General features: G+C 46.2%; 2 protein-coding genes across 2 annotated transcripts; one reads left to right on the top strand and one right to left on the bottom strand.

Moving 5' to 3' along the window:
- Positions 1-6334: 6334 nt before the first annotated feature.
- On the bottom strand, positions 6335-27873 carry LOC126929638 (PRAME family member 20-like). Its single transcript, XM_050746181.1, is given in 5 exon segments — positions 6335-6480; positions 6483-6988; positions 9684-10307; positions 10667-10966; positions 27696-27873. Coding segments are annotated over 5 exon segments (1467 nt in total). The 5' UTR covers positions 27698-27873; the 3' UTR covers positions 6335-6445.
- Positions 27874-44542: 16669 nt separating this feature from the next.
- On the top strand, positions 44543-45581 carry LOC126929721 (immunoglobulin iota chain). The gene is made up of 2 exons (XM_050746337.1): positions 44543-44928; positions 45015-45581. Exons 1-2 carry the CDS (start codon positions 44694-44696, stop codon positions 45404-45406), a joined length of 627 nt encoding a protein of 208 aa, XP_050602294.1. The 5' UTR covers positions 44543-44693; the 3' UTR covers positions 45407-45581.
- Positions 45582-60948: the final 15367 nt, after the last annotated feature.

The raw sequence follows: 60948 nt of genomic DNA, 5'->3' as shown, positions 1-60948 counted from the left end.
GGAACAGGACCTTGACTGGCTGTGTGCTGAGGCCATCCTTCTCCCCTGTCTGGGAGAGGGACTTCTGTCACTGTGCTGTCCCCAGAGGTGGGTGGAGCTTAAAAAGTCACAGAAGCCTAACCCACCAGAGCTTTGGGTCCGTCTTTCTCATGGACCCTTAGGTTGACAAATGACCCAGATTCGAGGAACCCTTCGACTTGAAGGTGTCTCCCTAGTGGGACTCCCCTCAACCACAGCTCCACTCTGACCAGGGAAGTGGTGGCCTAGGATCGACTCAGTGGGAGGGGCTTTTCTTCTTTCCCCATGGCTGGGGAGAAACTGTGACTCCCCTAAAGGGCAGCGGCAGACTTGCATGCAGAGGCCTCCTCTAAGGAGTGTGGAGAGGCCATAAGAGAAACTCAGGCACCCTGACCCCGCCATAGAACTTCAGGAAGGAGAGCCCTGGGGCGTTTCCACCATGGTCTCGACTTTTCTCTTCTTCCTCACCCTCCTCACTTACTGGGCAGGTGCCTGGTTATGGTGGATGGGATAACTGAGGGCTCCTGGGCCTCTCTTCTCTCTTGTTCGGCATAGGCTGGTCCATGATTTTGGTAATACTGTTAATAGTTAACATCCTGAAGTGCTTACTTACTCTGTTCTAGGCACTGTTCTGTTACTGACACATTTAATCCTCATTACAACACTAGCAATTAGATATTATTATTATCCTTATTTTACACATAAAGAAGCAGGACATATAGGCCAGGCGCGGTGGCTCACGCCTCTAATCCCAGCACTTTGGGAGGCTGAGGTGGGCAGATCACCTGAGGCTGGGAGTTCGAGACTGGCCTGACCAACATGGAGAAACCCCATCTTTACTAAAACTACAAAAATTAGCTGGGCATGGTGGCGCACATCTGTAGTAGTCCCAGCTACTCGGGAGGCTGAGGCAGGAGAATCGCTTGAACCCAGCAGGCGGAGGTTGCAGTGAGCCAAGATCGTGCCATTGCACTCCAGCCTGGGCAACAAGAGCAAAACTCCATCTCAAAAAAAAAAAAAAAGAAGAAGCAGGACACAAAGATGGAAGTGGCAGAGCAACCTAGTTCCAGAAGTTACTTTAAAAAACTTTTCTTGACAGGGTCTCACTCTGTTGCCCAAAGTGCTGGGATTTATAGGCATGAGCTACTGCGCACAGCCTTAAAGATTACTTTTTTTTTTTTTTTTGAGAGGAGTCTTGCTCTGTTGCCAGGCTGGAGTGCAGGGACGGGATCTTGGCTCACTGCAACCTCCACCCCCCACCTCCCTGATCCTCCTGCCTCAGCCTCCTGAGTAGTTGGGACTACAGGTGCATACCACCATGCCCAGCTATTTCTTTTTGTGTGTGTGTATTTTTAGTAGAGACGGGTTTCACCGTGTTGGCCAGGATTGTCTCAATTTCTTGACCTTGTCATCCACCTGCCTTGGCCTCCCAAAGTGCTGGCATTATAGGCATGAGCCACCACGCCTGGCCAAGATTACTTTTTGAAGTTTGAATAAAAGGGCAATGAAATCTGAGGAACAGGACATTGACTGGCTGTGTGCTGAGGCCATCCTTCTCCCCTGTCTGGGAGAGGGACTTCTGTTACTGTGCTGTCCCCAGAGGTGGGTGGAGCTTAAAAAGTCACAGAAGCCTAAGTGATTTGCAGGGTATGTGGAGAAAGAGCTCTTGGCAACCTCTCCTGTGACCTGAACTCAACATGTCTTTTTTTTTTCCTTTGAGATGGAGTCTCGCTCTGTCACCCAGGCTGGAATGCAATGGCACGATCTCGGCTCACTGCAACCTCTGCCTGCCGGGTTCAAGCAATTCTCCTGCCTCAGCCTCCTGAGTAGCTGGGACTACAGGTGTGTGCCACCACGCCTGGTTTTTTTTTTTTATTTTTAGTAGACATGGGGTTTCACCATCTTGGCCAGTCTGGTCTCGAACTCCTGACCTCGTGATCCGCCCACCTCAGCTTTCCAAAGTGCTGGGATTACGGGTGTGAGCCACCACGCCTGACATCAACATGTCTTTTTTTTTTTTTTTTTGAGACGGAGTCTCCTTCTGTTGCCCAGGCTGGAGTGCAGAGGCCGGATCTCAGCTCACTGCAAGCTCCGCCTCCCGGGTTTACGCCATTCTCCTGCCTCAGCCTCCTGAGTAGCTGGGACTACAAGCGGCCACCACCTCGCCCGGCTAGATTTTTGTATTTTTTTTGTAGAGACGGGGTTTCACCGTGTTAGCCAGGATGGTCTCGATCTCCTGACCTTGTGATCCGCCCGTCTCGGCCTCCCAAAGTGCTGGGATCAACATGTCTTTATACACCTTTCTTCACAAAAGAAACAACTGAAGAACAACCAGAAGGTGCCAGCATATTCTGTGAACATCAGCAAAAATCCTACGTAAATAAATGGTGGCAAAAGCGAATTATTTACACAGGAGAAGCTACCTCCCTGCCTCTCCTAAAATATCGAAAGATATCATAGTGATAAACACAAAGCCAATATCCATAATAAATTTTATTTTGCCCAGTGAAATAAAAGGCAAGTCAGATTACTGTTGGAATGATGAGTGGTGTTAATTTCAATTCTTTATAATATTTTCTTATTTTAAGAAGAAGTACTTGTAGTGGTAATTTTGGGATATGACTAAATGAATGTGCCTTTCATGTGGAAGAATAAACAAACAAGAATATTGGGCCAGGCACGATGGCTCATGCCTGTAATCCCAGCACTTTTGGAGGCCAAGGTGAGGGGATCACTTGAGGTCAGGAGTTTGAGACCAGCCTAACATAGTGAGACCCTGTCTACAAAAAATAAAAATAAAAAAAATTAGCTGGGCATGGCGGCACGTGCTACTCAGGAGGCTGAAGTGAGAAGGTGGCTTGTTCCCAGGAGGTTGAGGCTGCAGTGAGCTATGATTGCACCACTGCACTCCAGCCCGGATGACAGAGTGAGACCTTGCCTTAAAAAAAAAAAAAAAAGTCAAGGAAGATGAGGAGAGAATGGGGAGATTAAAATGTTACCAGCTAGTACAAAGCCTCAAGAGCCCAAGACAGGCCCATGAGATAAATGGAAATGAGAGAAAGAACATCTCAGAGCTCGCCACAATAACCATGCTGGAAAACATCTATCCACTCATATCTTCCTTTATTCTCATACTCATCCAATATTTTTTTGGGTACCTACTGATTGCCAGGCATTGTGGATACAAGGGTGAATGAAACAGAAAAAAAGTCTGCTCTCTTGGGCCTTATTTTCTAGTTATCTGTGATAATTATCTCGGAAAATGTATATAAAACACACAGCACAGTGTATGACAGTCAACAAAGTAGTGGCCACCACTACTTTGATAATCATGTTGGTTTCATGTTTGCAATGACCAAGAGTCAGGGGTTAACTGAAAGACCCATACACATATCCATTACTCAAATAACTTTCTATGTGCTCCAAGCTGACTTTGCCAAATAGTATGAGCAACACCCCTAATGCTGCAGGGTGCACAGTGTCTCTGTAGTGATAGTGTGAGTAGTTTCTGGGGGTGCAGGTGCCACCTGCTTCCTTGGTTGTTTCTAGGGAGCTGGCACATGCTACCTTTGTGTGTGGAAGTGGCTGTGGTGCATGCCGAGGCAGGAGGATGAGTTGGAAGCAGGGAATATCTGGGAAAGCAGTTCATCTGGCCCTGGCTCAGAGATCCCTATCCACCACAGTCCTGCTTCTACAGGGCAATAGCGGACAACCCATTCTTTTCCTCTAATCCTACTGAAATGTTTGGCTTTCTCCCTCCCTCCCTTCTTTTTCCACTCTCCCTCTTCTCTTTCCTGCATTTCCTCTCTTGACTGAGGCCTGTGTGGGGCTTGCTGGTGCACTGTGCACCTACTGCTTCTTCCTAGGGATCCCCTGGAGAGGACTGTCCACTCAACACCAAGATGGGGAAGGACTTACTGAAAAAGACCCACATGACCACCACTCTCCTGAAGATTTTCCAGGGATCATTTCCCTGAACCCTCCCACCAAGCCTACCAGCCAGGTTCCTCTGACCACTCTACTTTGCTACGGGACCTCGGAAGAGTCCCTTCTTTTCCAAGAGGATTTACTAGATGCCAGGCACTATTCTCAGCATGTAACCCTTCTAAACAAGTAACTTATTCAACATACACGTAATGGTGTGAGGTAGGGACTATGATTAACTTTGTGATTCAAAATTCTTAAATTCATAGACGAAGAAACTGAGGCACAAAATAGTGGATGCAAATCACAGTCAGCTCTCCTAACCCTGACTCAGAGGCTGAGTTTTGTCCCTCAGCCTGGACTACAGGAAACCTACAAGCAAGCTCTCAAGTGGGTGCAGGAGGAGGAAGGTCTTATGATCTTGGGGAAATTTGGTACAGATACTTCCAGGAGCAAGCATCCTCCAATATCTGACTAAAGAGCAATACTGACTCAGGCAAGGAGAAAGTGAGTGGGCAGAGTAAGGAGGAAAGCAAGTCTGAGGTCATGGCAGCACCTGTGCCCTGACACTGCTGGAAAGATGTGTCACCAGAAGGTACCTACAGGAAGCAATGGGATTTCATTCATCCAATCTGATCTTACACTCTGATAGTGACATGTGGAACAGCTGCAGTTACATGCCTGCATGGCTGCATCGTAGAAAGGCGCATTGTGTGGATCAGAGGCTATTAGCCAGTCAGGGTTTGGGGAAGCATCTGATTTTTTTCAGCAGAGTAAGTAACGGCACAGTGCATTGAGTCCCCAGTGCATTTCTCTGTATCTTGATCTTCCTCTATTTGTGCTTTTCTGTTCCTCTGCCTGGAGGTTTTGCCTCCATTCAGGTCTCTGCTCTAAAACAGACCTTGTGTGTACTTTATCGCAAACAGTTCCCTTTCCACCCCTCAGCAGCGGGCCCCACTCCCTTTGTTTCGCCCTTTCCCAACCTGAAAACGTGGCATTTACCTGCCAGCTTGCTTATCTCCATGGAGCCCATGCTCCACTAGGGTAGGAACTTTGAGTTATTTCTGCTGCATCCTCTGCCCTTGCAAAAGTACCTGTCACCTGGGAGGCACTTGGCAAGTACTTGTTACCTAAATGGACAATGTGAAAAATCAGCACGCTCCATTCTCAGGCCACACTGCTGGAGATGACTGTATGGCTTCGGGGCTGGCCCTCTGAGCGTGATGCGGTACACAGAGGAAGGTGGGTGCACAAGGACCGTGCTGTTCTGTAGGAATCCTATGAGGAATCTGCTGGGTACTATCACAACCTGGAGTCAGGGTAGTTCGGGAGGCACTGAGGTTGCTGCAAGATGGCTCATGTGAGCAGGCAAGCTCCCTCACCTGGATGGAAGAAGAACTCAGCAAGCGAGGCACTGAGGACCCTTCCACTAAGTAAGGCTTTCTTACCCATCTCTGGTTCCAGGGGTTACATAGGTGGAACCAGGATGCCTACAGCAGAGCTTCAGCAAGGACAGGAAATAAACAGAAAGTGACAAGCGGGCTAGCAGAATGGACTGAAGGCTGTTCTGTAAACCTCTCCCACCCAGCAGTAATTCTCTGGCTTTCTCTGGGCCTGTGTGTCAGTTTGGTCCAGGCCTTTCCAAGCAGCCCCTAGACATATCTTGTTCACTCATAAGTTCCCCTGTGTCTGCCTTCTGTCTCCATCTACATCAGCCTTGACTGTATTCCACCTATATGGTGCTGGGGGCCTGGGCCTGTGAACCTCTGACCCGTCCTCTCCTGCCAGGCTCAGGCCCGGTTCTCAGCCGCTGTTGTTGCCGGGCCCCTCCCAGGGTTCCTGACTCCAGATCTCTGCCACAGATTCAGGACTGGACTCAAAGGCCTCCTCTCTGAGGTACCTTCCCTGACCTGCTTTAGCAGCCACTCCTGATTCTTCTGACTTTGCCCTGTTGTAGGGACTTCCTAAATGGTTGCGACCCATGCTCTCCATGTATGCCTGGTCTGAGGACAGCAGCACCTGGCCCCAGCACGTGCTCGATGGTGATCAGCTGACTGATGGCCGCGTGCTCTGGGTTTGGTGCCAGGCATGTGCTTCCTTCCAGTCTCCCAACAGCCCCCAGAGCTGTTCCGACTCCAGCGTACAGCTCATGTCCAAAGGTGGGGAAGTCAGCTAAGGACCCACTTCATTCTATCCAGAAGCATAAGACAAAGAGAAACTGAATGAGTGGCCAGAAGAGGGAGTGTTTGCCAGGGAGGGCTGGACCTCTGGGGTCTCTGGTGACCTGGCGGTAGAGCCACCTGGATAACGTGTGGCTGGATAATGAACAGGTGAAACAGGCCAGGCTTTGCACTGGGAAAGGGGAGCAAGGGGAATGAAGAAAGCACCAGACAGTTCCCATGGAAGTTTATTTTATGTTCCTTGCAAACAACATGTGGCCCCAGCTGTGATTCCAGCTGCCCTCTCTGACTTCTGTTCCCTGAGCCTGGCTCCTGCTCTTCATTCAAACTGCACCAGCTGCATAAGCAAGGGCAGCGGGGGGCTCCACTGCATGTCAGCCCGCTGCATGGCCTGCAGCTGCTTCTGTATCTCAGCCTGCAACTGGCACAGCTTGTCCTTGTTCACGGGACCCCAGGAGAGGCCATGCAGGTACATGCAGCAGTCGACTGGGATGGGATAGAGTACCTGCTTCAGCTCCATCAGCCCCGTTGTGTGCTCCAGCAGACTCAGGAGGCAGGCACTGGAGATGGGGTTGTCGGAGAGGCTCAGGGAACTGAGGTGGGAGCAGCGGCACAGGGCGGGCAGAAGGGCACTGAGGTGGGCATCCTTCAGCCGGCAGTGGTTCAGGTCTAAGTGCTGCAGCGTCCCTGAGACCTCCCTCAGCAGGGTCCCCAAGGGCCTAGGGATCATGTAGGACAGGTTGTTGCCACTCAGATCCAGCTTCTTCAGGCAAGTGGTATGAGGGCTCTGGGACAAGTAGGTGATGTCAGTGTCGAGAAGCCTGCAGTAGCAGATCTCCAGGGAATGCAGTGGAACCCACAGACAGCTGAGGAGAGAAGGGTGGCTGTGTGAGGGTAGGGCCCAGGCCCCCCGCCCGGAACACCTACTTGTCCCTGAGGAGGCCAGTCCTATGGCCACCCCCTCATTAGGGAAGCCTTTTACCAGCAGGGTCAGAAGCATGTCCTTTGGTGTCCCAAGGCCAGGCCTACCAGGTCTCAACAGACCTACCAGGTCCCCCACAAACCCCTCCAACTCTAAGTTTCTCTTTGGTGAAAGGGAGACTCACATTATCCATACCCAATATGACTGCTGAGAGGAGCCACCTGAAAGAGCTTATCTGATGAGAAGCAACCATAGGCTGAGCCCATTATTCCTCAGGTTTGGGTTTGGGGAAGCTGCTGCTCAGGCTTCTGTTTAAGCCAGGGCCGGGGGTCCTGAATGCCCTATCTGGAAATTTCTAGGAGACGTGCACAGAGTGGATACTGATTGTCCTTCAGAGCTCTGTACCCACCTGTCTGGGGCAGTATGAGCTCAGAAGGAGAGGCCTAACCTGTGCTGTCTCAGGATCTTTTCTTGGGAACCAGTGTAACATTCAGCAGTGCCTGAAAAGGTTTGCTGAGTAAATAAACATATTATTAGGACAGGCGCAATAGCTCACACCTGTAATCCCAGCACTTTGGGGAGCCGAAGTGGGTGGATCACCTGAGGTCTGGAGTTCAAGACCAGTCTGGCCAACATGGTGAAACCCCGTCTCTACTAAAAATGCAAAAATTAGCCAGGCGTGGTGGCCCATGCCTGTAATCCTAGCTACTTGGGAGGCTGAGGCAGGAGAATCACTTGAACCGGGGAGGTGGAGATTACAGTGAGCCGAGATCATGCCACTGCACTCCAGCCTGGGTGATGGAGACTCTGTCTCAAAAAAAAAAAAAACTAAAAAATTAAATGAAATACATGGAAGCCCACTGTTTTGGACTAAGCTCCTGCACTAGACCTCAAAAGACCAGAGCAAACCAGAATGCAGTCACTTGTGCTAAGTGTCAGGTAATCAAACTGAACTTTGAAACTGGTCAGTTTTCCAAAAAACAGGAGATTCACACCAACCAATCAGAAGGGGCCCAGGATAATAAGGAAGTGCCCTCTGTTTTAACCCTATAAGGAAAGTAACTGTCAACTGACCAATCTGCTTTTTGTTTTGGCTTTTTTCATCACTTTTCTGCTTATAAAGCCAGTCTCTTCCGCTCAGCTCATCAGAGCTCTTATTCTATTTTATAGAATGGGAGGCTGTCCCAATTTGTGAATCACAAACCTAAGCCAATTAGAAGGCCAGGCATGGAGGCTCATGCCTGTAATCTCAGTGCTTTGGGAGGCTGAGGTGGGAGGATGGCTTGAGGCCAGGAGCTCAAGACCAGCCTGGGTAGCAAAGCAAGACCTTGTCTCTACAAAAAAGTTTTTAAGGCCGGGCACGGTGGCTCAAGCCTGTAATCCCAGCACTTTGGGAGGCCGAGGCGGGTGGATCACGAGGTCAGGAGATCGAGACTATCCTGGCTAACATGGTGAAACCCCGTCTCTACTAAAAATACAAAAAACTAGCCGGGCGTGGTGGCGGGCGCCTGTAGTCTCAGCTACTTGGGAGGCTGAGGCAGGAGAATGGCGTGAACCCGGGAGGCGGAGCTTGCAGTGAGCCGAGATCATGCCACTGCACTCCAGCCTGGGAGACACAGCGAGACTCCATCTCAAAAAAAAAAAAAAAAAAAAAAAAGTTTTTAAAAAATTCGCAAGGTGTAGTGGTGCGCATCTGTAGTCTTAGCCACTTAGGAGGCTGAGATGGGAGGGTAGCTTGAACACAGGAGTCTGAGGCTGCGTGAGACGTAATTGTGCCACTGCACTCTAGCCTGGGTGACATAATGACCTCCTGTCTTTAAAGAGAAAAAAAAGCCAATTAGATCTTTAAATTAAATTTGTTGTAATTTTTTTTGAGACAGAGTCTCGCTCTGTTGCCCAAGCTGGAGTGCAGTGGTGCAATCATGGCTCACTACAGCCTCAAACTCCTGGGCTCAAGCAATCCTCCTGCCTTGGCCTCCTGAGTAGCTGGGACGAAAGGTGCACTACCATGCCCAGCTAATTTTTGTTTTTGTTTTTTTTTTTTTTTGAGATGGAGTCTTGCTCTGTTGCCCAAGCTAGAGTGCAGTGGTGCGATCTTGGCTCACTATAACCTCCACCTCCTGGGTTCAAGAGATTCTCCTGCCTCAGCCTCCCGAGCAGCTGGGATTACAGGCACATGCCATCATATCTGGCTAATTTTTGTATTTTTAGTAGAGATGGGGTTTCTCCATGTTGGCCAGGCTGGTCTCAAACTCTTAACCTCAAGTGATCCACCTGCCTCTGTCTCCCAAAGTGCTGGGATTACAGGCATGAGCCACCGTGCTTGGCCTTAATTTTTGTGTATTTATTTGTAGAAATGTGGTCTCACTTTGTTGCCCAGGCTGGTTTCCAACTCTGGCCTCAAGCAAGCTTCCCACTTCAGCCTCCCAAAGTGGATATTATTTTTACAGCAACATGCATCTTTCCCCATCAAATGTTTCCAAAGCAGATCCCAGCCATCAACTGCATCTGAACCCTGGGTTCCCAGGCTGTGCCCACAATTCCATGAGCATCTAAGAATGGGCCCCATTTCCTGTCTTGTTTCCCTGTCCTGACCTCACTTAGGAGTATTCAGGGAACTCTTTGGATGCCCCATTCACCTGAGTACATAATGTAGGTTGCCCGAGAGGTAGGAGTAAGACAGGTGCAGCTTCTGGAGGTGGCCCAGCCTGGTGAGCTGTGAGAGAAAGTAGCTGGAGGGCCGCTCGCCCCGTGAGGAGAAGGCCCAGTTGTAGTAGATGAGTTTGAGGCTGCGCAGGTTGAAGATCCTTCCCAGCTGTGTTGCAGATAGGTTTGGATCTGACAATGCCCAGAACCAGTCAAACCAGTCAAACACCTCCAGCTCCTGGATGAAATCCAGCTTGAGTGTCTTCAGGATCCCCAGCAGACTGTGGAAGGGCATCTCCTCAATGTGCAGCTTCCTACAGCAGAGATGCAGGGCCCCGTGGCTCTGTTCCACTTTCGTCAGGAGGCTGGAGAGGAACTTATCTAACTTGAAGGGGCCTCTCAGGAAAAGATCAATGTGTATTTCCACTGCTTCCCATGGCTGCTTTGGTCCTTTTTTCATATTCTCTGTTGGCTTGGGCCTGGCCATGGCCTGGGGCATCTCTGCCTTGACTGTTGATGGTAACCAAAATGGGAACTTGGCCAAGGCTTCAGAAGCCCCTTTACTGTGGACTTGCTCAGAGTCCAGGGTGAAATCCAGCATCCTCAGTTCTGACTTCCTGTGGGGAGACAGGAGTGAGGAGATGCTGGAGAGCCCATGTGAGATGAGCGGCAGCAGTCCTGGGCTGCTCCCCAGACCCCAGTACCTGCTCGCCTCGCCTCTCCTCTCCAATGGGCTTTCCCTCCCTCACCCAGGCTCCTTGCTAGCCCCTATTCCTCATACAGCTCATACCACCACCCCTAGAAGGTAAAAAGCCCTCTCCTTAAAGCCTTGTAGCTGTACCATCAACCACTTAACTCAGAAACATATAGTTTCCCCACTTGTCCCCCGAGGCGATTTAACGCTCCCCTCCCCTGGATCTCAGCTCACCCTCCCTCTGGTTCTGAGCTGAGGTCTTGCTCCCAGCATCCCCCTTACCTGGGACAAGCCCTGTGGGCAGAAAAGGCCTCCAGCCCATCCACCACAGCTTGCAGGCTGTCTTGGTTGGGCCACTGCACTATCAGAGAGCCCAGACGGAGAAAGGGGAAGGGCCAGGCCTGCACCAAGGCCTTCAGAGCCTTTCTGTGCCCCTTGGCAAATGCAGCAGTGAGTAGTGGCGGGAAAAGGTTCACTGTGAGCTGTTCCAACACCAGTAGAACTGAAGCCTCATTGCTCAGCAGGCTGTGGGCTGCAAGTTCCAAGAGCCTGAGAGGTGCTGGGTGGTTCACCTCCATGGACCTGGAGCAGAAGAAGGTAGAAATCCTCAGAAGACTAATGGCTCAGCATCGCTCCCAGGCCAACGCGGGAGATGCAAGCCTTTTGCATCTGTCACAGAACCAAATGCTGGCTCCTCCCGCCATTCAGGACCAAAACCCCAACATTCAGGTCTTGTAAGCCTGAGACCCTGAAGCCCTCAGGCCCTGGGGACATGGGATCCAGAACCTCAGGGGTTTAGATCTATTCCTTGCCAGGCTGTAGAGGCTTTGAATTGACCCACACTTTCCTCTTCTGCCTTCACCATTAAGATCATGAACACATAACTGAGGACACTGTCCCCAAACTCCACATCAATTCTCCCAAAGCATATGTAGATTCTGAGCAGTTCTCATCACTTCCAGTTTTACCAAGCCATTATCTCTTGCCCCTATTACTGCAGTGGCCTTCTAACTTGTCTCTCTGCTTCTGTCCTTATGCACCCTGTGGTCAAACTCAGATCATGACACTCGTTTGCTCAAAACTCTAGTGGCTTCATTTTCACTGTGAATACAATCCACCCTGCAGCTGCGCCTCAGAGTCTAGCATCCGAGTATCTCAGGGTCCACCTCCTGTCACTCCCCTCACTATTCACTCTGCACCAGCAACCTACACTGGACTCCATTTCTCTTCTCAAACACCAGCAACGCCCTGCTTCAGGGCCTTTGCGCTTCCTGTTTCCTCTGCCTAGAAGTGTCTTCTCCCAAATATCCTCATGGCTGGCCCCCTTACTTCATTCAGGTTTCTATTAAAATTTCACCCTGAGAGGTCTTCCCTGACCACCCAAGTAGAATAGCACTCTCATCCCTTAATTACAGCTTTATCTTTCCTAACCTGATTTACAGCGCTTCTTCTATCACCCCTTTTCTGTTTCTGTCTCTCTTACACACACACACACACACGCACGTGCACACACATAAATGCACACACTCGCATATTATCTGTCTCCTCTCTGCTAAATTATAAGCTCCATGAAAAAAGGGGCTGTATCTGCTTTCATTACTGCTATAGTCTGAGTGATAAACATAGTTCCTGACATACACCAGACAAGCAGTATATATTTTAAGTGCATTTCAAGAGCAAGTTTGCACAATAGACGCTTACCACAATCCCACTGATGGAGTTGAGGGTAATATGGAATGGAGGATTTTTTTTTCTATCTCTCAGAGAGCATCAGGTTCAGGTTAGTTATGGATTCTTTCAACTGCCCAAATGCCTCCTTTTTTCCGTGAAATGCGGGAGTGTAGACTCCCGTGAAATGCGAGTGTAGACCTCATATCATCACATTCCACAGTCCACCACAGAGCAAGGCTTTGTGTAAGGAGGGGGAAGTTCTAGACCTGCACTGTCTGATGCGGGAGCCCCAAGCCACATGTGGTTACCGAGTACTTGAAATGTGGCTAGCGTGACTAAAGGACTGAATTTTAAATTAAATTAAATTCTAATTAATTACAATCTAAATAGCTTCACGTAGCTAGATGCTACACTTTTGGACAGCAGCATTCTAGAATCTATGCTAGTCAGAGACAAGAAACATTCATTTAGTCTCACAAGCTATGAAATCCATTTGCATGAGGCCACTATGGCCTTGGTAATAAACTGGGCGAGGACAAAGGACAGTATAAGAAAGGACAATTATTGGCCAATCATACATTGGAAGCTACCTAGCAAAGGCTTAAATACTAGCAAATCAAATCAAAGGCCTGACACATTAAATCTATAAATATCTCTCACAAATAGTGATGAAGTACAATTGAGCAAGAATGGTTAATGTTAGGTTTATTAATTATTAATGTCAATGCATTTGGGAAAATCAAAGAAGAAACAGAAGGGAAGCTTCTGAACCTGATACTTAGTAGTGGTGTTTTATAAACATTGCTTTTTTTTTTTTTTTTTGAGACAGAGTCTTGCTCTGTCACCTAGGCTGGAGTGCAGTGGCATAATCTTGGCTCACTGCAAGCTCCGCCTCCTGGGTTCATGCCATTCTCCTGCCTCAGTCCCCCGAGTAGCTGGGACTACAGGCGCCTGCCACCACGCCCAGCTACTTTTTTTGTATTTTTAGTAGAGACGGGGTTTCACTGCATTAGCCAGGATGGTCTTGATCTCCTGACCTCGTGATCTGCCTGCCTCGGCCTCCCAAAGTGCTGGGATTACAGGCGTGAGCCACCGCGCCCAGCCAACATTGCTTTAAAAGTCAGAAATAAGATGAAGATGGTGTGGCCACCATGAGAGTGTGCCCTGCACCTCCAACTCAGGAAATGCACCTGAGCAAGGGCAGCGGGAATCCCTGGCAGCCTTAAGGCCCAAGTCATACCACCACATGCTGCTCACCAACAATGACTGAGGACAGATTAGTTCCTGGGAGACAATGTGACAGACTAGTTCCTGGGAGACACCACTCCTGTGACAACCACCTTTGGCTTGAGGACTCCCTTATGGCTTTGCCAAATCTTCCTGAGTGCACACATTTCCACCCAACCTTCCCTCCAGCTCTGCTTCACCAAACACAGCGACGCAGGTCTGTGGGGTCTCCACGCCTTCCCTGCTCACTCCTCAATGCCCCTTATAGGGAGCTCCCCTAGTAAAATCCTTGGATGTTTTTGCATCTTGGTATCTGCTTCTAGCAGGACTTTGATGGAGTTTAGGATGTGCCTTACCAAAATACAGCAACTTAGCATACTGAATATTTTAAGCTGAAGGAATTTGAGAAACGGCATGGGCAGGCAGGATTTTCTGACCTTCCCCTGTAGTAGGTATAAGATCCTCCTGTGAGAGGTGCTCCTCTTATACCAGAAGGAAAGGCATATCCTTATTTCCAAAGACGAAGGCTTGCCAAGAGGGATCTGAACACATAGGCCCGCTGTTTCGCCACTTTATTAAACTTGGCTCATAGTCTCATACTCCTTTTGTCTTATCATATTTCTCCATGACTAATCAAAAAATTGTTTTCTCTCTATATATAAACATACATATATACATATATATAATATGTGTGTGTGTGTGTGTGTGTGTGTGTGTGAGAGAGAGAGAGAGAGAGAGAGAGAGAGGAGCTGTATCATGGGTAATTTTGTTGATGTTTGAATTAGAAACAAGCATGCACACTATCAACATTGTCTGGGAAAGCTGTAGCCAGTGCAATAAGACACATAACAATGGGGCTGTCTATGGCAATAAAAAGAGGCAAATAATTATGTACATAGTGTAGGAAAAAAAATGGTGTTGTGGCTCAGAATGTCACCCCAAAATACGGCACTTAGAAGGTCTCTCTCTGACTTTTCTCTGCCTTTCTGTGTGAGAGCTAGTTATAAAGGAATTCTCTGACCTTCCTCTCCTGAAAGTAGGTCGTTAGACCCCCATGTGACAGGTGTCCTGTCCTATACCAGGAGGAAAGAAATGCTACACAGAGGGGCCAAGAAGAATCTGAACGAACAGGCCTTGTTAAGTTCTCCCCAGCTTATTACCATTAGACCACAGGCTTTTTGTCCAATCATACTTGTACATGACTGTCCATCCTTCATCAAACCTAAGCATAGATATATACAGATAGTCAGGTGCAGTGGCATGCACCTGTAGTCCCAGCTACTTGGGAGGGTGAGGCAGGAGGACTGCTTGAGCCCAGGAATTCAAGGCCAGTCTGGGCAATATAGTAAGACCCCAGTCTCTAAAAAAAAAAAAAATTAAATTAAAAACTAAAGTTCTCCGGCCGGGCGCGGTGGCTCAAGCCTGTAATCCCAGCACTTTGGGAGGCTGAGACGGGTGGATCACGAGGTCAGGAGATCGAGACCATCCTGGCTAAAATGGTGAAACCCCGTCTCTACTAAAAAATACAAAAAACTAGCCGGGCGAGGTGGCGGGCGCCTGCAGTCCCAGCTACTCGGGAGGCTGAGGCAGGAGAATGGCGTGAACCCGGGAGGCGGAGCTTGCAGTGAGCTGAGATCCGGCCACTACACTCCAGCCTGGGCGACAGAGTGAGACTCCGTCTCAAAACAAAACAAAACAAAACAAAACAAAACAAAAAACTAAAGTTCTCCTTGGGTCTTTGAGTCTTCATTTCTGAAGGTTCCTGTTCACGTAAAACTTTGATAAATTTGCTACGGTGTCCTCTTGTTAATCTGCCTTTTAAAAATAGGGGTATCAGCAAAGACCCTTGAGATGGGTGAGGAAAAGCTATGATTTTTTTCTCCTCTACAATGGAAAGCAATGGATCCTCTGTAATGTACCCTTCTTGGTTATCAGATTTGAGCCTTGTTCATTATCTTTGAGCTATTTTGTAACTTTATAAGTTGTAGGTAACTGATAGACATAGAAATTCTGTCCGGTCTGGTAAGGATTTTCCCCTAACTTCTACCTGTGGAAAATTTTGTCTCCATCTGAAATTCATCTCAACATCCCTTCATGTCATAGAGATGTGTGCTGGCTTAACCCTTCTTTAACAGCTGCCTGGTACTTCATATTATATGACCAAAATAAATTCTTTTTTTTTTTTTTTTTTTGAGACGGAGTCTCGTTCTGTCGCCCAGGCTGGAGTGCAGTGGCTGGATCTCAGCTCACTGCAAGCTCCGCCTCCCGGGTTTACGCCATTCTCCTGCCTCAGACTCCCGAATAGCTGGAACTACAGGCGCGCGCCACCTCGCCCGGCTAGTTTTTTTGTATTTTTTAGTAGAGACGGGGTTTCAGCAAGTTAGCCAGCATGGTCTCGATCTCCTGACCTCATGATCCGCCCGTCTCGGCCTCCCAAAGTGCTGGAATTACAGGCTTGAGCCACCGCGCCTGGCCAATAAATTCTTTAATACATGTTCATTTTTATATCTGTATAAAGTCACAATTCTACTTTTCTGAAAATTATCTTTTAACCATTGAAAGCTAAAAAGGATAAAATAGGAAACAGCTAATATAATTAATAGGAGTATTTCTGCTGATATGACTGCACAAGAGTGCCTGGTATTTCCAGCAAGAACTGAGAAGTAAATGTATAATAGCAGAAGTAATTTAGACATATGAAATAAACCATTCACTCACTTTTTTTCTGTCATCTAGGGATAACAATAAATGTGAAAACAGTATTAAGAATTAAAAAGTTGGCTGGGCGCGGTGGCTCATGCCTATAATCCCAGCACTTTGGGAGGCCAAGGCGGGCAGATCACAAGGTCAGGAGATCGAGACCCTCCTGGCTAACACGATGAAACCTGAAACCCCACATCTACTAAAAATACAAAAAATTAGCCAGGCGTGGTGGCGGGCGCCTATAGTCCCAGCTACTTGGGAGGCTGGGGCAGGAGAATGGTGTGAACCTGGGAGGCAGAGCTTGCAGTGAGCTGAGATTGTGCCACTGCACTCCAGCCTGGGCGACAAAGCGAGACTCTATCTCAAAACAAAACAAAAAAAAGAATTAAAAAATTAATGTAATGGAGTAAAAATAATAAATGGAAAGACATGTAAATGGATGAAGAGAGCAAATATTGGAAATACATAAATATTATAATTAGGACATTTAAAATAATGTATAATTATAACTTCAGAAGAAACAACAAAAGAAAAACTAAGAGAAGACTATTGGAGAGATACTAATGTGAAATTAATTCAGACTGGCTGGGCATGGTGGCTCACGCCTGTAATCCCACCACTTTGGGAGGCTGAGGTGGGTGGATCACCCGAGGTCAGGAGTTTGAGACCAGTCTGGCCAACATGGTGAAACCCCATCTCTACTAAATATACAAAAAAAAAATTAGCCAGGTGTGGTGGTGCACGTCTATAATCCCAGCTACTTGAGAGGCTGAGGCAGGAGAATCACTTGAACCTGGGAGGCGGAGGTTGCAGTGAGCCAAGATCAGGCCACTGCATTCCGGTCTAGGCGAGAGAGTGAGACCCTGTCTCAAAGAAAAAAAAAATTCCAACTTAAAGTTATTGGAACTTGAAATTATTCTGAGCCTTGAGAGAAATGTGGCTATGTGGCCTGAGTCATGTAATATACAGCTGTGACTTCTACTTCTCTGATTATAGATCAACTTTCCTCCTTATTCTTGTACTATAGAAAATTAGGAAGACCAAATGGCACCAGATATAAGACCCCTTCAGATCACTACCTGTTCTCAGGGAGTAACAAAGTAATCTTTCTTGGAATATAGTATTCTATCATCAACCAAATCACTGTAAGGAATGCACTGGTTTTGTATGGAAAACTCTGTAATCCTCCTAAAATTTCTCTGTCTCTGCCCGTATAAGTGAAACCTTCACTTCACTGCTTTGAAACGCTGACCCTGTTCATCTGAAGTGAGTGTTTCCTGGGTGGCTATAGTCAAGATTTGTGTGCAAATAAACTCTATATTTAATCATGTATTCTGATATCATTATTTAACATTAACACTAATATTACCATATGTTTACATAAAACAATATTATGTTGACCTGAGAACAGAAATCAATCTATGAAAACACACAGAGCAAGCTCTTCCAAGAGCTCATAGAATTATTGAAAGATCTGATTTTCATTATCCACAGAGCCTGACCACAGATAGCTTAGGCAAAAAGAGGAGCTTTCTAGGAGAGGATTCCATTGTAGCTTACCTAACTGAAGAAAGCTGTCTAACAAAGTCAAGGCCTTGGCAGCAGGAGACCCTGTCTACTCTCTGCTCCCTATCCTTAGAGCTCTGCCACAAACCCAGCAGCAAAAAACCCTCCAGGATGGTTCCCTGTCTCTGTCTTCTCTTGCCAAATGTCAAATGGCTTTGAGAAGGATAGATTTGTAAGATGCACCACCTAGAAAAGAAAAAAAACTTCTGCCAATAAAACTGAAACCTATGAAGGTAAGACCCATACTGATTTTTCTGAGATTTCAATCTCTGACACATCCATAATGAACAATGAGTGGGACTCCTTGGTTGGTGAATGAATAGTGCTAAAAGGTGGAGTACAGTGTTACAGTGAGAAGATAATTTTTTGGCCAATAAACATATAAAAAGACATTCAATATTACTAATTAGGGAGACACAAATCAAAAGTACAATGAGATATTACCTCACATCCATTAGGATGGCTACTATCAAAAAAACAAAACAGAAAAAAATGTGTTGGTGAAGATACAGCAACATTGCAACCCTTGTACAATGCTGGGAATGTAGAATGGTGGAACTCCTGGGAAAACAGTACGGTGGTTTCCCAAAAAACTAAAATTAGATCCAGCAATTTCAATTCTAGGAATATACCCAAAAGGACTAAAAGCAAGGTCTTGAAGATGTATTTGTACACCCATGTTCACAGCAGCATTATTCACAACAGCCAAAATGTGGAAGCAACGCAAATGTCCATCAGCGGATGAATGGATAAACAAAACGTGATATATAAATACAATGGGATATTATTCAGCCTTAAAAAGGAGGAAAATTCTGACACACGCTACAACACATACGGACCTTGAGAACATTAGGCTGAGTGAAATAAGCCAGTCACAAAAGGACAAATACTGTAGGATCCCACTTGTATTTTCAGATTGAAGATAATTTTAAACGGAAGACATTTAGAGACACAGCAGATGCAGAAAGAAGCCATTTCAGAGCTTCCCTTATCTGGCTAAAGGCAGAGCCTTCTAAGAATGAAGTTGTCATAAAGCCTCTCTTTAGGAGAGCTTCACTCCCAGATAGGGCCACTTGCAATGGGATGATAAATTGTATAAGAACACATTATCATCAAGCGTCATATATTCCATTTATTCTCCTAAAAGGCCATTTATCTTTCCCATGGAAACCCTTTCTCCCCTCACCCTTTCCCCTATAAAGCTGGTGTACAAATCCCTACCTCTAGTTCTTCAGGGAGCTTCTCATTTAAATGCTGCCCCACACACATGTAAAGAAATCTTGTCTTTTCTCCTGTTAATCTGTCTATCGTTTGGTTACTTTTCCCCCCTATTAATCTGTTAATTTGCTCATTTGCAGCTCCCACGCACCACTGGACCTGAGTTGGCAGAGGAAAAGCTTTCCCTCCCGCACAGTTATATAAGATATCAGAGTAGTCAAATTCATAAAGACAGTAAGAATAGAGATTTCCAGGAGCTTGGGTGGGGGAGAAATGACACAAGATACGGACCCCCTCTTAGGGGCCTGGAAGCTCCCAAACATAAAAAATTTTAAAACTCTTGAATTCCTCCAAGGGAAATTCTAGACATCTAGCTAGTCCTAAAAAATAAATAAGTAACTTGGGGCTGGGTATGGTGACTCATGCCTGTAATCCCAGCACTTTGGGAGGCTGAGGCAGACAGATCACTTGAGGCCAGGAGTTTGAGACCAGCCTGGCCAACATGGTGAAATCCCGTCTCTACTAAGTGGTGCATGCCTGCAGTCCCAGCTACTCGGGAGGCAGAGGCATGGCAATTACTGGAACCCAGGAGGTGGAGGATGCAGTGAGCCAAGATTGCGCCACTGCTCTCCAGCCTGGGTGACAAAGCAAAACTCCCTCTCAAAAAGCAAATACGTAAAAATAAATAAGTAACTTGATAAACAAAATGTATCATGTTTTGCAGGTTCTTATTTTAAAAAAAAGAGAACAGTAGCCTAAAATAATTGCCAAGGAAATTAGATCCAAAGATGTTCAATTTTCCTATAAAAATGAAAAATAACATCTTAACATATATCTCTGAGTTGTCTTTCAGAAGCCTGGACCCTCACCAAATGCAACTGCTGGCTCATGGGCCCTTGATAAGAGAGTTGAACATTGAACTCTGACCACCATTCTTTGTTCTAAATTTCTTCCTGAGGGGGCTGGGTGTACTGGCTCACAGCTGTAATCCCAGCACTTTGGGAAGCCGAGGTGGGTGGACCATCTGAGGTCAGGAGTTTGAGATCAGCCTGGGCAACATGGCAAAACTCTGTCTCTATAAAAAAATACAAATATTAGCCAGGCCTGGTGGCATGTGTTTAGTTCCAGCTACTTGGGAGGCTGAGGTGCGAGGATTGCTTGAGCCTGGGAGGTGAGGGTTGCAGTGGGCCAAGATTGTACCACTCCACTCCAGCCTGGGCAACAGAGTGAGCCAAGATTGTACCACTCCACTCCAGAGTGCACCATTCCACTCCAGAGCCTGGACAAAATCAATAAATAAACACATTTTAAAGATGTTATTTAATTGGTTAATGAGGAAACTGAGAAGGTGTTAAAACCATTTCTAGGGAGAATCCAAAATAAGATCCAGAATATTGAAATGAATCTGCAAATGGAGGTAAAATTGGCTTCCAGTAGGGAGAGAAGCCAATTGAATAGGACAAAATGTACATGTCTAGAGACAAGAATTATGTCACAATGCTATCACCAGTCTTCTAAAGTAGCTCAAAAACAATGAACGACTAGAGACAACCTGGAAGGGTTATGATCCACTTCAGGGGAAAACTATCCTATCCTATCCACCAAGGATAGGATAGAATCCATCATTCAGCCAGCTTACTCATCCCAGGCCATACTAGATTCAAGTTTGAGTTGTATGGGACAGACTAAAATTTACAGGGCTATTTCATTACCAAATTCCAAAATATAAATTGACAATGATGCCTCTAAAAATTAAAATACTGACCAATCTCACTTACAAATATCAATGCAATGGTACTGTTAAAGACAGTTAATTGGGAAGTCATGAGGCTGAGATGGCTCCAGCACCTTGAGTTCCTACTTAGGCCAACCAAAACCCAACTCAGTGTAAACAGTAAAATGAAATTTAAGCTTAACCAATCAGAAACTGCCAACTAACCTCTCACTAGGGACTTCCCACTTTAACCAATCAAATATGTTTTCTTTGTCTTGTTTCTGTGAATATTTCATCAAATTTCCTCCGTTGCCCTCTTTCCTACCCACCCACAGTGGAGCACTGAACTAGTTGTGGTCTGGTGCTGCCTGATTCGTGAATCAATGAATGCTCAAATAAAGTCATTTAAATTTTAACGTGCCCAAATGTATCTTTTAACAGCATACAGCAGTACATGAAAATAATAATGGAGTATGAGTAAATGAGAAATATTAATAATGCAAAGAGAGTCCAATATGAGCAAATCAAGTCACCATATATACAATAAAATTTACCAAGTTAATAAGACAAAAGAGGGAAAAAAGAAACACTTCACAAAACAACTTCCCAAAAGAAAAAAATATGGCCAGGCGCGGTGGCTCATGCCTGTAATCCCAGCACTTTGGGAGGCCGAGGCGGGCGGATCACAAGGTCAGGAGATCGAGACTACCCTGGCTAACATGGTGATACCCCATCTCTACTAAAAATACAAAAAATTAGCTGAGCATGGTGGCAGGCGCCCGTAGTCCCAGCTATTCGGGAGGCTGAAGCAGGAGAATCGCTTGAATCTGGGAGGTGGAGGTTGTAGTGAGCTGAGATCGCACCACTGCACTCCAGCCTGGGTGGCAGAGTGAGACTCCATCTCAAAAACAAAAAACAAAAAACAAAAAAAAACTCAAAAAATGGCCAGGCGCGGTGGCTCACCCCTGTAATCCCAGTACTTTGGGAGGCCAAGACAGGCAGATCATGAGGTCAGGAGATCGAGACCATCCTGGCTAACACGGTGAAACCCTGTCTCTACTAAAAATACAAAAAATTAGCCAGGCACGGTGACGGGTGCCTGTAGTCCCAGCTACTCGGGAGGCTGAGGCAGGAGAATGGCGTGAACCTGGGAGGCCGAGCTTGCAGTGAGCTGAGATCGCGCCACTGCACTCCAGCCTGGGCAACAGCGCAAGATTCCGTCTCAAAGAAAAAAAAAATATATAAATATATATATATATAAAGATTATTACATATTATATTTAAAAAAGCAAAGATTATTAACTGTATTATCCTTGATTATCTGAAATTTGGAAAAAGATGTCTTTTTTTTTTTTTTTTTTTTTTTTTTTTTTTTGAGATGGAGTCTCGCTCTGTCACCCAGGCTGGAGTGCAGTGGCGCAATCTCGGCTCACTGCAAGCTCCGCCTCCCGGGTTCACGCCATTCTCCGGCCTCAGCCTCCTGAGTAGCTGGGACTACAGGCGCCCGCCACTGCGCCCGGCTAATTTCTTTCTATTTTTAGTAGAGACGGGGTTTCACCATGGTCTCGATCTCCTGACCTTGTGATCCGCCCGCCTCGGCCTTCCAAAGTGCTGGGATTACAGGCGTGAGCCACCGCGCCCGGCCTGGAAAAAGATGTCTTAACAAAATAATTCATTTCTAATTTGTTTATAGTTTAGTGAAATGAAAATAACTGTAAGGGGATTATTAAATGAACCATAATACATTCAGTATGATGGAATATCAGTAATTATGTTAAATGGTAATAAATGTACTTCGAGTAGAATGAGATAATTTGGACAGGCTATTATGTACTTATTTATCTATTTTGAGACGGAGTCTTGCTCTGTCGCCAGGCTGGAGTGCAGTAGTGCGACCTCGGCTCACTGCAATCTCTGCCTCCCAGGTTCGAGTGATTCTCCTGCCTCAGCCTCCTGAGTAACTGGAACTACAGGCGTGCGCCACCACACCCAGCTAATTTTTGTATTTTTTTTTTTAGTAGAGACGGGGTTTCACCATGTTGGCCAGGATGGCTTCAATCTCTTTACCTCGTGATTCGCCCGCCTCGGCCTTCCAAAGTGCTGGGATTACAGATGTGAGCCACCGCGCTCAGCCTTAATTTTTTTTTAAAGCATAAAAAGATTTACTGTGTAGTGTGCTTGATTATATTAAGATATACAGCTGGGTGCAGTGGCTCATGCCTGTAATCCCAGCACTTTGGGAGGCTGAGGCAGGTGTATTGCCTGAGCCCAGGAGTTTGAGACCAGCCTGGGCAATGTGGCGAAACTCCATCTCTACTAAAAATATAAAAACGTAGCCGGGCATAGTGGCATGCACCTGTTGTCCCAGCTATTTGGGAGCCTGAGGTGGATCACCTGAGCCTGGGAGGTAAAGGCTGCAGTGAGATTGCACCACTGCACTCCAGCCTGGGTAACCGGAGTGAGACCTTGTAACAACACCACCACCACCACCACCACCACCACAACAGATTTACATGCTACAAGCAAGTCTTAAAATAAAAACAGCAAGATGTCATTGGGGCTGTTTTTCACTCTCCTCTTCACAAAGTGCTGTAAACATTCTTATCAGTGCTCAGGTATTCCTTTTAACTGGTTTGTTTATATTTCTCTAGGGGCTAGGGGAGGAAGACTATGGGAAATGTACTTGAGACTCCTTTTGTAGTAAAGTCTAAGCAGTCCTACTTCAAGTCTGAAAACTTCCAGCCAGATTAAATGATACAAACATGGGAAAATAAAAAGAAAATGGAATTAAATGATCATCGGATCACTACCGAGGACGGTACATTTTAAGATTGCAATAGTAACTCCTAACAGTTAACATTAAACAAGTGTTTAATATCAGTTTACAAGCACTACTTTATTTAATCATCACACAACACAAAATTTAAAATGTCCGTAGCACTTTATTCCCATTTTACCACTGAGAAACACTTTGTGTAAGTAACACAGGAAAGAACTGGAGCTAAGTTCTTTTTTTTTTTTCTGTTTTTTTTTTTTTTTTGAGACAGAGTCTTGCTCTGTCACCCAGGCTGGAGTGCAGTGGCCTGATCTCAGCTCACTGCAACCTCCGCCTCCCAGGTTCAAGCAGTTCTCCTGTCTCAGCCTTCCAAGTAGCTGGGATTACAGGTGCATGCCACCATGCTCAGCTAATTGTTTTGTATTTTTAGTAGAGACGGGGTTTCACCATGTTGGCCAGGCTGGTTTTGAACTCCTGATCTCAAGTGATCCACCCGCCTTGGCCTCCCAAAAGGAGCTAATCTCTTAACACCACACACTGGTCTCTCCCCTGTGCAAAATGCTCAACTCAAAGGGCAGTTCTAAAGACTAAATGTGAAGTTGTGCACAGTGGCTGATGCCTATACTCTTAGAGCTCTGGGAAGCCAAGGCAGGGAGATGGCTTGGGGGCAGGGGTTTTGAGACCAGCCTGAACAACATACCAAAACCCTGTCTCTACAAAAAAATAAAAATAAAGATTAAATGTGCATCCGGTTGCCTGCCCTATAGTTAGTCATTAAATGATAGCATTATTCTTAAATTATTAATATTTACTTGTGCATAGCCTGGGGTCCCATGTAGAGATTTCCCAACCATTTTGTTCAATCTGTATATTACAATATTGTATGTTGCACAGGTGAAAGTGGGAATGGCTTCAAATCTACGATTCCATAAGTCAATAAAGGATTAAGGCAAGAAAATAGAAACACGGTCGAAAATTTATAAATCGGCCGGGCGCGGTGGCTCAAGCCTGTAATCCCAGCACTTTGGGAGGCCGAGATGGGCGGATCACGAGGTCAGGAGATCGAGACCATGCTGGTAACACGGTGAAACCCCATCTCTACTAAAAAATACAAAAAATTAGCCGGGCGAAGGCGCCTGTAGTCCCAGCTACTCGGGAGGCTGAAGAATGGGAACCCAGGAGGCGGAGCTTGCAGTGAGCTGAGATCCGGCCACTGCACTCCAGCCTGGGCGACAGAGCGAAACTCCGTGGTTGGTGAAATTGTAAGTCAGGTTGATGTGGTAAGACAGTAACTGAGGAAATGGGACCATCCTACTTGCAGAACAATGTTCTGGTTGTGAGTTCACGAGTGGCAATACTTCGGAATGGGTACCACATTCTGGAGAATGGCTCTTAGTATTTGCAGTCCAAAAATTAAATTTAATCAGTATACAAATAAGTATTTCGGCTCTTAGAAATTATTAAAATGAATCAAAGTAACCAAAAGTCTAATCTTTAAACCATATTGTCAATTATGTATGTATACATAGAGATAAGCCTTTCCTTAAGGTGGAATATTCCATCCCCTTATTGCCCTGGCATCGAGAACTCATTATTGCTCCCACATTGCTCACTGGAAATCATTTCCCTAACCACAGCACTTCTTCCCTGAATCTGCTTTATTTTCTGTAGCATTCATCACTATCTGAACTTAGCTTATTTCCTTCTTGATTGCCTGTTTTCTTCCACTAGAGTGTCAAGCTCTCGAAAGTTTGTTCACTGCCATATCCCCAGCTTCTAGAACAGAGCCTGACACATACTAGGAACTCAATACATGTTTACTGAATAAGTGAATGTAATCTGGAGGTTGTAAATCCAAGTTATATGGAAGTCAATACAAACTCGTTTCCCTCAACAGGTAACAGTTCTCTTACGATTGGATTTTCTTTACCTGTTTCTGAGAGTCAGTTTGTGCTCTCAGAAACTCCCTCTTAAATACAATTTGGTAGGCTTAAGCTGACTTATAGAGTAACTTGATTTGACTTTTGGCTCCACATTAATCATTCAATAAAAGAAAGCATGAGCTACAGGAGGGTCAGCTGTGGAGTAGGATGTGGAACTCATTCATTTCCTTATCCTTTTATCACATATTAGTATCCTGTTAGGTGCAGGATAAAGAGAGCTCTCTGCTGCCTCATTACTCAGTAATTACTCAGTAATTAAAAAATAAAATAGCAAAATTTTAATAGTTTTTCCAGCCGAAGGAAAATGCCCTTGAAAGAAAATGGCTCCACACAGTGTCAAAAAAAAAAAAATCTCTATACTGTAACAAACTTATCTTAATGATAAAGCAGTTTAGAACATATGGGGTGGTGGGAGCATCTAATTCAGACTTGGGAAGTCCAGGAATGCTTTTCAGGGGAAGCAGGACAAAAGCTGAGACCTAAAGGATGTGTGGAAATAAGCCTGAAGGGGAGGGGGAACAAATTTTTGAAGCAGACAAAAGAGCAGACATGGATACTCGGCAGCAAGACAGAGTTGGGTCTTACCGAAGAACTAAAAGAAGTGGCTCACGCCTGTAATCCCAGCACTTTGGGAGGCCAAGGCGGGTGGATCACGAGGTCAGGAGTTTGAGACCAGCCTGACCAACATGGTGAAACCCCGTCTCTACTAAAAATACAAAAATTAGCCGGGTGTGGTGATGCGCGCCTGTAATCCCAGCTACTCAGGAGGCTGAGGCAGAACTTCTTGAACCCAGGAGGTGGAGGTTGCAGTGAGCCAGATCACGCCACTGCACCCCAGCCTGGGTGATAAGAGTGAAACTCTGTCTCAAAAAAAGTTCCATCTAGTGAGAACCTTTTTTTTTTTTCCCCTCTCCTATCTCAGCCTTCCAAGTAAGTAGCTGTGACTACAGCCCACGCCTAATTTTTTTTTTTTTGGTAGAGACAGGGTTCCGCCATGTTGCCCAGGCTGGTCTCCAACTCCTGGGCTCAAGTGATCTGCCTGCTTCAGCCCCTTGAAGTGCTGGGATTATGGGGATGAGCCACTGCACCCGGCCAATATTCCTTATTTTAAATTAAAAAGCCAATAAAGTATATTATATTTTTAAAATGTAAAACATTACTCCTTCCGGCCGGGCGCGGTGGCTCAAGCCTGTAATCCCAGCACTTTGGGAGGCCGAGACGGGTGGATCACGAGGTCAGGAGATCGAGACCATCCTGGCTAACACGGTGAAACCCCGTCTCTACTAAAAATACAAAAAACTAGCCGGGCGAGGTGGCGGGCGCCTGTAGTCCCAGCTACTCGGGAGGCTGAGGCAGGAGAATGGCGTAAACCCGGGAGGCGGAGCTTGCAGTGAGCTGAGATCCGGCCACTGCACTCCAGCCCGGGCGACACAGCAAGACTCCATCTCAAAAAAAAAAAAACAAAAAAAAAAACCAAAAAACATTACTCCTTCCTTAAGAAGGGCAGCAGATCACCCTGGATGTTTTTATTTTTATTTTTTAGATAAGAGTCTTGCTCTTGTTTCCCAGGCTGGAGTGCAGTGGTGCAATCTTGGCTCACTGCAACCTCCACCTCCCGAGTTCAAGTGATTCTCCTGCCTCAGCCTCCCCAGTAGCTGTGATTACAAGCCCCTGCCACCATGCCAAGCTAATTTCTTTTTTTTTTTTTTTTTTTTTTTGTATTTTAAGTATAGACGGGATTTCACCATGTTGGCCAGGCTGGTCTCAAACTCCTGACCTCAGGTGATTCACCCGCCTCGGCCTCCCAAAGTGCTGGGATTACAGACGTGAGCCACCGCGCCCGGCCTAATTTTTGTATTTTTAGTAGAGACGGGGTTTCACCATCTTGGCTAGGCTGGTCTTGAACTCCTGACCTCAGGTGATCCGCCCGCCTCGGCCTCCCAAAGTGCTGGGATTACAGATGAGAGCCACTGCGCCCTGCCTGGATATTTTACATTCTACAGTTTGGTTCTGGTTAAATAGATGAGGCTTTAGTGATGAACAGTTTGGTACTGGAATTTTGACTCTACACTTACTGGCTGCATGACAGCGGACATTTCAAGCTAAGTTTCAGCTTCCTCATTCGTAAACTGAGGGCAGTAACAGAATCTACCTTCAGGGGGCGTTCAGGAGACAGGCTTCCCTCCTGTTACTAAGCCCTCAGGATGCCTACTCCTATTCTCTAACTCGGCAATCTTCCCGCAACCCTCTGGCCTCAGAGATTCCCTTTCTGTTACAAATCAATAAAGTAACCCTATCTCGTGATGTTAACCCCAAAGATAATTTAAGGAGGCAACAGGTTATCATTAAGGATAATAAAGAATCCTTCGAAGGGAGAAACCATGGTCTAACACAACGGTAAGGGAGCGTCCCCGTTAGGGTGATCGTTTGAACTGACCTAGGATTCCAGGGAAGGATAGGAGAAGGGCCCTGAAACAATTAAATGAACATTACATCGGCAAGGAAGTTCTCGGAGCCTCCGTGGACAGCCTCACTTCAGAGCCGGTGGGATCCGCTTCCAGTCACAGCTGGGAACCCAAGGTCACAGGGGCGCCCTCTGGGAGCTCGCCGGGATGAGCCCAAAATGGCTGGCGGCTGTTGCCTGCCGTGGCCCGGCGTATCCGGCTGAACCGGAAGTCCGTTCCTGACCGGGCTTTGCCGGCTGCGAGCTGGGTGTTGTTGCTTATTTTCTAGAGATAGGGTGTGGTGAGGCCCTTAAGGGCCCAGGCATGGAGCCCTGTACTAGATATTCATAAACCATCTCTGCAGCCTAGGCTAGGTTGGCCCTGAAAGCCCCAGGAAGCTTGGGGAGCCAGGGAGAGACATGATGAAGTTGTGGCAGGGTGAGATGTGCCCCTTCCTCCTCCTAGGACTGGACGCAGTGAATTTGTATAAAGCTCCTTACCAACTGGAGTCTTAATTAAAGGAAAGGATTAAGGAAAGCCCTAAAGGATATATGGGAATAGGTATCTCCACCGTGGCCTTGGTCTCAGCCATTCCTCTGTTTTATTTTTTTTTGGGGACAGAATCTTACTCTGTTGCCCAGGCTGGAGTACAGTGGCACAATCTTGGCTCACTGCAACCTCTGCCTCCCGGGTTCAAGCAATTCTTCCACCTTAGCCCCCCAAGTAGCTGGGACTACAGGCGCGAGACACCATGCCTTGATAATTTTGTATTTTTTGTGGAGATGGGGTTTCACCGTGTTGCCCAGGTTGGCCTCGAACTCCTGAGCTCAAGTCATCCACCTGCCTTGGCCTCCCAGAGTGCTGGTATTACAGGCGTGAATCACTGTGCCCAGCCTCAGCCATTCCTCTGGAGGTTTTCTTACAGCGTAGGAGTTATATAGCAACACAAGCTGCGATCTAAAGTCACAGACTGGGTGGCTCAAGCCTGTAATCCCAGCATTTTGGGAGGCTGAGGCGGGCGGATCACCTGAGGTCAGGAGTTAGAGACCAGCCTGGCCAACAAGGTGAAACCCCGTCTCTACAAAAAATACAAAAATTAGTCTGGTGTGGTGGTGTGCACCTGTAATCCCAGCTACTCGAGGGGCTGAGGCAGGAGAATTTCTTGAACCTGGGAGGCAGAGGTTGCAGTGAGCCGAGATCGCACCATTGCACTCCAGCCTGAGCAACAGGGCAAGACTCCCTCTCTAAAAATAAAGTCACACAGATCTGTGCTTTAATCCTGGCTATGTGTAACTTTGGTAAGTTACTCAAGTTCTGTAAACCTCCTATTTTTACATCTAAAATGCAGAAAGAAATTGTACTTGTTTTAGAGTTATTGTGACAAAATACATACACCACAGAGCACAGAGTCTTGTGCCCAGTAAGTGCTCAGTTGACACATGTGCTTTTAACATTATGTGCATTGATGGAAACTCTTCTACTTTGCTTTATCTTGTCCTAGTGGCATACGGTACCCTCTTGGCAAACCAGCTAGACCAAAACAGAAAGATTCATCACAGACTGAAAACTCTTTATTTTAGGAGAGTATAAATAAGTGGGTTCTCATTGTGTTACAAAGTGCAAAATAACATTGTAAGGTGGATTGTCACCATAGTTTAGGGCCTTCAGGTTCATGAAAGGATTTCCAGAGGAAGAGGCATCAAAATGAAACACTGGAACTAAGGAGGAATGAGCCCCAAGAAGAGAGGATAAACATTCCAGGCAAGTGCAATGTGTGAGAAGGCCCTGAGATGAGCTGGAGCATGGCAGGCTTGGAGAACTGAAGTTAGCCCTGTTTGAACTAATTTATTAATGAAGGAATGGAGAGAAGTCTGGAGAGAAGCAGGCCAGATCTTCTATGGCCTTGTAAGTCATGTTAAGGAGCTGTCTTTCAAATTATCCTTCCTGATCGTGTAGTTGTAATGTATGCATTAGATTAATAAATATATCTTAAAATATAGACAACATGCACTTAGCAAATTACAGCTACTTCATACATGGTAATGAGGCCAGCTTTCCATAGAATACCAGGTAAAGTGACATCTCCGTTTTATACATTATGTGGCATGAAGAAATGCCCTACTTTAAGTGGTTGGTTGTGGCTTTTTCGGGAGTCCCCTTAGAGAGGATCTTGGAGGTATCTGGATAAAAATCTGGCTTGTAGCTGTTATTGCTAATTTAGCCTCATTCAGCAATTGTTTTGAGGATGTATATCCCACCTGTCGCACTGGAGAAAAGGAGAGGGAATGGGAGATACAATTTTGCTTCCTGAGAGAAACTTACCATCATCTTACTTCAGGTATTGGCAGCAACGTCTAAAGCACTGATTTCCCATGGACATGAGAGAAACATAGTGGTTATGACTGGGGTTTTTTCATGGGGTCAAGCTGCTTGGGCTTGTAACTTTACTCCCGAACAAGTTATTTGAGTAAGTTACCTAATTTATGTGACCCTTAATTTCCTAATTTATAAAATGGGAACAGGAGTCTCTTGATCATGAACTCGTTAAGAGGAGTTAGTAAGATATTTCACAGCTAGTCCTACCCTAATGCCTGGCGCAAGATCTCAATATATCCTATTCATTATGATTATTAGTATTTTGCATCTTTTAATCTTTCACTTTTTTTTTTGTTTGTTTTTGAGACAGAGTCTTTCTTTGTTGCCCAGGTTGGAGTGTAGTGGTACAATCTTGGCTCACTGCAACATCCACCTCCCAGGTTCAAGCGATTCTGCTGCCTCAGCCTCCTGAGTAGCTGGGATTACAGGCGAGGGCCACCACACCTGGCTAATTTTTATATTTTTAGTAGAGTTGGGGGTTTCACCATGTTAGCCAGGCTGGTCTGGAACTCCTGACCTCAGGTGATCTGCCTGCCTTGGCCTCCCAAAGTGCTGGGATTACAGGCATGAGCCACCACGCCCAGCCAATGTTTCACATTTTTAAAAGCGTATGATCACTAGAATTTTATATTTTGCTAAAGTGAATACTATAGAATCAGAAAGCTGTACTTGGTAAACTTTCCTGTCATTAATTTGAATTCTCTAACTTATTTCTTGAAGGCATTCTTTTTTAAAGCTTCTTTCAATGGAGACACAAAAGCAGGAAAAAAAATAGTACAACAGTTCCCATGTACTCATAATTCAGCTTGAATAATTATTCTTTGCTGATTCCTTTGTATCCACACCCACACCCTCCTTCCTCCATATAGCTCCATTTGCAAATATTTCAGCAGATGGAGTATAAAATATACCATTTTATCACATGTAAAAAATTTTAATACTTCTGGCCGGGCACGGTGGCTCAGGCCTGTAATCCCAGCACTTTGGGAGGCCAAGGTGGGTGGATTACCTGAGGTCAGGAATCCAAGACCAGCCTGGCCAACATGGTGAAACCCCATCTCTACTAAAAATACAAAAATTAGCCGGGTGGGGCACATCCCTGTAATCCCAGCTACTCAGGAGGCTGAGGCAGGAGAATTGCCTGAACCCATGAAGCAGAGGTTGCAGTGAGCCAAGATCATGCCACTGCACTCCAGCCTGGCTGAGAGAGAGAGAGACTGTCTCAAAAAAAAAAAAAAAATTTTTTTTTAGTACTTCTCTAGTATCATTAAATATCCATGCTCAAACTTTGAATCATCTCATAAATTGTCTGTTAGATCAGGATCAAAACGAGGAACACATTGTGATTGGATGTATCTTTATAATTTTTGAATTTATTGATTTTGTCATTTTAGTATGTATAGATTCTTTTTTTTTTTTTTTTTTTTTTTTTGAGACGGAGCCTCGCTTTGTCACCCAGGCTGGAGTGCAGTGGTGCAAACTCGGCTCACTGCAACCTCCGCCTACTGGGTTCAAGTTATTCTCCTGCTTCCGCCTCCTGAGTAGCTGGGATTACAGGCACGTGCCACCACACCTGGCTAATTTTTGTAGTTTTAGTAGAGACGGGGTTTCACCACGTTGGTCAGGCTGGTCTCGAACTTCTGATTTCGTGATCCTTCCGCCTCGGTCTCCCAAAGTGTTGGGATTACAGGCGTGAGCCACCGCACCTGGCTAGATTCAGTCCTAACCTAACTGCAGATACCATCTCTTCCCCTTCTTCTTCTTCATTTTCCTTTACATGACTTGTTAATACCTGTCATACCACATATTTGTGTGCCTGGTGTATTGTCTCTCTACCTGCTCATCATAACAAAAGCTTCATAACAGCTTTATAAGGAAACTGTGGAGGAGGCAAAAATCAGAATGTGCTTAATCAATGTTCTCTTCTAACGTAGTGATTTTTCTCTTGGAACTTTTTCTTCTTGAGACAGTTTGGGAGGGAGGTGTTACCTTTATTTTTAATGATGATTGTTCTTTTCTAAGCTGAAGGGATTTATTCAAAGTGATAGGCACAGCAAGTCTTAGGATGAGAGTTTTTGTTTTCAATGATACTAATAAAAATTCTAGCCTCCAAAATCAACTCTGATGGGATTAGAAAAGGAAAACAGAGAAAAACATGTCTGTGGGGTGAGGGGGCTGTTTGGTACTAGGATGTGTGGGATGGAGGTTTTGGCCTGGAGCAGGAAGTAGACTAGTGTCAGACACAATACATTAGACAATTAAGGAGAAGATATTATTCAGATTATTGCAGTAGAGACAGCACCTCAGATCCAATGGCTAAAGTGTCTCGGCACAGTGGTTCTACCTTAGACTTTTATAGCGAGGGGTAAATAAGTTGCAGATGGGGTTGTTTTGCAAGTGGGGGAAGTGTGAACATGGGGGGTTATCTGAACATCAAACGTTTTCTCTGTGGTTAGTTTCAGTGGGACAGACCCTTCTAATCTGCTAATCAATCAAAGAATGGGAGGTTGGAGCATCTGGGTCTAACCTTGTGAGCAGGTTCAGGTAAAAGGGACTGTTTGGCTTTGCCACGGGTAAACAAAGGAGTCATCTTTGACTCTGGAAGTTGTGAGAAAGTAGATAATGAGTCTTATATAAGTCATATGGGGAAGAGTAGTTCTTTGAGGTAAACTCTTTCCAGAAACACAAAAGGATTTTTTGAGGGGGTCAGGGAGTGGTCTAGAAAACAAAAGGATGGGGGTACTTCCTAACCATCACTGTGTCCTGAGAGCACAGGGCTCAGGTAAAGTTCAACCTTGTCATAAGGTTGCCTACTGGAGGACAGAATAGATGGGTGCACTGCTAGAGTTTCACTGCCTTGAGACAAAAAGTGCCCCCAGAACTCAGCGTACTGAATCAGATGTACTCAGCTATAAAACCAGGGATGCAGTTTAAGGCCTGGCTTGTGCTGAGCTGAGAAAAAGTGGAGAATGGTCTCAAGGGAGTTGCTTTCCCATCCTTTTACCTCCGAAGCACAGAACTGAGCAGTTACAGTCTGATAGTCTGCCACAAGACTGCTTCTCCTAAGAGGCAGAAGTTGAAGACTGGTCCTATGTGTTTAGTAGGGTGGGCAATGACTGTTTTTTCTGGTGCTTTCTACCCAAAGGCTCATCCACTCTACATCCCCTCAGCCAGCTGGAGATGACAGGGTTTGATGTCTGGTCTTTATCCATTTCTTTGCCCTATATAAGAGCCTGCTGTAGAGGAAATAAGCTTAGCCATTTCAAATGCAAAAGAGCATACAGGATTAAAGATGCCACCAGAAGCAAATACATTAGAAAAGAGGAACACACAACTTAAAATTAGCGTAAATAAGCATATTAACAAGGGTAAAGGGTGCTTTAAAATAAAATGAGAAAATAAGAGAATTAAGCAGAAATATGCATACAGAATAGCTGAATCAATAAAAAATACTGCTGTGGGGAAAATGGATACAGCAAGGAACAAATGAGGGCATTTGAAGAAGACGTTGAATAAACGAGTTGGAAACCAGGGTGACAAACTATCCCCAGTCTGCCTGAGACTGCGGGGTTTTGAAGACATGGGACTGTCAATGCTAAAACCAGGAGAGGCCCGGGCAAACCAGGACAGCTGGTCACTTTTTGAATAGACATAAAAAATATAAAAGCAAAACTAAGAGCAATGGAGGAAAAGAAGTGCAAACATTCAGATAATTGTGATCCCAGAAGGACAGGAAAATGAAAGAGAGAAGAAGAAATACTTGAAGAAATCATAGAGATACCTTTTGCAGATTACAAAGAAAAAGCGAGGCTTCTGGTTTCTGGTCTGAAATGTAAGAAGCTTGGAAGTCATCACTCCATTCTAACAAGTAGTAAGCTGAACAAACTGAAAAATCAGCTCTTCTTAGATTCGCAAGAGAAGTGAGGCCACAGGACAAACTGCTTCTCCCCAAACTGAAGATACAGAGAATCACAATTTACCAGAGCAGAAATCCATGAGCAGGAACCTCCACGGGAATCAGTGCTGGGCAGAGAAACCTGAATTGTAGTTGCTGAATTACTGGAGGCTCGGTGTAGATATATCTGAGAGATAACTCCAGGGGGACCCAGCTATTGGGTGGGCCTCACTTTTCTTTTACTTCCTGGAGCTCTGCCAGTTCTCACAGTAAGTATCAGAGAGAAATCTCAGGCTCTGGTAGAGAGGGGAAGAATGATTTTGAAACATTCCAGATAATTCTGTTAAGTGGTTTCATTTAACAGAATTATTATTATTATTTTGTAGAGACAGGGGTTTGCCATGTTTCCCAGGCTGGTCTTGAATTCCTGATCTCAAGCAGTCCTCCTGCCTCAGCCTCCCAAAGTGTTAGGATTACAGGTATGAGCCACTGCACCTGGCCAATTCTGTTCTTCACAAGATCTTCATTCAGGAGAGACTACAGTAAGTCCTCAATGTCATCACTAGGTTCTTGGAAACCGCAACTTTAAGCAAAATGACATACATATATCCTTGAATAATGTCCATGTGTTCAGTGTCATTTCCTTATAATGGTGATGAGGAAAAAAAGTTGGTTTTGCTTAAAGTCATAGTCAATAGTTTCCAAGAACCTATTGATGTTAAGTGAGGACTTACTGTATTTAACCAGAACCTAACCTGTTAGGGTTTTATTAGAGCCTAATGACCTGGAAGAAGAGAAAACCTCAGCTCCAGTCAGCTGTAGCCATCCTTTCCCACCAACCCGGGGGAAGAACTGAGAAGCACCTGCGAAGTTCACAGTCCAGAGGCACAAGCTCACTAAAAGATCAAGACCTAGTCATGGAAATATTGACTGCTTTCCTCCCCTCACACCTTACCATATTACTAAAAGCCTATTTGTTGCCATTATTTTTATCCCATACATCATGTTGGGCTATCAAGAAAAAATTACAGGCTGGATGCGGTGGTTCACACCTGTAAATCCCAGCACTTGGGAGGCCGAGGTGGGTGGATCACTGAGGCCAGAGGTTCAAGATCAGCCTGGCTAACATGGCGAAACCCGTCTCTACTAAAAAGAGAAAAAATGGCCGGGCGCGGTGGCTCAAGCCTGTAATCCCAGCACTTTGGGAGGCCGAGACGGGCGGATCACGAAGTCAGGAGATCGAGACCATCCTGGCTAACACGGTGAAACCCCGTCTCTACTACAAAATTACAAAAAAACTAGCCGGGTGAGGTGGCGGGCGCCTGTAGTCCCAGCTACTCGGGAGGCTGAGGCAGGAGAATGGCGTGAACCCGGGAGGTGGAGCTTGCAGTGAGCTGAGATCCGGCCACTGCACTCCAGCCTGGGCGACAGAGCGAGACTTCGTCTCAAAAAAAAAAAAAAAAAAAAGAGAAAAAATTAGCTGGGCATGATGGTGTGTGTCTGTAATCCCAGCTACTCATGAGGCTGAGGTAGGAGAATAGCTTGAACTCAGGATACAGAGGTTGCAGTGAACTGAGATTGTGCCACTGCACTGCAGCCTGGGTAACAGAGTTTGACTGTGCCTCAAAAAAACAAAACAAAACAAAACAAACAAAACAAACAAAATATGTAAGAACTCATACAACTCAACAGCAAAAACAAAACAATTAAAAAATGGATAGGCTGGGAGCAGTGGCTCACACCTGTAATCCCAGCACTTTGGGAGGCTGAGGCAGGTGGATCACGGGTCAGGAGTTCGAGACCAGCCTGGTCAACATGGTGAAACCCCGTCCCTACTAAAAATACAAAAATTAGCTGGGCATGGTGGCGGGTGCCTGTAGTTCCAACTATTCAGGAGGCTAAGGCAGGAGAATTGCTTGAACCTGGGAGGCGGAGGTTGCAGTGAGCCAAGATCATGCCATTGCACTGCAGCTGGGGCAACAAGAGCAAAACTCCATCTCAAAAAAAAAAAGTATAAAGGACCTAAATACACATTTTTCAAAAGAAGACATATAAATAGTTCACAGATACATGAAAATATGCTCAACATCACTAATCATCAGAGAAATGCAAATTAAAGCCACAACGAAGTATCACCTCATACCTGTTAGGATGGCTATTATAAAAAAGTCAAAAGAAAACAAGCGTTGGTGAGAACATGCAGAAAAGGGAACCCTTGTACATTATTACTGGGAATATAAATTAGTATAGCTTTTACGAAAAAACAGTATGAGGGCTCCTCAAAAAATTAAAAGTAGAACTACCATATGATCCAGCAATCCTATTTTTGGGTACATGTCCACAGGAATAAAATCACTGTGAAGAAGAGGTATCTTCACTCCCATGTTCACTGCAGTGCAATTTACCGCAGTATTGTTTACAATAGCCAAGAAATGGAAACAATCTAAGTGTTCATTGACAGACGAATGGATAAAGAACATGTGGTACATATATACGATGGATTCAGCCCTAAAAAAAGGACAAAAATTTGGACCCAAAGACAGAGGGATGAGAAGCATGTGAAGATGGAGGCAAAGGTTGGAGTTACATTGCCACAAGCCAAGGAATGTCTGCAGAGCCCCAAAGGGTGTAATAGGCAAGGAAAGATCCTTTGCTAGAGATTTCAGAGGATGTATGGTTCTGCTAACACTGAATTTCACACTTCTAGCCTCTAGGACTTTGAGAACAAATTTTGGTTTTAAGCCACCCAGTTGGGTACTTCTCTATGGCATCACTAGGACATGAATACACTACCCAAAGTGACTTACAGATTCAATGCAATCCTTATTAAAATCCCCATAGTGTGGCTGGGCATGGTGGCTCACGCCGATAATCCCAGTATTTTGGGAAGCTGAGGAAGGTGATCACCTTAGGTCAGGAGTTTGAGACCGGTCTGGCTAACATGGCAAAACCTAGTCTCTACCAAAAATGCAAAAATTAGCTGGCAGTGGTGGTGTGCACCTGTAATCCCAACTACTTGGGAGGCTGAAGCAGGAGAATTGCTTGAACCCTGGAGGCAGAGACTACAGTGAGCCAAGATTGGGCCATGGCATTCCAGCCTGGGCAACAGAGCGAGACTTCATCTTATTAAAAAAAAATCTCCATAGTGTTAGGCAAAAGATGGAAAAACTCATCCTAAAATTCATATGTAATTTCAAGGGATCCTAAATGGCTGGAACAATCTTGAAAAAGAACAAAAGTTGGGGGAATCCAATTTCCCAGTTTCAAAACTTACTGCAGACTGGGTACAGCAGCCCATGCCTGTAATTGCAGCACTTTGGGAAGTCGAGGTGGGAGGACTGCTTGAGTCCAAGCACTTGAGACAGCCTAGGCAATAAAACGAGACCGTCTCTACCAACCCCCGCCCCCACCACCAAAACAAAAAACAATTGGGAGGCTGAGGCAGGAGGATCACTTGAGCTCAGGAGGAGGAGGCTGCAGTGAGTCACAGTCATGCCACTGCACTCCAGCCTGGGTGACAGAGCAAGACCCCGTCCCCCCAAAATTAAAAAACTTACTTTGAAGCTGTAGTAATCATAAAAGTGCAGTACTGGTTAAGGTAAACACATAGACCAATGGAATAGAATGCAGAGCCCAGAAATAAACTCTCGCATCTATGGTCATTTGATTTTCAAGAAGGGTGCCAAGCCCATTCAATGGGGGAAAGAACAGTCTCTTCAACAAAGAAACTGTTGGGAAAACAGGATATACACATATAAAAAAATGACGTTGGACTCTTTCTATCGTATACAAAAATTAACTAAAAATGGATTGAAGACCTAAATATAAAGGTGAAAAGTACAAAACTTTTAGAAGAAAACATACAGACAAATCTTCATGACTTTGAATTTGGCAATGATTTTTTTTTTAAATTTTTAAATTTTATTAAAAAAATAGAGACATGTCTCGGTATGTTACACGAGCTGGTCTTGAACTCCTGGGATCAAGCAATCCTCTGCTCTCGGCCTCCCAAAGTGCTAGGATTACAGGCATGAACCACCATGCCTGGTCTGGCAATGTTTTTTTAAACTGATACCCAAGGCACTGCAACACAAGAAAAGATAAATAAGTTGGATTTCATCAAAATTTAAAACTTTTATGCATCAGCAGACACTATCTAGAATGTGAAAAGACAACCCACAGAATGGGAATATGTTTGCAAATCATAAACCTGATAAGGGCTTAACATCCAGAATATATAAAAGAATTCCTATGACTCAACAACAAAAAGAGAAACACCCAATTATAATATGGGCAAAGGATCTGAATAGACATTTCTCCGAAGAAAATATACAAATGGTAAATGAACACATGAAAAGATGCTCAACAACATTAGTCATTGGGAAAATGTAAATTAAAACCACGGGAGATAGCAATTCACACCTACCAGACTATAGTCAAAACAAAATGGAAATAAGAAGTACTGATGAGGATGTAGAGAAAGGATAACACTTGTACATTGCTGGTGGGATTGTTAAATGGTGCGGACCCTGTGGTAAACAGTTTGGTGGTTTCTCAAAAGGTTAAACAGAATTACCATATAACCCAGCAGTTTTGCTCCTATGTATATGACAAAGAATTTGAAATAGGGACTCAGACAGATACTTGTATGCTGATGTTCACCACTGTACTCCCCAGAGCCAAACAGTGGAAACAATCCAAGTTCCCATCAACAGATGAATGGATAAACAAGATATGGTACTTACATACCTAGAAGGGAATGAGGTTTGGATACATCTGCAACATGGATGAGTGTTGAAAACATTATGCTAAGTGAAGTCAGCCACAGAAGGCCATTGTATTAGTTTCCCAGGGCTGCCATAAAAAAGTACCACTAAGGGGTTCACTTGAAACAATACAAATGTATTGTTTCACAGTTTTGCTGTCCGGAAGTCTGAGATGAAGGTTTCAGCAGGGCCAGGCGCTCTCTGCAGGCATTAGGAAAGAAAGGATCTGGTCCAGGTCTCTCGCCTAGCTCCTGGTAGCCTCAGGTGTTCCTTGTTTCTACCTGTGACTTTTCCCAGTCAAACATTTCCCTCTGTGAGTGTGTATCTCTATGTCCAAATTTCCCCCAGTCATAATGAATTAGGGCCTACCTTAATGACCTTAATGACTTCATCTTAATTTTTTTTATTTTTTAGAAGGAGTCTCGCACTGCCGCCCGGACTGGAGTGCAGTGGTGTGATCTCGGCTCACTGCAACCTCCACCTCCCATGTTCAAGCAAGTCTCCTGCCTCAGCCTCCCAAGTAGCTGGGATTACAGGTGCCCACCACCACGCCCAGCTAAATTTTTGTATTTTTAGTAGAGATGGGGTTTCAACATGTTGGCCAGGCTGGTCTTGAACTCTTGGCCTGAAGTCATGCACCCGCCTTGGCCTCCCAAAGTGCTGGGATTACAGGTATGAGCCACTGCACCCAGCACGGCCTCTTTTATAAAGGCACTAATCCCATTCATGGGGTTCTGCCCTCATGACGTAACCACCTCCTAAAGACCCCATGTCTGAGCACCATCACACTGGTGGTTAGGATTTCAGCTTATGAATTTCAGGAGGACACCAACATCCAGTTCATAACAGGATAGTGTTGTCATCCACAATTTTCTTTTTTTTTTTTTTAAGGGACAGTGTCTCGAACTCTGGTCTCAAGTGATCCTGCTGAGTCAGCCTCCCAAAGCTCTGGGGTTACAGGCATGCATTACCACGGTCAGCCACATCCATATTCTTAATCTCCACCATGGCCTCATGAGCCTCGTCCCCTGTCAGTGGGCTGGGGCCTCAACACAGGTAATACGCATATTAGCTGAGGCTCACGAATGCAACTGACTTGTGTAAGAATTTCCAGCTGGCCCCGCAGAGTAAAAGGCTGAAGAGCGGGAAGCAATGCTAGTGTGGCCACTGCTACAGCTCTTGGGCAATATTGACTATCCCCAACCTGTATGTGTGCCCAGGTGCTGGGTGAGCATTTCACTCCACACGAGAGGCATCATTCACTCATTCATTCGTTCATGCCGTTATACTATAGTGAATAGTAAACTCTTGAGTAATATGGGGTTTAGGGGAGCCAGTCCCCTGTTCGGTGGACAATCTGCCTGGCTGTATATAACTTTTGACTCCCCCAAAACTTAACTACTAATAGCCTGCTGTTGATTTGAAGCCTTACTGATGATACCAGCAATTAACACATATTTTGAATGTTAAACATATTATGTACTGTATGCATTTTTTTTTACTTTGAGATGGAGTCTCACTCTGTGGCCCAGGCTGGAGTGCAGTGGCACCATCTCTGCTCACTGCAACCTCCCAGGTTTAAGTGATTCTCCTGCCTCAGCCTCCCAAGTAGCTAGGATTACAGGCGTGTGCCACCACGCCAGCTAATTTTTGTATTTTTAGTAGAGATGGGGTTTTGCTATGTTGTCCTGGGTGATCTTGAACTCCTTACCTAGGTGATCTGCCTGCCTCGGCTTTCTAAAGTGCTGGGATTACAGGCGTGAGCCACTGTGCCCTGCCTGTACTGTATTCTTATAATAAAGTAAGCTAGGGAAAAGAAAATGTTATTAAGATAATCTTAAGGGAGATAAAATCTATTTACTATTCATTAGGTAGAAATGGATGGATTATCCTACTGGAGGAGGAGGAAGAGGAGGGGGTTGATTTTACAGTCTCAGGGGTGAAAGAGGCATAAGAAAATCTGTGTATAAGTGGTCCCAGAAAGTTCAAATTCTTGTTGTTGAGGGTTAGTGGTATACAGGGGACACTAGGTAAGTTAAAGGTTGGACACTAGGTAAGTTAAACGGTGGCTGACACCTGTAATCCCAGCACCGTGGGAGGCTGAGGTGGGAGGATCGCTTGAGGCCAGGAGTTTGAGACCAGTGTGGTCAATATGGTGAAATCCTGTCTCTACTAAAAATACAAAAATTAGCTAGGCATGGTGGCATGTGCCTGTAATCCCAGCTACTTGGGAGGCTGAGGCACAAGAATCACTTGAACCTGGAAGGCAGAGGTTGTAGTGAGCTGAAATGGTGCCACTTCACTCCAGCCTGGGTGACAGAGTGAGACTGTCCCAAACAAACAAACAAACCAACCAAAAAGATTAGCTAAAGGTTGAACTTTCAGTGATGAATTTAACAGAAACAATCTCACAGAGATTGTGGACAGAAGAAACAAGCACAGGTGCAGTTAAAACCTGTGATAAACGCCCTGGCAAAAACAAGTATTAGGCCAGGTGTGATGGCTTACGTCTGTAATCCCAACACTTCGGGAGGCCGAGGCAGGAGGATTGCTTGAGGCCAGGGGGTTCAAGGCTGCAGTGAGCTATGATTACACCACTGCACTCCTGCCTGGGCGGCAGAGACTCTGCTAACAAAAAAAAAAGAGAAAAAGAAAAAGAAAAAAAAAAGCTAGGCATGGTGGCTCACACCTGTAATCCCAGCACTTTGGGAGGCCGAGGTGGGTGGATCACGAGGTCAGGAGATCAAGACCATCCTGGCTAACACAGTGAAACCCCGTCTGTACTAAAAATACAAAAAAAAAAAAAAAAAAAATAGCCGGGCGTGGTGGTGGGCGCCTGTAGTCCCAGCTACTCGGGAGGCTGAAACAGGAGAATGGCATGAACCCGGGAGGCAGAGCTTGCCATGAGCTGAGATTGTGCCACTGTACTCCAGCCTGGGTGACAGAACAAGACTCCGTCTCAAAAAAAAAAAAAAAAAAAAGAGCACCTGGATGAAGGAGGTTAGTTCTGAGGGACTGGGATTCATCCTGGCATTGGGACCATGGGCAAAGGTCCTGTGGTGACAAGGAGCCTGGTGCCAGCCTGGCTTAGCACCATGTGAGAGCAGAGGGGTGGAAAGGCACTAGGTAAGCATGCCTTCAGATGAGAAATGAGGGAGATGGGGACTGGGGGACCCTGACATGAAGGAGGAGGAAAGGAGATAGGGAGAATGGGTGACCAGAGGGACCACTGAACCACCGAGGGCGGAGGCTTGCTAAGATCAGAGCCATGTGCAGGAGAATGAGCTGCAGTCTTGGACAGACCTCCCAGCGCAGCTGGTCCAGCCATCACTGACCATAACCACATGCATGATTGCAGGTGGAACCGGAAGAACCAACCAGGCAACCCACAGAACTGGGGAACGAATCAAGTCTTGTTTTAAACGACTACATTATGGGTAGTCTGCCATGAAGCAGTGGATCACTGAAACAGAGTCTAAAATATCTATTAGGCCGGGCGTGTGGTGAGTAGCTCACACCTGTAATCCCAGCATTTTAGGAAGCTGAGACAGGAGGATCCCTTGAACGAGGAATTTGAGACCAGTCTTGGCAACATGGCAAGACCCTGTCTCCGCAAAAAATAAAGAAAGAATTAGCTGGACATGGTGGCACATGCCTGTAGTCCCAGCTACTTGGGAGGCTGGGACAGGAGAATTGTTTGAGCCCAGGAATTGGAGGCTGCACTGAGCTGTGATTGCACCACTGCACTCCAGCCTGGGCAACAGAGTGAAACCTTGTCTCTAAAAAAAAAAGGTCTACCAACCAGGCAGGAGCACTGAATGCCTCCTGTCTCCCCTGAGACCCTTGTAGACCTTGAGGTCTGTCACAGAGTTCACCAACCTTCTCTTGGTCTAGAATTATCTATAAATAGTTGAGTGTAGCCGGAGAGGACCGAGTACACGGTGTTCTTCAACCCCACCAAACTGCTGTGCCCTGCAGATGATCCTTGAGCCCAGGTGTTGGTGCACTGAGGACAAGGCTGAGGGGACAGAGGCGGGAACAGCTGCCCAGGGCCAGGAGAAGGCAGAGTTCAGAGTGCGTGACCTACCTCTAACTCTATATGCTCCAGGGGTCTGAGACCATCTCCAGCAGGGTCTGGAAGGTCCAACCATTCCGCAGCACACACAGTCACCACTGGATACAATCCTTCCCTGTGAGTGGTGCCAGGGTCCTGGGGCAGTGAAGTCTGTGAAACAAAGTTGGGACCAGAGTGTCTCTACTGTTGAGGGCTGGGCTTATTGTCTCTCTAAATATAACTGTAAGTGCAAGTAGAAACACCTATCTTTGATCTTAAAAGGATCAAAAAGCTCTGACAGTGTCAGTGGTAGGGTTGGTTCAGGGGCTGCAGTAGTGCTGGTGCACAGGTATGACCTTCTCCTGCCCTGATTCCCAAGGACTGGTGCTCTGGGACGGGTCTGGGAGGCGTATTTCTCTTTCACAAATACATGCACGACACGTGCAGGAGCTACTGGATGAGGGAAGAAATGAATGAATGAGTGAACAAAGCTTCCTTTCTCCTCTCCAGAAATCAGCATTCACCTGTTAGTTCCCCACTGCACACCAGCCTGTACAGAGGAGGGAGGGGCAACAAGTCATAGATGTGGTTGCAGCCGTGACTGGACAGAGTGGTCAAGACATCCTGTGTCTGCAGAGGCCCTCCCCAGCCCTTACCTGGGCAGTGGAGTTGTTGGCCAGAGGGGCAGTGGGAAGAAGGGTGGGGCTCCCAGAGTTGGCCCAGCTGGCTGAAACTGGTGCAGTCTGCACCTCACCAGGCAGAGAGTGGATGTGAGGCAGCTTGACACCGAGCAGGGGGCTCATCTGAGCCTCAGGGGTGGTTGCTCTATCAAGTGTTTGCGAGTAAACAGTCCCAGTGCACATCCAGCTGCTCAGTGCCACCTCGCGCACCCAGGGCCACTTTAGCCCTGATCACAGGCCCGCACAGGTTCCAGGGAGGGGACACTTCAGCTTTGTGTGGGAGGATGAGCATGTGGGATCAGAGACTTTAAGTCCAAATTTCCCTTTAATTTTTTTTTTTTTTTTTAAATCTTGCAGGTAGTATGCAAACATACGTTTAATTAATTTATTATTTTTATTCTCATTTATTTTTTCGAGGCAGTGTCTCCCCCTGTTGGCCAGGCTGGAGGGCAGTGATGAGATCTTGGCTTGCTGTAGCCTCAACCTCCCAGGCTCAAGTGATCCTCCCACCTCAGCCTCCCAAGTAGTTGGGACTGCAGGTGCCTGGCCACCATGCCCAGCTAATTTTTATTTATTTATTTATTTTTTGTAGAAATGGTGTTTTGCCATGTTGCTCAGGTTGGACTCAAACTCCTGAGCTCAAGTGATCCTCCCACCTTGGCCTCCCAAAGTGCTGGGATTATAGGTGTGAGACACTGCATCCGGCTCCCAAATTTCCCCTTTTTATAAGGACACCAGTTGTACTGACCAGGACCCCACTTCTGTGACCTCATTTAACCTTCATTAGCTCCTTAAAGGCCCCATCTCCAAATACAGGCACACTGGGGGTTAGGGCTTCAACCTATGGATTTGGGGGATGCAATTCAATCCATCACAGCGCCAAACTGCACCTGCTCGGTGAGCCCGAACTGGGGTGGGGAAGACGCCAGGGCCCTGGTGCTTCTTTCCCTAGCCTGAGTCACTTTGCTTGGTTCTGGGAGGGAGAGGAGCATGCGCTGAACGCAGTGCTGGAGTGTGGAAGGGGCAGTGCATCCCAGCCTGCTCTGGGCCCCCAGTGTCTTCTGCTGTTCAAAGCAGGTGTTTTCACCCCGCGAGGATGTGTCCTCCTTTTCTGGCTCACCAAGCATTTAAGTGTCGACAGAAAGTTTATTTCTCTGGGGCTCAGCTTCTTCAGGGGGAAGTTGAGGTCACACCCCTTGAGGGACCTTAACCCAAAGGCCTCCAGGGTACTGGCCCCAGAGTCTCCAGCAGGTGCATCCTCTCTGAATGCTTCCACATGGCAAGATCAGAGCCACAAATGCTGCCCCCACGCTGTTCCAGTAACCGAAGAAAGTCTAGGATGGTAGTGGCCAGAACGAGGTGTGCCACGGCCCCACCTCTCAGAGCAGGGAGGAGGATACTGCGCCAGCCCTTGGGGACCCCAGGCACCGTGGCCACAGAAGTCAGAGCTCTGCGGGTCTGCACCATGTCCTGGGCTCCTGTCCTGCTCATGCTGCTTGTCTACTGCACAGGTGAGGGAACCCCCAGAGCCCAAAGACCCCTGCCCCTTCCTTCACCCAGTCCTGCCCCCATGGCCCGCATGCTTCTGTGTCACCAGGTTGTGGTCCTCAGCCGGTGCTGCATCAGCCGCCGGCCATGTCCTCAGCCCTTGGAACCACAATCCGCCTCACCTGCACCCTGAGGAACGACCATGACATCAGTGTGTACAGCGTCTACTGGTACCAGCAGAGGCCGGGCCACCCTCCGAAGTTCCTGCTGAGATACTTCTCACAGTCAGACAAGAGCCAGGGCCCCCAGGTACCCCCTCGCTTCTCTGGATCCAAAGATGTGGCCGGGAACAAGGGGTATTTGAACATCGCTGAGCTACAGCCTGAGGACGAGGCTATGTATTACTGTGCTATGGGGGCCCGCAGCTTCGAGAAGAAGGAGAGGGAGAGGGAGTGGGAGGAAGAAATGGAACCCACTGCAGCCGGGACACCTGTCCCTTGAACTGAAGACAGAAGGGGCATGCATCCCCTTGGAGAGGCTGGCGTGGAAGAGGGTGGAGCCATGGCCTGAAGCGCTGAGGAGGCTGAGCCACTCAGCATCTCCTGGTCCTGCAGTGTTGCTGTAAATCCCTACTGGAGACTGCATTAGGGAATTAAAGCTGCTTGTGACTTTTTGCTGAGTTTGGTCTGACTGTTGTGCGATCTTGTAGTACCAGCCTCGGGCAAAGGCCCAGGGCCCCGGGAGACTGGCAGATCACAATCTGCTCAGCCGAGGCATTGTGGTGAGCGCTCACCTGAGTCCCTACTTTTGTGGGCCATGGGAAGCAAGGGGTTGATTAAAACACCCTAGAGGGGCATCCCTGCCAAGGACAGGACCCTCTGGTGTCATCTGATTCTGCCCAGGGGTTACAGAGTAAACAAGCTTAGAAAGCACCTGGCCTGGGCCTCCGGGGAGAACAGGAGCCAGGTGATAGGCCTAGAGCAGGTTCTCCACCTTGGTCCTATTGATGTTTTGGGCTGGTCAGTTCTTGGCTCTGGGGCTGTCCTGTGGATTGTCGAATGGTGAGTGGCATCTGTGGCCTCTACCCACCAGATGCCCCTTCCCAGTTGTGACAAACAAAAATGTCTCCAGACATTGCCAAATGTCCCCAGGTGGTAAACTCACACTGATTGTGAACCACTGGTCTAGATGAGCAAGTAAATGCATTGACTTATTTGCACAAGAGAGTGGCAGGTGTCGGCAAACATGTTCTTTTCTTTCTTTTTTTAGAGACAAAGTCTTGGTCTGTGGTCCAGGCTGGAGTGCAGTGGTGCAATCACAGCTCACTGCAGCTTCGAACTCCCAGGCTCAAGTGATTCTCCTGTCTCAGCCTCCTGAGCAGCTGAGACTACAGGTGTGCATCACCAGGCTTAGCTATTTATTTAGTTTTATTTTTGGAGAGAAGAATGTCTCACTATGTTGCTCAAGCTGATCTCAAACTCCTGAGCTCAAGTGATCCCCCTGCTTGGGCCTCCCACAGCGCTGGGATTAGAGGTGTGAGCCACTGCACCCAGCCCATTTTCTATAAAGAGCCAGATGGTAAATATTTTTGGCTTTGCGGGCTACGTGATCTCTGTCACAACTGCTCAATTCTGTCCTTGTAGCAAGAAAGCAGCCATAGATAATATGTGAACAAAGAGGCATGGCCGTGTTCTTATTAAGCTGTATTTACAGAAACAGATGGGGCTGCACTGGGCTGGGTATGGCACTCAGGCCGTAGTTTGCTGAGCCTTGCTCAGGAGCACTCCAGTTCCTGCCTCCAGGTTTTAAGCAAGCCACACTTGGTGGGATAATCAGAGTCCCCCCTCAAATTATCCTGCCTGTGACCCCAGGCAGGAGCCTCTGGACCCCTGGAGATACCTAGAGGCATGAAGGACATGGTCTCACTGAGACTGTGTTGGACTGGCTGGGTGAAGCAGCAGTGGGGAGCTCCCCGCAGCCCTGGCCCACAGCAGGGCCCCCTGAGCCTATGGGTGGTGGGTCTGAGTATGCCTTGCAGAGAGGGACTCCTACGTTGGGTGTCCACACAACCTGTAGACATGCCTCACCCTCAGAGAGGTGCTGGCAAACCATCTCCCTTGTAACTCCAGCTTGGCTGAGCACATCCTTTCACCACAGCTAAGAAGATCCTGAGGCATCTCCCCAGAGAGGTAGGCACAGGCCAGTATCAGCCAATATCAGCCTTCCATGTGTGGTCACGAGTCCCTCTCTTGTTAACCAGGGGTCTCCTGCACTCTGGGAGGCCAAGGCGGGTGGATCACCTGAGGTCAGGAGTTCGAGACCAGCTTGACCCACATGGTGAAATCTCATCTCTACTAAAAATACAAAAATTAGCTGGGTGTGGTGGCGCATGCCTGTAATCCCAGCTACTTGGGAGGTTGAGGCAGGAGAATCGCTTGAACCCAGGAGGCAGAGGCTGCCGTGAGCCGAGATCGCGCCACTGCACTCCAGCCTGGGTGACAGAGCGAGATTCCATCTCCAAAAAAAAAAAAAAAAAAAAAAGAAAAGAAACAACAAAGAAACAGTGATCTCAGCTTATGCTATGCTCTATGCATTGGGTTCTTCGTGCATCAGGCTTTTACCCCTGGGCCAGGCCCACATTTTAAAACATTATTATTTATTTGTTTATTATTTTATTTTAGAGATAGGATCTTGCTATGCTGCCCAGGCTGGACTGCTATGGCTGTTCACAGGTTCAATCATGATGCTCTACAGCCTTGAACTCCTGGGCTCCAGCGATCCTCCTGTCTCAGCCTGCTAAGTGGCTGAACTACACGTGTGAGTCACTGCACCTGGCCCACAGTTTTAAAGGCCAGCTAGATGGTTCCAGAGGAACTCTGTCTTCTGCTTGTAACCCATCCCTCTCTAGCTTTCATCCTTCATGATTCTGGGATTCCATGCTATGACAAGAAATCTAGAAAGCCAGGAGCTGAGTTGGACTCCAGTATCATCCTCATGCCTCCGCCCCATTAGCTCAATGGAAAATGAGACCTGGAACTCAGGCTTGAGGCCAGACTGAGCGTGAGTCTTAGCTCTGGAGGAGTCACTTAAAATCTAAGCCAACATTTCCAACGTTGTATGTAAAGGGGATAATCATAGAACTGATTAACTTATATAAAAAGTTTTTATCCAACTGGGCGTGGTGGCTCCCTCCTGTAATCCTAGCACTTTGGGAGGCCGAGGCGGGCAGATCGCCTAAGGACAGGAGTTTGAGACCATCCTGGGTAACATGGTGAAACCCTGTCTCTACTAAAAATACAAAAATTACCTGGGCATGGTGGTGGGTGCCTCTAATCCCAGCTACTTGGGAGGCTAACACAGAAGAATTGCTTGAACCTGGGAGGCGGAGGTTGTAGTGAACTGAAATTGCACCACAGCACTCCAGCCTGGGCGACAGAGTGAGACTCTCTCTCAAAAACAAACAAACAAACAAAAAGTTTTTATCCATCACGACTGTTCAACAAAATAATAGTATCATGATTTCCCCATCAGTCACCTGCCTGGCCTTCCCTCTTGTCAAATCCTTTCCTTTAGTCTGAGTCATTTCTCGCCTTGACCATTATTTGGTCTCCTTCCCATCCATCGTCCTGCTGCATGCAGCCTGTACCCACCACTCCTCATCTTTTTGCTCCTAGATCCGACCTTGCCTGCATTCCTCCTCTCTAACCCTTTATTGTCTCCCACACTCTAAGAAACACATGCAAGCCACATCTGTAATTTCCAATTTTCCAGTGGCTACATAATTTTTAAAGGTTAAAAACAAATAGGTGAAATGATTTTTAATGTTATATTTTATTGAACACAATATATCCCCAATATTACCAATTCAACCTATAATCAATATAAAAATTAGTTACTAGATAGTTGAAACTTGTTTTTCTTTTGTATCCACTTTCGAAAATCTGGTATGTATTTTATACCCACATCTTGGATAATTTGGACCAGCCAAGGGGTCAAGAGCTACATATGGCTTGTGAAGAGACCACTTGGGTTGAGGGGATGCAATTCAGCCTCCTTTCCATGACACAGCCTTTGAAGCCTGGCTCAGGCTTGGTCCCAAGTCCCATTTCTTGTGCACCCTCTCTCCCTATTTCTGCCATGTTAAGCCAACTGCAATTGACCAAAATCGAGTCTCTTGATTGCTTCTAAACCTTTGCCCAGGCTGTTTACTGCCAGGACTTCCTGTCCCTTTGTGGTGGCCTCCAGCTGGCTGCACTGACTCGGGGTTCCACAACTGTTTCAAATCTCACTCCTTGGGCAAGACTTCCCTGACCTCTTCATGCAGTTATGAACTTCCTCCATGTGCAAACAGCATGTTTTCCTAACTATATTTAGCATCTACTGCACAGTTCTAAATTTATTTAGTAAAGCTCCCTCCCATACTAATCTGCAGATTCTCAGTGGGCAGGATCTACTCAACCCATTGATGTGCCTGATAGACACTTGGCAATTAGAGTTGAACGAACAAATGAATGAATGTGTAACTGAATGAATTCTCGGGTTCCAAGGACCCTGCCATTGTGGGATCCCATTAGGTGGCTGGGGTCACCACCTTAGAGAATTGTGATTCCCTAAGAAGGCAGAACCAGCCCAGACCTTCTCTCTATCACATTAGTGACTGGCCACATTTCCTCTCCTTTCCCTTTTTCTCTCTCCCCCACACCATTCCTGCATGACGGTGATGAGAAAATCCACCTGGTCAACCGAACTACAACTTTCAGCCTCATCCCTATCTCTCCCTCGCCTTCTGACCAGGGCCACAGTCACCCCATGGGTTCTTCGCCTCGAGCGTCTCTCACTCCCTTCCTCCTCCATATCTCTGAGACCAGCCTCCAGTCCCCCTGGCCTGCTCTGCCGCCTTCTGGCTCTTTGTTGAACCCAAGACCAGGGATGTCCTTCTAAAGAGACAGTTCCTTCCATCCAGCCTCCTTTTCATAATCTCTATCAACCCCAGGTAAGGAACCAACCCAATCCCTCACCCTGACACATAAGGACATCTGCAGTCAGGATGCAAATGATCTTACCCAACTTTCCACTCCGACTTCATGTGCTCAAGTCCACTCTTAGTGGTATATTCTGCCATCCCTCACCAAGCCATTTAAAGTGCCTGATTGTCATTCCAAATTCCCTTTCTCTCCTTGGACTATGATATGTTTTCTTTGTCCCCCAGCAGGACTCCACTCTCCACTCACACACCCAGTTACAGTTACAGTTGCATCCTTCCCTGGCCCCTGCGGAAGGAGCTGCCCAGGCCTTGGCTCTCAAGAGCCTTCTGCATTCCCCACTGCCTGCAGCCTCCTTACATTGGACGGTCATCATATTTCCCATGGGTCAAATGTAGAAGTCCTCCGCGGAAAGGCTGTTTATTAATATTAGTTACTTTGGGGCTGGGCGCAGTGGCTTATGCCTGTCATCCCAGCACTTTGGGAGGCTGAGCCAGGTGGATCACTTGAGGCCAGAAGTTTGGGACCAGCCTGGTCAACATGGTGAGACCTCGTTTCTACTAAAAATACAAAAATTAGCCGGACGAGGTATGTACACCTGTAATCCCAGCTACTTGGGAAGCTGAAGCATGAGAATCACTTGAACCTGGGAGGTGGAGGTTGCAGTGAGCCGAGATCATACCACGGCACTCCAGCTGGGGTGACAGAGGGAGACCTTGTCTTAAAAAAAAAAAAAAAATCAGTTACCCTGGGACAGAGCAGGGGTGTGGCCATGGATGCTGTGGACCGACAGCGACCAGCCTCTCAGGTGACTCCACTCACATGATTCCCACTGAGAGACTGCAGTGTGGCCAGTGAGCAGACAGACCCACTGTGGGTCTGTCTCAGGGTCTGTGCAGGGGGCACCCACAGCTGTGCCATCCCCAAAACTCCCCAGGGCTGGGGCAGTAGAGCCTGTATTTGCTGCTGGGGACTCACTGTCAGATCTACTCTTCTGGGGAATATCAGGTGCTCACAGTACAAGTTCCCCCAGGGCTAGACTTGTCAGAACCTCTAGCAGGGGTGACTACAAAAGGTCCAGAGAGAAGAGGGGAGGCATCTTAGATCCAGAGAAGCAGCTGGGGATCCTGGAGCCCTGGTTGCTTCTTTGAGTCTGACTTAAAGCTCACGAGGTATCTCCTGGCCTGTTCTGGTATCAACGTTATCACATAGTCACCAACACTGAGGTCACTACTCAGGGTGTGGGAGAGTCTGGTACATGCTTCCAGGGATGCAGAGAAGGAGGCCTGCTGAGTCAGCACAGGCTGGGAGAGGGAACCTGCAGACACAGACACTCGTGGGTGCTGGGGCAGAGACCAAGATTATGTGTCTTAATGGTCAGAACCACAGGAGCTAACACGAGCTAAGGAGGTAACCCTGGACACCTGAAGCCTGTACTCACCTGTGCAGTGAGAGTGGAGCGCGATGGGGAGAGGGGTCCAGGCCATGGTAAACACTGCCTCCTGAGGACGCAGAGGGCTGGTGGTCCTGGCTTCTTTTATCTTCTCCATTGTCCTGTAAAGGAAGAGTTGTTCACACAAATTTGTTTTGCCTACTACTGATCTCTGCCCCGCCCTGAGAATCGATTGAGATCTGACTTTGGTCTGAGGTGTGAGACCCAGAGTTGGCCCCCTGGGAGAGACCAGGTAAGAATCAGCTGCTGGTACCTTCCACAGACTGGTGAGCAGGAGCCTTTGCTTAGCCTGGGAGGACACAGCTGCAGCCTGAAGAGGAGGCTAATATTGTAAGATAAGGCATGATGTCACTATGCTTACACAGTGCTCTAGACCCAAGGGGAAGAGACAGAAGCCTCCCCTCTTCTCTCTGGATCTTTTGTAGTCACCCCTGCTAGAGGCTCTGACAAGCCTAGCCCAGGGATGACTTCTATTGTGAGTACCTGATATTCCCCAAAAGAGTAGATCTGACAATGTCACATTCTCTTCTTCAGTTCAACTTGTAGGATGATCCATGGCTTTTTCTTTCTCACCTTATTCATGTTTTTGCAGGCAGAAATCCCTTGCTCAGAGATGACAACTTCTCAGTAGAGATGTTAGAGCAATCAAAAGAGGTTGATCCCAGCCATGCCCCATTCAAAGTCCAGAAGTGACTCACAGTGCCGGTGGGAGCTTCAATTTCGTATTTTATTTTATTTTTTTTGCTTGTTTGTTGTTTTGTTTTTGTTTTGTTTTGTTTTTTTGAGACGGAGTCTTGCTCTGTCCCCCTGGCTGGAGTGCAGTGGCACTATCTCGGCTCACTGCAAGCTCCGCCTCCCGGGTTTACGCCATTCTCCTGCCTCAGCCTCCCGAGTAGCTGGGACTACAGGCGCCCGCCACCGCGCCCGGCTAGTTTTTTTTTGTATTTTTAGTAGAGATGGGGTTTCACCGTGTTAGCCAGGATGGTCTCGATCCCCTGACCTTGTGATCCGCCCGCCTCAGCCTCCCAAAGTGCTGGGATTACAAGCGTGAGCCACCGCGCCCGGCCGTTTGTTTTGTTTTTTGAGACAGAGTCTCACTCTTGCCACCCAGGCTAGAGTGCAGTGGCGCGATCTCGGCTCCCCGAAACCTCTACCTCCTGGGTTCAAGCTATTCTCCTGCCTCAGCCTCTTGAGTAGCTGGGATTACAGGTGCCCACCAGCACGCCTGGCTAATTTTTGTACTTTTAGTAGAGACTGGGTTCCGCTATGTTGGCCAGGCTGGTCTCGAGCTCCGGATTTCAGGATCCGCCTGCCTCAGCCTCCCAAAGTGCTGGGATTACAGGCGTGAACCACCGTGCCCAGCCCCGTTTGGGTTTTATGACACAATACCAATCTGTAGAAATGAATTGTGTTATGTATACTAGCAATGAACCATCAAATATTACAAAATAAAAGCAACACCATTTATAATAGCACCAACAGGAAAGGCTTAAGGACAAATTGAGAAAAACAGAAAGTTTTGTAACCTGAAAACTACAACAAAAGATAAAAAAGTGTTAAATAAATAAATAGATACTGTATTCCCAGTTTGTGTTTCCAAACACTCAATGTGGTGAAGATGATAAATCTTCCCAATTTGTTTGATAGATTCACTGCAAGGTTTTCCTGTAAAGTAAGTTTGCAGTGAATAGGTAGAAATTGTAGCAGAGAAATGAAAGATATAAGAAAACACATCGCCAGGCGCGGTGGCTCAAGCCTGTAATCCCAGCACTTTGGGAGGCTGAGACGGGCGGATCACGAGGTCAGGAGATCGAGACCATCCTAGCTAACATGGTGAAACCCCGTCTCTACTAAAAAATACAAAAAACTAGCCGGGCGAGGTGGCGGGCGCCTGTAGTCCCATCTACTCAGGAGGCTGAGGCAGGAGAATGGCATGAACCCGGGAGGCGGAGCTTGCAGTGAGCCGAGATCGCGCCACTGCACCCCAGCCTGGGCGACAGAGCGAGACTCCATCTCAAAAAAAAAAAAAAAAAGAAAAGAAAACACATCACGGAAACGTAGCTCTGGTATGTTAGCCCCAAACTTTGAGCTCTGACTCAAGGGAGGTAGGCTGTGGTCAAAGTGAGCAGGGACCCAACCCTCATCTCTGACTTCAACGTCTTTTAGGTTCTTATTTCCAGGCTGGGCTGAGTCATCCATCCACGATGTGGGGCTCAGAGCCCAGGAACATCATCTGCATCTGCAAGAGCAGCAGCATTGTGACAAACAGTGTGGTCTGGCAGCAAAGTCTCCAGGGAGGAGTCCTGGAAATGTGGGCCCTGAGCGTTTAACCCGCACTATCTTAATTACCGTAACTTTCGCGATGAGTTCTAACACCTGGTAGGGAAGAATGTCTTAGGAGAGTGTTGGCTAACCTTGGCTTTTTTGAATTTCCATGTACATTTTAATTATTAATTTATAATTAATTATATAATTTTTAAAAGTCAGTATCTTCCAATTAGTTTGGAGAACTGAGTGACATCATACAAAATAAAAAATTGCAAGACAAAAATTTTAACACAAAGTTTTACTTCATTGGCACATGGGATTTACAACTGAGTACTATGACATAGTAAACAGGAAAATGAATTCTTCCTGCATGTTACTGTGAGGTATCGTTTCCACCATTACAACCATTAAATAACAGTGAAATAAACTCATTTTAAACACATTCAAAGTCTTATAACAATAAAGTATTGAACCAAGTTTTCAAACTTAATAAACCATATTTAATCACATTTTTCACATGAAAAATAAATTACATACTTTCCTGATTTAATATATTAAAGGCAAATTCACTGACAACAAAACCTTGAAGAAGTAACAACATTCTGAGAGTGCTGACATAGTTCATGTTTCGGACATGAAGTGTAATTCAATAAATGCTGCCAACATTTTTCAAAGAATCTCAAGTGTAAATTTTTAAAAATCTCAATTCTAAAAGGAAATAACTTATGTGCATGTTTCTAAACGCAAAGGAAGTTATTGCCAAGGAAATAATGACCAGGAAATAATAAGAAAAGGGATTTATTTATTATCCCTTTAGGATTATTTTAAGAATTTCTCCCTAGCTTAGCTAATTATCTTCAGATCCCAAATACTGTATTCTCAAAGATCACACTATCACCTACTACATCACACAACAAGTTATATGGTGTGAAAGGAGATAAATCTCGGGACTCCCAGATGGACAGAACACAATGTCATCTCTCTGTTCACCTGAGACAAATGCACATTTTGTTGCTGCTTCTGCTGTAGCACTTCACTGAGCCAGACTAAGGCATAAGTGAAGATTCCTCTCCCCTCCTGTCACATATAAATTGTGTATGCAGAAAAAGGCTAATCAGAGACTCAAAAGAATGCAACCATTTGTCTTATCTACTTATGACCTGGAAGCCCCCTCCCATGCTTTGAGTTGTCCTGCCTTTCTGGACAAAATCAATGGACATCTTATACATATTGGTCGATGGCTCACATCTCCCTAAAATGTATAAAAGCAAGCTGTAGCCAACCACCTTAGGAACATATCCTCAAAACCTCCTGAGGGTGTGTCACGTCCATAACCTTGACAAAGTAAACTTTCCAAATTTATTGTGACCTGTCTCAGATATTTTGGGTTCACAAAGGAAAAACTTACAGAGAGAGGTCCTCAACTTCCTGCTGGACAGAGCTGACTCGAGTCCTCTTTGGTGATCCCAGGGAGTTCTCATCAGACCCCCCTCTGGTGGAAGAACACGCAGACACTGGGTATCTTTGGCATACACAAGTGTGCGTGTTTGCTTTACAGCATAGCATTAAGAAGTCTAAATAAAGATTTTCTTTTCTTGACAATCTAAAACAAAGGGCCCAAGAATCCCCCAAATAACTACTCACTAAATGTGCTGAATGCAAAGTGTAGGTAAAATGAGGGTCTTTTTAGGGTATTGCTTAGAGTGGAAGTCAGGGGACCTCAGTTCTGGCACTAAAATGGATCCCTCATTTGGAGGGTTATGTTGGGGAGGAAGGGTAGGAAGTAAGAGCTGTTTGGTAATAGAGTAAGGAAAAGAGGGTAAATATCCTATGGAAGGCAAATTTAAGCAAATGGCAAGTAACATTTAAAAGTCTGTTCTGGGCCGGGCGCGGTGGCTCAAGCCTGTAATCCCAGCACTTTGGGAGGCCGAGTCGGGCGGATCACGAGGTCAGGAGATCGAGAACATCCTGGCTAACACGGTGAAACCCCGTCTCTACTAAAAATACAAAAAACTAGCCGGGCGCGGTGGCGGGCGCCTGTAGTCCCAGCTACTCGGGAGGCTGAGGCAGGAGAATGGCGTAAACCCGGGGGGCGGAGCTTGCAGTGAGCTGAGATCCGGCCACTGCACTCCAGCCTGGGCGATAGAGCGAGACTCCGTCTCAAAAAAAAAAAAAAAAAAAAGTCTGTTCTGTGGCACAGGGTGGGATCATCCCTGGCTTTGTTTGGCCATTTCTGCAGACTGGCCAAATCTAGGTAAATTCCGGCAATGATCCTCTATTAAACCCTTAAAATTTATCACCATTGAATGCATGACTACAGTGGCATGATCTAGAACTTGAATATAGTGAATCTAGTGCAGGTGGAAATTTGGAAATGCCCCTAGAATACCTCAAAATTAGGTTTCAGAAATGCTAAGATCTCTGCCAAATGGTTTTCAAACAGCTAACTGTGATTGGGTTTTTTGATGTAGTTTCTCTCATACATTTTTTGTCCTGGGAGTGGGGGTTTGGAGGTAGAGACTGCTTTGCCACGCTGACTCACGAATATGGTAAAAGTATAAGTGTTAAAAATATGTTCTCTAATTATGCTCCTATGTAAGTGAAAAGGAAATTTGAAAATTTTAGTGGACAACTACTTCTTCTGAAATTTTTAAGGTTAGATTTCTTTATTAGTTTCTCTTTGATATTCATTTCATCCTGACAGCATGCCCCCCCTCCCCAACCTTCTTGTGGTTCTATAGCCAGAGCAGCAGTACTACAAAAAATAGTCTATTCTATTTTTAATGTAAAGAATCCAATTTTCAATTTTATAGAAAACTAAATTAAAAATGTGCTTCACCAAAGCATTTGCACTCCAGGGCTCATCATTTAGGTCTAAGTCTTCTGTAACTGTGTCATTAAATTTATACCACTTTCCTTTTCCACACCCCCTGGAACCCAGAGATCAGACAAACATAAGGTTAAAAACAAACATCCTTATCCCCAGCATTTATCTCTATGCACTGTCTACAAATAAAGTGGCTGATTACCATTTTAAACATTGAAGAAAAATGTGGCAACAATTATTTCAATTTATAAAACAAACTTTTCAAATTGAAGGGGGTAAAACCAGTTACAGCGAGCTTTAAAAATTCAGAATGAAATGAGGTCAAAGAATAAAGGCAGCGTGTCCTGCACCACAAAGGTGAGTGTGGATGATAAGGGAGGCGGAGAGGACAGCGGAGAGGCTGCTGGCCGGTGGATGAGCAAGCACCGCCTCCAGAGATCCTCCCCACCTGTCCTTCATGAAGGAAAAGCAGGGGCCTGCGTGTGCTGCCCATTGTATGTAATGACACTAAGTGCATAGTTCTCTGTGAGGGGCATTTTTTTTTTTTTTTTTTTTTTTTTTTTTTGCGGGAACCCTCCACCTTCCTAGATCTATACTTCGCCTATCTTCACCAATTTCCAAAGAAGAATTCTGCTGAGCTATTCCCAAAACTGTAGTGCTCCACGTTCAGCATCCAGGGAAACTATGTTTTAGCCAAAAGACCATATGAATGTAGATCAATAACAGCAGGACCCAACGAAGTCAGATACAGATAAGAAGATGCGACTTCCTAGTTTAATCCCAGAATAACTACCTCTTCAATTTAATTACAGTATCTCAGAAAGACCACGTCTGGGAAAGCCTAAGTAGCCCCTGGTTTGAGCATTAAACATTCTCCTTCACAGCAGTGACAAGGCTGCGCTCTAGAAACAAGGCTCCTGTGACGAGATCTGCCTGTTCGGGAGCAGCAGCTGCTTCAGACAAGGGGCTCCTCGGAACACGGGGCCGCAGCCTTTCACATGGCGAATGAAACATGAGAACAGAAGGAAGAATTGAGTGAGGAAATAGTTTTTAAAAATTTCAGGAAGAGAAAAAGTTATCCTTATTTGTTTTTTGTTTTTTTTTTTGAGACAGAGTCTTGTTCTGTCACCCAGGCTGGAGTGCAGTGGCATGATCTCTGCTCACTGCAACCTCCACCTCCCAGGTTCATGCCATTCTTCTGCCTCAGCCTCCCAAGTAGCTGGGACTACAGGCACATGCCACCGTGCCCAGCTAATTTTTTGTATTTTTAGTAGAGATGGGGTTTCACCGTGTTAGCCAGGATGGTCTTGATCTCCTGACCTTGTGATCTGCCCGCCTCGGCCTCCCAAAGTGCTGGGATTACAGGCGAGAGCCACCGCGTCCGGCAGTTACCCTTATTTGTTCATCGTGTTTACTGGAGCATCTAATCTCCCAGTCAAATCCAAATCTCATTAGGTCAATTACCAAGACACCAGGTCAAAGCTTAATGTAGGTCCTTTCCACTGAAACAGAATTCACAGACATAAACAAATACATAGAAAAGGTAAACCTGACAATGAACACAATCCAGCTTGCTACAAAGTAGTTGTCTAACTTTCTTTGCTGTTTTTTCTCTGTAATTTAAAATTGACTCACGTGACAGAAACGTGGTGTTGGTGACTGGAGTCCAGTGAATCAGCTGGGTTGAGCCACAGGGTGTGTGAGAGGAGTAGGGAAATCTGATTTTGGCTTGCCATCACCGCGATTCCCAGGAAAGTTACTGTACCTCAGGCTTCTTGTCTGTGAAATGAGAGAATATTGCCTGGATACCTCATAAGCTGATCATTTCAAGGAAAGGTTAAAAAATAAGGCAACATACAAACCTAAGAAATATGTTTTTGAGGACAGATACTTTATAATGGGTTGATAAACTACACCAGTGGGCCCAGTCCAGCCTGCCATCAGCTCTTGTAAAGTCTTAAAGCACAACCATGCCCATTTGTTTACTATTGTACATGGGGGCTTTTGCACAATGGAAGCGAAACTGAGTAATCAGGGACCGTATGGTACTGAAAGCCTAAAATATTCACTCTCTAGCTCTTTACTAAAAAAACAAAAACAAAAAACAACTCGCCAAGCCCAATCTAAAACATAACTTTGCATTTGATAAATGAATATGTAAAGGCAATTTTAATGAATTATTTTATACTATTTCTACTGCATGTATCTTCATCTTTCTTCTTTTTTTTTTTTTTTTGAGATGGAGTCTCGCTGTGTCGCCCAGGCTGCAGTGCAGTGGCGCCATCTGTGGGACTACAGGTGCCCGCCACCATGCCAGGCTAATTTTTTTTTTGTATTTTTAGTAGGGATGGGGTTTCACCATGTTCGCCAGGATGGTCTCCGTCTCCTGACCTCGTGACCCACCTGCCTCAGCCTCCCAAAATGCTGAGATTACAAGCGTGAGTCACCGCACCCAGCCTTCCTTCTAAATGGTCATGACCCCAAAGCTCCTTCCTGGTTATCAAGTGACATGGTAGAGAAATTCCTTTTGGTTTTGTGGCTTTTTAATTTGACTACAGTTCCCTGAAGAGACAATACAATGCTCATTTCATTTTAGGGGTCTCCTCCCCAGAACTGCCCTGTGGAGTGCATTTATTGGAATGGCAAATGTTCCTTTAATTAGAGTGAATGTGAATACGGGAAACACCCACATACATAGACTCAAATGTGAAGAAGAAAAATTGTCCAGTGTGCTTCGACATCTTTGAGGCTTCTAGGCCCCAAAGGAGCCGCGTGAGTTCCCCTGCTCCCTGCCTGGCTTGTTCCCCTGTTGGCTGAACCGGTGTCCCCCATCAATCCTCAACCTCACGTGTCTCCATCTCCTGCCAGCCCATTAAACAAGCCAACCACATCCTCCCACAGGCACCAGAGGCCACCACACCTCCTTGTTCCTACAAAGCCTGCCTCCACGCCCCTCTGCTTCACTCTACTCCTGAGTGCACCCCTCGTGTGGCCCTGCCTGGTGCGTGGCGTCCTCTTCCCCAGGCCGTGAGTATATGTAACTCATAAGCTGCTGTCGATCACATCTGTCCAGCGTAAGGTGTCATGTGTTCAGCTACCTTGTGCTATTTAGGGTGGGGCATTCTTCCTTCACCAACATGGTGAACAATGATAACAGAATGGGGTGCAGCTGGGAGCCACCAACAGCCAGGTTATGGGTAAATCATTTCATTTTTTTTTTTTTTTTTGAGACGGAGTCTTGCTCTGTCACCCAGGCTGGAGTACTGTTGCGCAATCTCGGCTCACTGCAACTTCTGCCTCCTGGGTTCAAGTGATTCTCCTGCCTCAGCCTCCCCAGTAGCTAGGATTACAGGCATGCACCACCCCTCCTGGCTAATTTTTGTATTTTTAGTAGAGACGGGGTTTCACCATGTTGACCAGGCTGGCTGGTCTCGAACTCCTGACCTCATGATCCGCCCACCTTGGCCTCCCAAAGTGCTGGTGTGAGCCAGCACACCCGGCCCTGGGTAGATTATTTCTAAGAAAGGATCTTGGCAAAGCACCACAGTATTCACTGAAGTTAATCCCTTCCACTGCACAGATCACCTTGCTTTTTACGTGAAGTTTGTTTCATTTGAGAAAAGCACTGGGATAATGAGCACCAAAGAGATTCTTCCCTATGCTATATTACGTGGCAGCAGGCCGACCTCCCGCTGATAATCAGAGTCAATTTTCCCTGCAGGTTGTGACTTTTTTCTCTTCTGGATGGTTTCCTGCACTAAAAGTGATCAAGCAGCAGCCTTAGCTGAAAGTTCAGTGAGACTCCTGCCCACTGCTGGAAGTAATTTCCTTCTGGAAGTCAGGACTTCTCAACATGTAGAACTTGAAATTGCAGGGACCAGAGCATCAACTCCAAAACTCATGCCAAGAATGTCCTTCCCTCTTCTCTTTCCTTCGGGTCATAATGAGTGTCTATTTTTCCAGCATCTTTCTCCCAACCTGTGCTGATTCATCCACCCTCTGTATCCTCCTCCCTGGGACAAAAGGTCAAACTCATCTGCACTCTGAGCAGGAGCTACAGCAGCTGCCACGTAGACTGTCCCCAGCAGAGCTCAGAGATGGGCACCAGGTTCACGATGCCGGTGGGCAGTGGTGCTGTTATTGCATTCAGTGGGGATGGAGTGGTTGTCCAGGCACAGACAGACAATCACACAGCAGGAACAAATGTACATGCTGAAATTTAACAAAGACAGAATAAGGGACACTTGGGGAATAAAGGTCTCAACTGCAGAAACAGTGAGTGCCTCAATAGTTAGAGAACTGGGGCCATGTCTGCCATGGCTAGGATTCCTCTCTCCTTCATCTTCCTCAGTCATCAAAGATTCCATTGGGGGTAATCAAAGGATGCTGGGGCCTGCTACTCACTCCCAAAAAAACACCAGCAAGCATTTCAGCAGGGAAAAAGGAAAATGCTCACAACGATAGGGTTAGATTTAGCCATAAACCAGATTGTGTGGCAGGAGGGAGAACACAT

The sequence above is a fragment of the Macaca thibetana genome, chromosome 10 (genome assembly GCF_024542745.1).
Source record: "Macaca thibetana thibetana isolate TM-01 chromosome 10, ASM2454274v1, whole genome shotgun sequence".
Taxonomy (NCBI): domain Eukaryota; kingdom Metazoa; phylum Chordata; class Mammalia; order Primates; family Cercopithecidae; genus Macaca; species Macaca thibetana.
The sequence above is the reverse complement of the archived record's forward strand: the minus strand, read 5'-3'. Positions and strand labels throughout refer to the sequence as shown.

Coding starts and splice junctions, on each gene's coding strand:
- LOC126929721 (XM_050746337.1), top strand. CDS start 44,694: ATGGCAAGATCAGAGCCACAAATGCTGCCCCCACGCTGTTCCAGTAAC. Junction 44,929..45,014: donor GCTGCTTGTCTACTGCACAG/GTGAGGGAACCC, acceptor CTGTGTCACCAG/GTTGTGGTCCTCAGCCGGTG.